This window comes from Globicephala melas, chromosome 20, assembly GCF_963455315.2.
Source record: "Globicephala melas chromosome 20, mGloMel1.2, whole genome shotgun sequence".
Lineage (NCBI taxonomy): Eukaryota > Metazoa > Chordata > Mammalia > Artiodactyla > Delphinidae > Globicephala > Globicephala melas.
The window spans coordinates 20,591,398-20,663,486 of NC_083333.1; positions in this window are offsets into that span (position 1 = coordinate 20,591,398).

A 72,089-nucleotide genomic window follows, 5' to 3' on the forward strand; every position below is an offset into this window, starting at 1 on the left:
TGGAAAATGGGACTGGCTAGATGTGGGTTGTAAACCCATCGTTGAGCTGGGTGGAACATGGGCTCATCCTTCTGGAACTATCTGGACTGGAAGCAGGTGAGATGTAATTCCCAAAGGAAAACTGAGGCACTAGGCTTGGACATGAGAATAGATGCTGGCTGGGAGAAAGCAGCAGATTCTATGTCAATGACAGCTCACTGCACAACACAGAATCTGACACAAGAGGAAGAAAGGGGTTCTCTTAGGGTCAGGGGCTGCAGCTACTCATCCAGTGCTCTTACTGTCCTCCCAAGACTACAAGAAGTTCTTTCACTTGCTGAAAAGGCAGGATCATTTTTGTTGGTAAACTCAAGTCTCCTGCCTTGGGCATCAGGCCCTCACATCTCAGAGGCTGGCCCAGAACAGCCCATGTGCCCTCAGAAGACACACACACCTCATTCCTGCCCCTGAGAGGTGGGAGCCCTTGAGTTATGCCGTCTCCCTGGCCATATTAACTACCCATCCCTGAAACGCAATACTGCTCCTTTTCGTTTCTTCTCTCTCCTTTTCTAAGGGAAGAAACCAAGTGCTAGGGTGGTAAGGAAACTTTTGTGCAATGAAGTAACGGGAGGCTCGAGAATTATTCCATGACATGGAACCCGTAATTGGCAGGTTTTCCAGAGGCCACGTGGTTGCATATGGCTCTCCAAGACAATGCAGTCTCAGTGTGAACCTCCCATTGGGAGGCCCAGTTTCTCCCATAACTTTGATTCTTAATGAGTATGAATGTCAAAATTTCTAACAACTAGTTCTAAATTATTACCCACACTTGTTATTGGCAGACTTTACTTGACTAGTCATTATGCTGTAATATTTCATTCTGGCTTTTAACTTGTATTTCCCTGATGATGGGGGAAGTTGAACACCTTTACTGGCTTATTGGATCTTTGGATCTTCTCCTCTGTGAAAAGCCTGTTCCAGTCTTTTGCCCATTTTTCTATTGGGTAGAGTCTGTCTTACTGATTTGATCTTCAGAAATACTTTATTATACTCTGGGTTCCAGTTTTGTGCCATGCAACTGTATTACAAATATATCATCTTCCATTGTGGGTGTTTTAATTCTCACTTCCTTTGTGGCTCATGAAGATCAACATCTTTTTATGTTTATTAAGCATTTGGACATTCTCTTGTGAGAGGGTTCAACTCTTTTGGTACAGTTTTTTATGTGTTGTGGAATTTGCAAGAGATTACTGATTTGTAAGAGTTCTTTTTAACACATCATGCGTATAAGTTCTTTGTCAGATAAATATATTTTTTTTTTTTCTGCCCATGGGTTGCTTTTTAGACACTATTATGATTGTCTTGATGAACATAAATTCTTAACAAAATTCCATTATAATTTAAAAAAATTTCTAACACCTAAAAGGACAAAGGATTGAAAGGCCATGGTGTGCTGTATGGTTGTTGTGTCGGGACACACTCAAATATTTAGAGGGTTATTACCTCTCTTGGCAGGCTATGAGGCTGTGCAGGCTGTGAAGGGGAGGCCCTTTTCTCAACCACATGGATGTTGGTAGTTGAAACATCTCAAAGGAATGTCTACACTGCCCGGGTAGCTGTTCCATTACTCAGCAGCATGGTCAGCTCACTAATTGTCCATGGGGTCTTGACAGGGCCCAGGCTGAACTGAGCTAGAGGACCACAGATGCCTGCCTGAATGGTCAGAGGCCAAGGACTGTCCTGCCAGAGACTTGATTGTCTATTGCTACCCACTCAGATGGGACAAAGGATGCCTGCAGCCCCAGGAGGGCCCCACCAGCCCTCAAGCAACCACGGGGCTGGCAGGTTGCTACACCCAGTCCTGCATTAATCCACACATGTCCACTGAATGCCCTCCTGTCTGGGCACTCTGCTGGAACTGGGGCTGCCCAGACAGAGCAGGGCCAACACCACCTTTCCCAGATGGGAGGGCAGGAATGACTGCACTGTTAACAAGGATGCAACCATGCGTGACTTCAGACACCCTCCACAACCCGTGACTGACATCGAGTTCGATATGAAACACTCAGAGACAGTACAGAAACTTCATTCTTCTCTCAGAGCCCAGGACTGGGGCATAGAAAGACAGTGGTCCAGCTCACCTCCCTGACTCATGTGTGACCCTGGCAAATCCTATCCATCCTGGAGACCTCAGAGAAGAGAAAGGAAGGGCAATGGGGGCCAGTTATGCTTAAACCTAACCCTAATCCTAAGGAACCCTAACCTCTAACCCTAACACCCCAACCCCAGACCCCTAGACCCTCTACCCTGACTCTCAATTCCTGACCCCTGACCTGACTCAAACCCCAGACCTAAACCCTAGCCCAGGGGATACCGAGGGATGATGGTACTCTGGAATAAACCAAGGGATTCATGACCTTGCATTTAGCAATAGTTTCTCAGATCTGACACTAAAACACAAGCAATGAAAGAAAAAAACAGATAATCTGGAGTTCCTCAAAATTACAAACGTTTGTACATCAAAAGAGGCTCTCCAGAAAGTAAAAAGACAGCCCAAAGAATGGAAGAAAACATAGGCACATCATATATCTAATAAGAGACTTTATCCAGAATATATCAAGAACTTTTTACCACTCAGTAAAAGGGCAACCCAATTTTTGGAATGCACAAAGGACTCGCATGGACTGTTCTCCACACAAGGTATAGAAGCGGTCAACAAGCACATGAAAAGACGTCACACATCAGTAGTCATGATGGAAATGCAAATTAAAACCACAATGTGATACCTTCACACACACTAGAAAGGTTATATTAAAAATAAATAAAAATAACAAATGTTAGCAACAATGTAGGGAAATGGGGACCCTTAAACTTTACTTATGGAAATGCAAAATGGTGCAATCTATGTGTACAAAACTTTGGCATTTTCTCAAAAATATAAAAATGTAATTATCATATGTTTCAACAACTCCAGTCCTAGATATATACCCAAAGAACAGATAACAGTGTTCAAATAAAAACCTATACACCAATATTCATAGCAACACTGTTCACAATAACCCAAGGTAGAAACAATTAAAATGTCCACCAATGGGTGAATGGATAAGCAAAATAAGGTAGGTCCGTAAGCTGCGTTATTCTGTCATATGAAGGAATAGAGTAAAATTGTGCAGCCGCTGTGGAAAACAGTATGGCGGCTCATCAAAAACTTAAACGTGGAATTAACGTATGATCCCTCAATTCTGCTCCAGGGTATACACCCAGAATATTAGAAAGGACTGGAACAGATATCTGTACCCCATATTCATAGCAACATTACTCACAGTAGCCAAAAGGTGGAAGCAACACAAGTGTCCTTCAACAGATGAATGCATAAGTACAGGGTAGTATATACGCAATGGCATATGATTCAACCTTTAAAACTAAGGTAATTCTCACACATGCTACAATGTGGATGAACCCTGAAGTCATTATGCTAAGTGAAACCAGCCAGACACGAAACAAACATTCTATGATTCCACTAGTATGAGGTACCCAGATAAGTCAAATTCAAAGACAAAGTAGACAAAGGTTGCCAGGGGTTGAGGGGAATAAGTATTTAATGGTTACAGTTTCACTTGGGGAAAATGAAAAAGTCCTGGAGATGGGTGGTGAGGATGTTTTTACAACAATGTGAATGTATTTAATGCTATAGAAGTGTATACTTAAAATGACTTCAATGATAAATGTTATGTGTTTTCAATCACAATGAAAAACAATGATACACGTTACAATATGGATAAACACTGAAAACATCCTAAGTGAAAGAAGCCATACAGGAAAATCCACGAGATCATACTCATCTTGTACACTTTAAATCCATGAAGGTTTTTAAAATGAGGGAAAGCCCAGTGATGGTTCCAGAAAAAGAAACCTGGATTAGAATGGAAAAAGACCTTTCCACAAAGTTGGGGCAGCTGGCGAAAGCTGAAGTGGTCCTGTGGATAGGATTATAATGTGGAAACCATAATTATCCTTCCTTTGGGGGTTATGTCCTGGTTCCCTGGGAGACTGGCTCTGTTTCGGCTAAAACACACTGCAGTATTTGGTGTGAATGTAGAAAACTTTGTACTCTATATAAAGTGTAAACATCTGAAATTTACTAGAAAATACCTTTCAATACAACCATGTCAGTAACATTACAGAAAATCGGAGATGACATCCAACATTGCTAGAGAGGCCAAGACTTACCCAGACCAAATTCAACCAAAGTGGTGATGCTAATCACTGTGTCCACATGGTATTGAGAGGCACCGTGGGAAGATAATATTAGGAGCCACTAGGTCTTGGCTGCTGTGGATGACCTGGATGTAGAGGAAAACAGTGGGATTTCTGAATTCTAGGTTTCTACATAAAACCACCAAAAAAACTGTCAGAACTAAAAAAATGAATTCAGTAAAACTGCAGGATCATTTGTGATTCTATACACTAATGATGAACTATCAGAAAGAGGAATTAAGAAAACAATTCCATTTATAATCTCATCCCCCAAAAAACTAGGAATAAATTCAACCAAGGACTTGAAAGACCTGCACACTGAAAACTAAGACATTGATGAAAGAAACTGAACAGACACAAATCAATGGAAAGATATCACGTGTGCATGGGTGAAAATACTGTGAAAATGTCCATGCTACCCAAAGCAATGTACACATACAAAGGACCCAGAAGAGCCAAAGCGACCCTGAGGAAGGAGAACAGGCTGGAGGCATCTCGCTCCCTGACTCCACACTACATTACGAAGCTACATTCCCAAATAGTGTGGAATTGGCACAAAAACAGGCACACGGAGCAGAGAGCCCAGAAATAGACCTACAGGTATGTGGTCAGTTCATTCACAAGAAAGGAGCCAAGAACACACACCAGGGAAAGGACAGTCCCCTCAATAAACGGTGCTGGGAAAACCAGACGCCACGCGCCAAAGAACAACACTGCACTCTGTCTACACCACACACAAAAGGGGCCAAAAACCCAGTTTTCCACATCAAGCCCTTCCTCTCCTGGGTCCTCTGAAGACAGACACCCTCAGCGGTCAGCCACGTACAGGAACCTTCTGCCCACTTTTCCTCACCTTCTCCCTCAGCGGCATCACCTCCCGGCAGGTCCTGAGGAGACCAGGCTCCTCTCAGCATGAACTGGACCCCACAGTGTCCCAAAGCTGAAGCCCCAGTGGGTCCTGAGGAGACCCGGCTTCTGTTAGTGTGGACTCGACCCCGGGTTGTCCCGAAGCCTGGCCATCAGCGTGGACTCAGCCCCACGTGTTCCAGAAGCCAAAGCCCCAGCGGGTCCTGAGGAGACAGGGCTCCTCTCCGCATGAACATGAACAGCATGATCTGAACAGACATCCCGCCAAAAAAGATACACAGATAGTAAAAGTCATACAGAAACAAGCTCAGCATCATATACCATTAGGGAATTACAAGTTAAAATCATGAGCTATCACAGCACACCTGTTAGGACTGCTAAGCTCCAAAACTATGACAATACCAATGCTAGAGGGCGAGGAACAAAAGGAACTCTCCCTCATACCTTTGGAAATGAATGGAATCTGCAGACTAAAGGCAAAATGGACCGTATATAAACAGTGGGCTTTATTCTATGAAGTTCTTTCCAGGGTGCGGTAGCTAACAATTCTGAAACCTCTGCACATGTAACCTGGAAAGGAGCAATACACAGATAAATGGCAGATGGTGGGAGCCAGGGAGCCAGCCACAGCCTTGCTGTGGGAGTGGGAAGTTACAGATAAGCAAGGGGAGAGCCTCTGCCCTCGTAATCCTGGATCTGGGCTTCCTGGGAGGATGTTGACGGGCCGAGGGAAACACACAGATCTTCACGCTGGGAAGACCCTGCAGACATAGGAATTTCCCACCCCATCTTTCCACCCATACCTGCTGGAAACACTCAGCCCTCCATAGTCAGTCAATTGCAGCTTTTAAGACATTCTCACCCCCAGGCAGATAAAGGAGCATGAGGGTCTTGCTTACCCCTAAGCTGTCCCAGAATCCAGGCCCTGGGGGTGGAGCCAGGATGGGGGTTCCTGGGCCTCTGACCAGCAGGTGAGAGGAGAGAGGAAGACCAGTCCTGAGGACAGAGGTTCCCTCAAGTCCGTGAGCCCCGGTGCCCTGATGGGGTTCATTCCCAGTGAGGACATGGGCGGGGCCTGCAGTGGTTCTCTGTTCCCCCTGGGCCCTTGATGAAGCCATGGCAGCACTGGGTCCAGACGTCTCCTGGCGGTGTCTCAAACTCTGACACAGCGGTTTTACAAAGGAACAAGAGAATGGAGCTGAGCCCCTGACGGCCACTCCTTTCTGGCTGAGTTGCTTCCACCAGGACCGCAGTCACCTGCACGTAGTCTGCTGTGACCCATCTGCCCCCACTGGCCTTTCCTCTTCCTCCCTGCGATGATTCCAGTGACATTTCCAGCCTGGACCCCTCTCCCAGGCCAGACGCCTCTGTCCAGTCACTGCACCCCCATCTCACCTTGGGGGCTAACAGGGCCCTCAGGGGACTGGGATCCCACAGCTCCCCACACCCAGGAGCAGCCCCACCTTCCCAGGTTGCCGAGCCCAGGCACTGGGTGTAACCAAGCAGGACCCTACGGGGCCTTCCCAGGACAGACCCCTCCCCCACATCCTCTGCTGTAGGTCCTCTGTGAAGTACCCGGATAATAGTATCTGATTCACGCTTCCTGAGTTGTTTTACAGATCCTAAAACCACCACCAGGTGGAAGAACTTAACTACTTGCTGATCATGACCAGGTAGCCCCGGAGCTTCTGGCGCCTAAGAATTAATAATGTTAACCGCCTGTTACCTCACCATCAACCAGAGAATTGTGCACCAGCTGATCACATACCCTGCGACCCCCTCCTTCACCTGGCCTTTCATATTGCTTTACTGAAATCCTTCAGGGAGCTTGGGGTTTTAGAGCACAGGCCACCTGGCCTCCTGGTATTGGCACTTTGACAATTAAAGCTGCATTTTCCTCCACCACACCCGGTGTCAGTAGACTGGCTTTACTGCACTCGGGCAAGCCGACCCACGTTTTGTTCGGTAACACTGGGGCCTCCCAGGCTCCCACCCTCCTTGTGCCCCACTGACTGTCATCTGCTCCTCCAGTCTTGTTGCAGCAAAAAGAGAAATGAAGATTTCCCCTCCCCTGAGAACAAGGAAAACAAAGGGAACAGTGAACAGGCTAGAGAAGAAACCTAACCTGGCCTGAAAGAGTTCATCACTCCTTGTTTTACTTTGTCACTAATCTGTAATAACTAGATTTGTACTTTACAAAGCTAACCTCACTCCCTGACACTATGTGATTTACATTCGGCACCCATCACCCCTGACTCTGTGTGACTTACATCCCCTGCCTCTCACTCCCTAACCCTATTATGTCCAGCACTTACATTCTATATGGCCCTCATAACAAATCACTCCCTATAGTTTTCGCATTTCAGAAACGAGGTCACCGTCGATAAACCAGAGGCAAACGGACACAATTACCAGACTGCTGGACCCAATTACCAGGCGGCCCGATGCCAGCTATGACAGTTTTGAAATAATGCAGAGGAAAGGAGGAATGCAAGACCTTCACTACTTTGATCCTCATCCCATACCCCCGACTGCGAGAGCCCCACATATAAAATCTTCCCTGATTCTCAAGGAGGGGTGCCCAGTTCTTGAGGCACTAGCCAGCTGTGTCTTTCCTTCTGCCTAGCAGAAAAATAAAGCCATCTCTCTCTTCCTCCAAAATCCCTGTCTCCGTATTTCTGTTCGGCCTTGGTGCACAGGGAAGCCGAGATTTCGACAACAGTCTGTGGCCAGTTCCCACACTAATTCCCCTCTATGCCCACAGCCCTGGCCCAAGCCCGATCTGGTGCCTGGTTCCTCCATCAGGCCTGACAAAGCTCCCTGCCCCACGGTGCGTCTCACATCCCACCCCAACCTGGTCTTTCTGAAGCATAAACGAGACTGACTCTCTCCCGCCTGTAATCCCCCAAATGTTTCCCCACTTTCGCTAGGGTATCTGCCGGGAGAGACATCTGCCAAGGCCCTGAGAGTCCCCGGCATCCCCACTAGGCTGCTGGCTCCTGAGTTCCCTGACAATGAGCACCTCAGCAGGCCAGGCGACACGGCAGGAAACCCCAGAACTGCTCACCTCAGGACTGGGCCGGCACTGCCATGGCCTCATCAAAGAGAGCAGAGAAGGGTTCCCCAGCTGGGACACAAACTCTGCACGAGTGGCCTCTCCTTGAGCCATTACATCACCTCGTGTGACTTGAGGGAAGGAAGGACTGAAGCACACCTGGTTCCTAAGGAGGATGGTATAGGCTCAGTCACATCCCCCCAAATTCACATGCTGGATCCCTAACCCCCAGGACCCCAGGACGTGGCTGTATTTGGAGATGGGATTTTTAAAGAGGTGATCAAGGTAACAATAAGTTCACTAGGGTGGATCCTAATCCAATAGGATTGATGTCCTACAAGAAGAGATTAGGGCACAGATAGGCACAGGGGGAGACCATGTGAGGACCTGGGGAGAAGATGGCTGTCTAAGCACCAAGGAGAGAGGCCTCAGGAGAAGCCAGCGTGCACACACCTTGACCTCCGACAGCAACCAGGACTGGGAGATAGGTCTGTTACCCAAGCTGCCCTGTCTGTGCTATTTGTTACGGCGGTCCTGAGCAGACTCACACGCAGGGTAACTCAGGGCTCAGGCTGTCCAGAGCCCACTCTCCATCCCCCGTACGTGAGTTACAGGAACCCCAGGAACTGAGGAGGGGGTCCCTGATGGGAGGCACAAGATAGAAGATGCTAGGCATTAACATGACTGCATTCGTGTTAAACGTGCCTGAACTACATTCACACGAGATGGTTTTGTCCTGTATGTACGCCCACATCAGCACCTTCGGTCTGAACTGCAGATCTCTGGCTTCACCAGCTCCACTGAGAGCATTAGCTTCACCTGCTGTGGACCGTCTCCTATAGGATTTCCAGAACCACAAAGCACCGAAGCTTCACAGGACCCAGTGTCTGTGCGCTACCGTCCAGGTGACCGTCACAACAGGGCCGTGCAGCTGCCCATCAGAACCCATTTCCCTTTTTCCTGTTCACAGCTACCCTGCACCTCCCAGCCTTCCCACCCCTTCCAGCTGGGGCGTAGCGTCTCGTGTTACCAAGGTAAACAGGTGGAGGTGGTGAGGGCCTTGGCCAGCCTGCATCCTAGGACGGAGGGCATGATGCCCAGCTGTTCACTGCACCCTGCTGGTTGGAGCCCTCACCTGGAAGCAGGGAGGAGAAACCAGCGGGACAGAGCCTGGGACCTGACACCCACCTGCCCTGGACTCTCACAAGAAGGGGACAGACACATCTTGAGCTCCAGCCCAGTTTGGGGAGACACTGTTCCAGCAACAAACTTTGCCTTAAAAGTCAAGTTGCTTTACAAACCCCTCCCCAGCTGTCACAGAGAGGTTTCATCTCATCACACATCTCAAACCCCAGCTCACGCTGAGACCTCCTCTCAGGTGATGGTGCTTCAGAGCAGCCCCTTTAAAAAATCCCTGGAGTTCAGCTCTCCCAGCCCTGCCTTCAGTTTAAGGGAGAAGTTTCCTTGACAACCTTGACAATCCTGCTCAGTTTCCTTGACAACCAAGCTTCGCAACCTCCCAAACTCTTCTCCTTCACACATTCCTATTCTAGGCTTGATGAGCCTAAAGTGACAGTGCTGTCATCTTGTGCCAGAGAGTGACTCCTCCAAGCCCGTAGTTATTGGTTACACGATGCTATTGATGATGAAATCCCAGAAGAGCCAGCTTTGCAATATAACCATTTCTGGACTCGGCACTGGGTCCCTTTCCACGGACAGAGTGGAGTGGCTGTTTCCGCCAGCCCCTTGGTGGAAGAGCTCACCTAATGCAGCCAGGACTTCATCCCTTCCAGGTGACTCCAGGGTCCTCATAATCCCCAGACCCCCACCCACATGGCTATGGTCTGTGCCAGTCTATACGGGACCTTGATAATCTCCTAAAATGAGGGTTATTTTATACAAAGGTAATGGGTTGAATGCTGGCCCCAAAAGATGTGCCCCCCCAGAACACGTGAACAGGACCATATCTGGGAAAAGGGTCTTTGTATATGTAGTTAAGGATCTTGAGGTGAGGTCATCTTGGGTTAGGGTGACCCTCAATCCAATTGAGAGAGTCCTTATGAGAGACAAAAGAGGAGAAACACAGACACAGCGGAGAAGCCACGTGAAGACAGAGGCAGAGACGGGAGGGATGCAGCCGCAAGCCTGGGGATGCCTGGAGACCCCAAAAGCTGGAAAAGGCAGGAAGAACCCTATCCTGGAGCCTTTGGAGAGACTTCCGTCCTGCAACACCTTGATCTCAGATGTCTGGTCTCCAGGACTGGGGGAGGATGAATTCCTGTTGTTCTGAACCACCCAGCTTGTGGTCATTTGTTACAGAAGCCACAGAACGGTCACACAGACCCTGCTCTGTAGGATCCTGGAAGTGCGGATCTCATTAAAGGCAGACAGAGGCTGGGTTACAGAACCCTTAGAGTCAGCACTGGGCCCCAGAAATCCTAAAGCAGTGGCTGGACACCAGAATGTTGAGGGGTCAGTCAGAAGCCCATCCCTGAGGGTGCCGGCTGCACACGGCCTCTCCAGGTTTTTATGCCTGTACATGCTGGGGATAAGTATTTCCATCCTGATTCAGGACTTCTGATGTCACTGTTCACGTTGCTAATTAAGAACCCACCAGTTACACAGAGGAAAACCGTATCAGGGCACTTGCTCCAGTGGTAGACAATTCTGAAGTTGGTCAGTGGTGGGGAATCGTCTCCCATGCAGCCAGCAGCCCCCACCCCGCAAGGAGCATCCTCTTTGCAAAGCTGGGGCACCGTGCCGAGGCATCTGTGAGTAAACGTGAGCTGAGCCCCAGGCCAGTTGCTGCTGAACTATTCCCACCCATCCCAGGTAAAACACCTGAATATATACAAGGACTTGAAAGCCTAGAGGAAGGGCCGTGGAGCCACCCCAGTGACAACATACCGGCCGAGTTGGTGCCTGCAGGCCAGACAGGATGGTCCTGGCCCCAGGCGCTCTTCTGGAAGATTTCCATTTCCCTGCCTGAGGTAACCCTCCTGTCCCGGCCCCCACTGCTTTTTTCCTTCCTTACCTCTGCCCGGGGAGAAATTCCAGTGGCAGTTATGGGTGACACATCCTCTTCTTTATCAGGTGGCAGCCTGACAACTCCTGCAGAAAGTCCAGCAGAGCCCCACTCACACCGGGCCACCCACAAAACCGTGGCCCCTCACTCCCTCCCACCAGCCCAGCCCTGACACTGCTGACGGGGCAGAGAATATGGCGTCAGGCACAGCTGCAGGAGCTCTTGCTGCCTGGAGCGGTTTATAGTGACCTCAACCCAGGCACACCTGGGGAGGGCTGGCCCGCACAGTCATGCTGCCCAGGTCAGCCAATCCTCGCCCCTCAGGGGCTAATAGCTGCAGAAAATGGGCCTTGCAGCACCGGCGAGGTCCAAGGAACAGGTGTGGGCTCCTGAGAGTCAGGATAGACAAGGGGCTGCAGCTCTGGCTTGTTTTCTAATCATTTTATCTGGCCCATGAGTGGGAGAGAAATTCAAGAAGACCCTCTCCTAATGAGAGGAACCCAGGAGTCAAGGAGAGGAGGGGTGGTGGGTGGAGACAGAGACCTGGTGCTCCAGCTGCAGTGGAAGTCTCTGGAAGACCAGGCAGAGGGAAGCCATCCAGAGTGAAGCCCAGGGTCACAGACCTGTCGGAGCTGCTGTTTGTTAGTTCAAGTCCTGCTCTGAGGTGCTCTGTGTCCGCTCTGAGAGACAGGTGAGCTAGGGGTGCTTTTCAATGAGGGCTACGTGCACGGTTCCTGTGTGCACAGACTTGCTGGGTGCCTGCCCAGGTGAGCTCCATACCCGGGGAGGGGCCTGACCACTAGAGCCCCGTGGGCTGCTGGGTACCTGCTCAGGTGAGCTCCATACCAGGGAGGGGCCTGACCACGAGAGCCCCGTGGGCTGCTGGGTGCCTGCTCAGGTGAGCTCCATACCAGGGAGGGGCCTGACCACTATAGCCCCGTGGGCTGCTGGGTACCTGCCCAGGTGAGCTCCATACCAGGGAGGGGCCTGACCACTATAGCCCCGTGGGCTGCTGGGTGCCTGCTCAGGTGAGCTCCATACCTGGGGAGGGGCCTGACCACGAGAGCCCCGGGGGCTGCTGGGTACCTGCCCAGGTGAGCTCCATACCCTGGAAGGGGCCTGACCACGAGAGCCCCGTGGGCTGCTGGGTGCCTGCCCAGGTGAGCTCCATATCCTGGGAGGGGCCTGACCACGAGAGCCCCATGGGCTGCTGGGTACCTGCCCAGGTGAGCTCCATACCAGGGAGGGGCCTGACCACTATAGCCCCGTGGGCTGCTGGGTGCCTGCTCAGGTGAGCTCCATACCTGGGGAGGGGCCTGACCACGAGGGCCCCGGGGGCTGCTGGGGACCTGCTCAGGTGAGCTCCATACCTGGGGAGGGGCCTGACCACGAGAGCCCCGGGGGCTGCTGGGTACCTGCCCAGGTGAGCTCCATACCCTGGGAGGGGCCTGACCACGAGAGCCCCGTGTGCTGGGAGGGGGGGGCGTGTGTATGAGCATCCTCTCTGTGCAGCCGGCACAGAGTTTCTTAGCAACTTCCCTGTGGGCAGTGCTGGGATGAAATGAGAACCAGGAGATGTCACGGACCCCCTGAACCCCTGTCCATCCAGGATGATGAGATTAGTAGGTGGGTGCTGGCCACTGTGTTGCATGAGGGAGGCCCCACGGGTACCTCTTGTGTCTTCCACCTGACACCACAGAGGCCTCCCCAGGACAGAGCAGACAACCTGTCTGGGACAGGTGGGAGCTCCTGGTGACGCTGCAGGGGACATGAGAGGGACGGACCAGGCAGGAGGAGGTGGGAGCCCAGGCAGAGCCATGGGGCTCGGGGCCAAGGGGGCCTTTCTGGGTCTGAGCTGGGAGTGGACGTGCAGGTGGTGCGTGTGATCCAGGAAAGCTGCCCTGGTGACGGGAGGCTGATCCTGCTTCAGAGTGACAAGCCTTCCGGGTGATCCCAGAACAGGACAGTGAGACGGATCCTGTTAGAAGAAGGTAAGTGAATCCCCCCAAGAGGAGGCTCTGTGAGCTGGTCCCGGGAGGGGGTGAAGGGAACAGGCGTGGAAGCTGCGGGGAGTGGGCAGTCCCCCTGGACGGGCGGCAGGTGCAGGCCCCACTCCGTGTCCCACAGCTGTGCTTCCGGCTGGATTACTTGGCTTCTCGGAGCCTCAGCTTCCTGGTCTGCTCGTGGGGTGATGGTAGCATGGACTGACTAGTAATTTGCTCAGAACAGGGTAGGAAGGGGTCTAGTGGAAATTCCACAGAACACCGTCAGTATGGGAATCGCAGGCCCTGTTTCCCGCAGGTCTGTCTTCAGGATCGGGAGAGCAAATCCAAGCAGACTTGCAGCAGAGCCTGGGGACGGGCTCCGTTTGGTGGGTCCCCCTGTTTCCTGAGTCTCGGAAGGGGCAGCTCCAGCGGGCAGTGGCAGGTTCATCCCACACCTGAGAGCATCCAGAACTCAAGGGCCAGCAGCCCCGAGCCCTGTGTCTGGGCCCCCGGGAGGCAGGCGGGACAGGCCGGCGTCCTCCTCGGCCCTCTTCCTGCTCAGAACATTCCGGGTCCAGGCCGTCATTAGGGAGAAGCAGGGATGGGGGTGTCCCATGCGGGAACAGGACACGGAGCAGCTTGTGCATGTGGACGTCCACACCGGGAATGTGGGTCGGTGGGACGCGGGCACCGGGAGGGGCAGGCGGTGGGCCTGAGGAAGCAGGGCGGGGCCGGGGTTGCCGGTGGGGGTGTGCGAGCTTCGCCTGTGTTCGGCCTCAGACCCCACGGGGTTTCCCTCCCCTGTTCACTGGGCAGCAGGGGCCGAGCAGCGTTGGTGGAGGGACCCCTCGTGTCCCCAGGCCCTGGCAGCATCAGCCCTCCAGGCTCTGGGTCGGAAAGCCTGAGGGGCACAGGCCCAGCTGTGCCCACAGGGAGGCCTGGAGGGGTCGGGCGGGAAGCACGGGTGTGGTCTCGCCTGTGCGGAAGCTCCCGAGCCAGTGTCCAGGGGGAGCCCTCACCTCGCACGTGGGTTTCAAGTCCACGGCTCAGATCACCTTCTGGCCACTTGGTTTGTTTTCTAGACACAAAGTCCTAATATCTCCTATGTCCCCTGCCCGTGAAAAGGCACGTCTCACCTGGCACCAGGTGCTGCCTCTGGTCCCCCCTGACTGGACGCCCAGCAGCCAGTGTCACCACGTCACGACTGTCAGGGGGTGTCAGGCGTGGGGAGACGAGAGCACACGGTCCAGGCCCACGAGGGGCCGTGCCGTCCACGGAGCCGGTGCTGTGGCTGTAGGCGTTCCCTCCCCCACCCCGCGGGCAGAGACCACCGTCCCCTTACAGACTGTTACCAAGTGAAGTCATGTGCACCCTGCTCGGGCCCCAGCCTGCGAGGCGCTCTGCCCCAGCGGGGAAGGTTTCCTTTTCCCACGTGGGTTCAAGTAGGCAAAGAACAGAACCAAAGCCGAGACCAACACAGCACAGGCTCCATTCAGTGGCCAAAGAATGGAGAAGCGGGAACTGAGTTCACAGATCACCTTCTCGCCCCCCTGGAGAGAGTGGTTTAATTTTAAAGAGTAAAGACAAAGGGAGGAGGAGGGAGGCTAGTGGTGGGATGAAGAGGCCTTCCGGGGGGAAGGGGCGGGGCTTCTTCCAAGGGGCTGGGGTACCACCTCCTTTTACCCGTTTCTGGTCCTTCATGTCCAGCCATGGCCGCCAGTGGGTGTGTCACTTAATATGCCGATATCGTAAATTCAACACGTGATGAGACTCGGGGTCGTTGGAGGTCACATTCGTTGCCATCTTGGTCCCAGCTGGTTCCATCTGTTTGTTTCTGGCTTCCTTTCTTACCTCTGGACCCCTTCACTTAAATACTTAGGTGAACTCCTGCTGAAGGTGGGGGTGAAGGACAGCCCTGTGAAAGGTGGGTGCACGGGTTTGAGCAGGGCCCGGAGCAGCTCTGACAACAAGAGGAGGCTGAGACGGGCGGTCAGTCTGACGCCCGCACTGGGGCCTGTGGTCGGCATGTGGAGGGGGTCAGCCGGGAGCACGTGTCAGGGAAGGTTCTCGGTGTTTACACAGAAGATGTGAACGTGGGCCCAGATGCAGAGCTGCCTGCAGACGCTGCTACAGAAACCCCTGATTCTTTCCAGAGAAAACTGGTGGGCGGTCATTCAGGCAACAGGGCAAACTGCTTGCTCTGGGTTTCTTGTGGGGAAGTGAGGGCGTAGCAACAGGGGCTCAGCCTGCATAACCCCAGAAGCCCTCCCAGGACAGCCCCAGAACCGCTTCTGGAATGGCAAGCAGAAGTGGGTCTTCCACCTACTAGACGTGGAGGAAAGGGCTGGGGTCTTCAGGGCCACCCTCACCTTCAGGGACTGGCTGGGAGGCTCACAGGACTCGGCACATGCTTGTGGCTTGTGTCCTCACAGCTGAGATGGGTCACAGCACGCAGTAGGGATGCCCGGGAGGAAGGGCCCCTGCTCCGGTCACCTCGTGACCCTTCATGCTCCCTCCTTTCCTCGAGGGTCTCTAGGGTGTCTCTTCCCCCAGTGACAAGGGCAGAACCATTACAGTTACCCCCACCCCTGTCCCCCCAGGGAAGCTCATTAGAGGCTTGGTACCCGTCTGGGGTCTGGTCACGTGGTGTTCTCTGCCCTCACCCTCCAAAATGCCAGTGCCCAGAAGGGGAGCCGGGGTTCAGCATGAACCACATGGTTTGTGCAAACAGCACAGGCGCAGGGGGCTGCCCCTAACGGGAGGCGGGAGGGTTTAGATCAGGCCAGGGGGCTGCTCACCAGCTGCATTAGCTTCCCGGGGCAGCTGTGACGAACGACCACAAACGGAGGCTCAGAGCAACAGAAACCTGTCCTCTCTCAGTCCTGGAGACCAGACGTCTGAGGTCAAGGTGTCCCAGGGCCGCGCTCCCTCCGGAGGCTCCAGGGGAGGGTCCTTCCCGCCTCTTCCAGCTTCTGGGGGCTCCAGGCGTCCCTGGGCTTGTGGCCGCATCCCTCCCATCTCTGCCTCCATCTTCACATGGTGTCTCCTGTGTGTCTGTGTCTCTCCTCTTGTCTCTTAGAAGGACACTGTCACTGATTCAGGGCCACCCTGATCCAGGACGACCTCATCTTCAGATCCATAACTAATTATACCTGCAAAGACCCTACTTCCAAATAAGGTTCCATTCTCAGATTCCGGGGGTCATTGTGTGGACATAACTTCTGGGGGGACCTCCCCATTCAACCCACTATAGCACCCAGTTCCCAGATGCCAGCCGACCTTCCTCAGGACAGCGACAGGCTGGTGATGTTCTGTTTTTCTGCATGGAGTTGTCTCTTGTTTCTTGTGGTAACAGTGAGGTTGGGTGGGGGGAGCTTCTGGCTGACCTCCTGGTCATTCCAGTGACCATGCTGATGTGTCCTTCCCCAGGGTGCGAGCACGGCCAGGGCTCCCTGGGAATACTCCACACAGACCGCTCGGTGGTCAGACACCTGCATGGGCTGGACCGGTCCCCAGCACCTTCTACCACATCCACAGCCTGGTGGACTCTGCGGGCCTATGACCAGAAGGTGTGGACCGGCAGGATCGGTGGGAGCCCGCCTGCCTGCCATGTGGCCTCCAGCCCACCACAGACCCTCCAGTCCTGCCATGGACACCTCCATCCCATTAACCCCTAAGACGCCTTCTGGGAGGGGTGAGAACTTGGCCGTGAAGAAGACAGGGCAGGCCCTAACTGCAGCAGGTGGAGGCAAGGACTGGGGGTGCTTGGCTATTTGTCCCCCAAAGACCCAGGATGTGGGCTCTGACTTGATGGGTCCACCTCCACCTGGGCTCACCTGGGGGGTCGCTGCAGGGAGAGAGTGTCCTTGGGTGATTTCCCAACTCTCCCCACCCCCAGCTTCCCCCTCTAGGCCCCCCTGGCCCCATTAATAGTCTTTAAATAGTGTCTCTCACCCATCAGGCCTGCGTGGGAGATTTTAATATTGTGCGGGAGTCCAGCCACCAGCGCCCATGTGTCCTGTGTGTCTTGGGAGGGGAGGGAGCCTCGCTCTCACATTCCTGCCCCAGGGCACCTGGGGTCGGGGGCAGCAGACCCAGGCTCTGTTCCGGCAGAAGCTCCCTTTCTGTGAACAGGTCTTCCCCCACTCCCGTTATCCTCACTGGAGACTCAGGAGGCCACAGCATCGGGGCACCTCCAGCACCAGGACCCCACCCTAGGGAATCTCTCAAGAGCAGGGACCAGGCCTGGGGGCGGAGGGGAGGAGGGAGCCGGCCGCTTCAGGATCCCCGGGGCTAGGATGCCTCCTACGCAGGAGGGCCTTGGACTCAGCGTAACTACCACCCAGGGTCTCCTACCCCTCCCCTGGTAGGGGGGGCCCTTCAGATTCCAGGGCCCCAAGATCCTCCCCACCGACTTCTGCCCCCAACTGCGGAGTTGGGGACCCAGAGACCCCCTCCCCGGCTTCTTTTTCCTTGGAGGCTCCCAGAATTCCCTGAAGCTGTTATACCCAGGGTTTATTATGGTGAAGGATGCAAGTTAAAATCAGCGAGGACAGGGGGACGAGCAGGGTCCAGCCTCCTCGGCTGTGGCAGCCCAGGGAAGCCCACCTGAGTCCTGAAGTGCAGGGCTTATTGGGGTCTGTCACGTCAATGTGGGACCACCATGTGCCTGACCTTAGCCTCCAGCCCCCGGGGGCGACTCAGGAAGCCCCACCGTGTATCACGCCGTCAGCACAGACCAGCCTGGAGTGAGGCCCACGGAGCATGGACACTCCCGTCAGACTCAGGGTGACCTCTGGAGCCAGGACAGAGGCCCGGCCTCTCTGTGGGCAGGTGAAACCACACTGCACAGGCCCTGGTGCAGTGTCTGTTCCGTGGGGTCAGCCGGGTGCACGCAGGTCAGCCAGTGTCTGTGTCTCTCAGCCTGTGACCACAGACCACACTGTCCTGCTCCGCTCACAAGAGCGAGGCCAATGGAGGGACAACAGGGGTGGGAACAAAGCCGGGTCATGGTCAGGCTGGGTGAGAAAGGGTCCAAGGAGCGAGAACCCAGCTGCCCTTGCCTGGTGAGCCGAGAGCTGACGTCCACCCTGTGGGCAGCCCCTCTCCCCATGTCCCGAGGTAAGGCTGCCTTTCCTGCACCCTGGGCAGTGTCATGCCTGTGTATACAGCAGGATGCACAGCAATGCACACAGCAGGCCTGATGCCTGCCCTTGCCATGTACTTGGGGTCTTGCTGAGGGTGGAACATCCCGACAGGACATGGGCCCACCCTGGGGAGGATGTAGGGGTGAAGCGTTTGGGAGCCTCTCGAGGGGATCCTCACCTGTCTGCAGAGGTGGACTGAGGACACAGACCAATGGTGGGAAAGCGGGAGAGGCCAGTCCTGGGTCATCCCTGAGGCTGGAGGAGTGGTGTAGAGCTGGGGGTGACGGCGGTGGGGACGAGGGTCTCATCACAGGACAGCGAGGAGACAGAGCATCCGAGGCAGCGGGGAAGGTGAAGACTGTGCCCGATGGCAGGACGGAGAGACCAGCAGGCGGCGCTGCAGGCGCGGGTAGCAGGGCTGCTCCCTGCAGGGCAGCCCCAGAGCCCCGCACCGCTGGAAACCACGCAGTGTCCGGACAGAACCCCAGAGGATGGGGGCCCGGATGGGCGGGAAGAGTTTGGAAAAGTCACCTTATCTCCACATGTCCTGGGGGAGGGGTCCCTGCTCCAGCCTCGTTCCTTAGAGTCTCCCCACCTGGGGAAGTCAACACTCAACAGCCGGTCGTGCACGGCTTGGAATTTGTCCGGAGGATGAAGGGGAAGCGGGGGAAAGAATGAGAAACAAGCTCTACGTGTTTGGACAGCACATGCCACTCTAATTTCCCATCAGGAAGAGGAATTTCCCAAAGGCTCAGGCTGCCCCTGTAACCAGAATGGGGCTTGAAGCAATCCTGCCACTTTGTGGCCGGTTCCAGAAACATGTTGAAGACAGGTGCTCAGGGCACTGCAATCCACAACGCCTGCGGGGTTGTAAATGGCAACTATCGTAAAAAAAGGTCTTGGGGTAAGTAATTGAAAAGGACTTGAAAACAAGGCAGAATTGCAGGAACCGGCTTGCATGACGTAGGCTGGACTCGCCGTTAAAGCACATGAAAGCTGCTCAACATTGCCTACGAGTCAGTTGGCCAAAAAGGGCGTAAAGGTGTAAATCCATACGCCCTTGTGCCAACCAAACATGAGGGAAAAACAAATCAACACTACAGAGATGTGTCACTTTGCCCCAGTCAGAATGGCCACCCTCACAGTGTGTAAAAACCAGAAATGGAGGCGAGGACGTGGAGAAAAGGGAACGCTGCTGCGCTGATGGTGGGAATGTCAACTGCTAACAGCCACGCTGCAGAAGGGTATGACGTTTCCTAAATATTCTAAAACACAGAGCTATAGGGACTTCCCTGGTGGAACAGTGGTTAAGAATCCAATTGCCAATGCAGAGGACACGAGTTCGAGCCCCGGTGCGGAAAGATAACACATGCCGCGGAGCAACTAAGCCCATGTGCCACGACTACTGAGCCTGTGCTCTAGAGCCCATGAGCCACAACTACCGAGCCCGTGTGCCACAACTACTCAAGCCCGATGCCTAGAGCCCGTGCTCCGCAAGAAGAGAAGCCAGTGCAATGAGAAGCCCACGCACTTCAACGAAGAGTAGCCCCAACTTGCTGCAACTAGAGAAAGCCCACGTGCAATAAGAGACCCAACCCAGGCAAAAAAAATTAATTAATTTAAAAAAATAGAGCTACAGAGCATACGGCACCTCCAGTCCTGGGTGTATATCTCGGGATAACCATAAATCCATAGGACACAGGCACTTCAACTATTAGTGCAGCCCTTTTGCAGGAGCCTCGACTTGGAAACAATATAAGTGTCCTTGGAAGCAAAAAATGGATAAAGAAGATATGGTACTTCTGTACAATGGAATATTACTCAGCCATGAAATGAATGAAATAAGGCCAGTTGCAACAACTCAGGTGGACTTAGATACAATCATTCTAAGTGACATAAGTCAGACACAAAAAGACAGCATAAGATACCACTTATAGGTGGAATCTAAAAATGGCTGCACATGAACTAAATTACAAAACAGAAACAGAGTCTCATATTTAGAAAACAAACTTATGGCTGCTAAAGGGGAAAGGTGGGGTGGGGTGAGGCATAAACCAGAGGGTTGAAATTAGCACAGATACGTTCCAAAGACCAAAGAGGTAATCGACAAGACCTACTCTATAGCTCAAAGAACTGGACTCAGCACACTCTAGTCACCAGAAAAGAATATATACGACTGGTAAGAATCTGAAAAAGAATTTATGGATGTCTCTCTGTAAGTGAATCAAGTGGATGTGCAGCAGCAAGAAAGACAGCATGGAAAATCAGCTACACCCCATTACAAAAATAAATTACAAAAAAAGACAGAGAGAAACTGTTACAAAATTCGTTCAGGGGCTGTGATGAAACCTGCATTGACCCCATCTAGATCCACAGCTAGACAGGACATAAGGCTGGACACTCGTGGGGATGAGAGTTTTGGTGAGGATGGGACAGCAAATGCAGCCCCTTTAGAGTAATACTGACTGGTCCCCAATCCATGGGTCGCAAATCTTCAGGTGAAGGGGACCCTTTGTACAGCTCAAACATGCATGGGACACACAGAGGATGGTACCCCATGTGATCGGGAAAGGTTTCTAAAACGCACCTCATTTTTCATCTCCTGGTGCTTGGGTTCGCCATTCCAGCCTCTTTCCTAACAATCTCCCCACTTGGGGAAGTCTGCACCTTCAACATCCTGTTTCGCACACTTTGGAATTTGTCCGGAGGATGAAGCGGAAGAGAGGAAACAATGAGAGACAAGCCCTAGGTGTTTGGACAGGCACATGCCACTCTAATTTCCAATTAGGAAGAGGAACTGACCAAATGCTCACCTTGCCTCCGGAACCAGAATAGGGCTTGAAACATTCCTGTTTTGTGGACAGATCCCAAAGAAACAAGTTGAAAAATGGAGCTCAGGGGCACTGCAATTCACAGTGCTGCAGGGTTGTAAAAGATTCCTAACGTCGAAAAATGCCTTGAGGTAAGTCATGAAACCGGACTTGAAAGCAAGGCAGAATTGCAGCAAAGGGATTTAAAGAGGTAGATTGGACTCGCCATTAAAGCCCATGAAAAGGGGCTGAACTTCGCCAACGATGCCGTTGTTCAAAAAGGGTGTATGCGTTTTTCCAGAATATATTCAGGAAAAACGCACACGCCCTTTTTGGCCAACCAAACAGGTGCGCAGTGAAAATCAACAATCCAAAGAGGTATCACTTCGTATCAATCAGAAGGGCCGTCCTCACAAAGTGTAAAAACAAGAAATGCAGGATAGGACGTGGAGAAAAGGGAGACCTGTTACGATGATTGTGGGAATGTAAATTGCCAAGGGCACTCTGAAGAAGTGTATTGTGTTTCCTAAGAAATCTAAGAAACAGAGCTACAGAGCATAGGGCACTTCCACTCATGGGTGTATATTTGGGGAAACCAAAATTCGACAGGACGCAGGCACCCCAACGTTTAGTGCTGCTCTGTTTACAAGAGCCTCGACTTGGATACAACCTAAATGTCCTTAAAAGGAAAAAATGGATAAAGAAGATGAGGTACTTATGTACAAAGGAATATTACTCAGCCATGAAGTCAATGAAATCAGGCCAGTTGCGGGAACTCGGGTGGACGTACGTACGATCATTCTAAGTGACATAAGTCAGAGAGAAAAAGAGACTTATCATAAGATATCACTTATAGGTGGAATCTAAAAATGACTACACGTGAACTAAATGACAAAACAGAAACAGAGTCATACATTTAGAAAACACACTTATGATTGCTAAAGTGGAAAGGTCGGGTGAGGTGAGGCATAAAAACAGGAGGTTGAAATGAGCACAGGTACCATTCCATAGACCAAATAGGGAATCAACAAGACATACTCTAAAGCACAAAGAACTGGATAAAGCACACTCCAGGCACCGGAAGAGAATAGATACGACTGGTAAGAATCTGAAAAAGAATTTATTGATGTCTCTCTGTAACTGAGTCAAGTGGATGTACAGCAGCAAGAAACACAGCACTGAAAATCACCTACACCTCATTATAAAGATAAATTCCAAAAACGAAAACAGAGAGAGAGAGAGAGAGAAATTATTACAAAATTCGTTCAGGGGCTGTGATGCAACCTGGATTGGCGACATCTAGATCCACAGATAGATGAGACCTAAGGCTGGATGCTCGTTGGGCTGAGAGGGTTCATGAGGATGAGTCAGCAAATGCAGCCCCTTTAGAGTAATACTGCCTGGTCCCCATTCCAGGGGTCCCAAATCACCAGGTGCATGGGACCTTTCCTACAGCTAAAACATGCATGGGACACGCAGAGGATGGTACACCGTCGGTTCGGGAAGAGTTTGGAAAAGGCACCTCATCTCCTCATCTCCTGGTGCTCAGGTTCTGCCCACCAGCCTCTTTCCTAACAATCTCCCCACTTGGGGAATCAGCACCTTCAATATCCTGTTTTGAACAGTTTCGAATTTGTCCAGAGGATGAAGAGGAAGGGGGGGAACCAATGAGAGACAAGCCCTACATGCTTGCGCAAGCACATGTCACTCTAATTTCCAATCAGGAGGACGAAATGACCAAAGGCTCAGCTTGCCTCCGGAACCAGAATAGGGCTTGAAGCAATCCTGCTCTTTTGTGGCCAGTTCCCCAAAAAGCAAGTTATAAAATGGAGCTGAGGGCCACTGCAATTCACAAACCTGCAGGGCTGTAAATGATACCTATCGTCGAAAAATATCTTGAGGTAAGTCAACAAAAAGGATTTGAAAGCAAGGCAGAATTGCAGGAAAGGGATTTCAACAAGTACGCTGGCCTCGCCCTTAAAGCACATGAAAAACGGCTGAACTTCGCCAAGAATGCAGTCGGCCAAATAGGGCATATGCGTTTTTCCTGAATTCAGGAAAAACGCATATGCCCTTTTTTGCCAAACAAAAAAGCGGGTGCTTCCCTGGTGGTGCAGTGGTTGGGAGTCTGCCTGCCGATGGAGGGGACACGAGTTCGTGCCCTGGTCCGGGAGGATCCCGCGTGCTGTGGAGCGGCTGGGCCCGTGAATCCGGAGCCTGTGCTCCGCAACGGGAGGGGCCACAGCGTTGAGAGGCCCGCATACTGCAAAAAGAAAAAAAAAAAGCGGACAATGCAAATCAACACTACAGAGATATCACATCGCAGCCGTCAGAAGGGCCCTCCTCACAAAGGGTAAAAACCACAAATGCAAGACAGGGCGTGGAGAAAAGGGAGCCCTGTTACGCTGCGGGGTGGGGGGGAATGTAAGTTGCAACGGCCACTCTGGAGAAGTATATGGTGTTTCCTAAAACATCTAAGAAACAGAGCTACAGAGCCTAGGGCACTTCCACTCATGGGCGTATATCTTGGAAAACCCAAAAATCGACAGGACGCAGGCACCCCAACGTATACTGCTGCTCTGTTTACAAGAGCCTCGACCTGGGTACAACTTAAATGTCCTTGGAAGGAAACAGTGGATAGAGAAGATTTAGTACTTATGTTCAATGGAATATTGCTCAGCCCTGAACTCAATGAAATAAGGCCAGTTGCAGCAACTCGGGGGGACTTAACTACGGTCATGGAGGGTGAAATAAGTCAGACAAAATGAATGTTATCATAAGATGTCACTTATAGCGGGAATCTAAACATCGCCACACATGAACTGAGTTACAAAACAGAGCACAGTCACACATGTACAAAACACACTTATGGTTGCTTAAGGGGAAGGTGCAGTGGGGTGACGCATAAACCAGGAGGTTGAAATTGGCACAGACGTCATTCCATAAACCAATACTGGAATCGACAAGACCTACTCATTGCTCAAAGAACTGGACTCAGCACACTCTACTCACAGGGGAAGAATATATCTGACTAGTAGAAACTGAAAAACAATTTATTGATGTCTCTCTGTAAGTGCATCAAGCGGATGTATAGAAGCAAGAAACACAGCAATGAAAATCAGCTACAACCCACTATAAAAATAAATTTTAAAAAAAGACAGGGAGAGAGAGAGGAATTCTTACAAAATTCAATCGGGGGCTGCAATGCAACCTGGATTGACCACATCTAGACCCACAGCTGGATGGGACCCATAATGTCCTCATCTCCTGGTGCCCGGGTTCCCACCTCCAGCCTCCTTCCTAACAATCTCCCCACTTGGGGAAGTCAGCGCCTTCAAACCCCCTTTTGCACAGTTTGGAATTTGTCCGGAGGATGAAGAGAAAGGGGTGGAACCAATGAGAGACAAGCCATAGATGTTTGCACGGGCACTTGTCACTCTAATTTCCAATCAGGAAGAAGAACTGACCAAAGGCTTAGCTTGCCTCAGGAACCAGAATAGGGCTGGAAGCAACCCTGCTGTTTTGTGGCCAGTTCCCAAAAAAGCAAGTTGAAAAATGGAGCTCAAGGGCACTGCAATTCACAATCCTGCAGGGCTGTAAATGATACCCATCGTAGTAAAATATCTTGAGGTAAGTCAATGAAAAGGATTTGAAAGCAAGGCAGAATTGCAGGAAAGGGATTTCAAGAGGTAGATTGGACTTGCCATTAAAGCTCGTGAAAAGCGGCTTAACTTCACCAATGATGCACTTGGCCAAAAAGGCGTATGCGTTTTTCCTGAATATATTCAGGGAAACCACATACGCCCTTTTAGGACAACCAAACGAACGGGCAATGCAAATCAACACTACAAAGAGGTGTCACTTCGCAGCGGACAGAAGGGCCAAGCTCACAAAGTGTAGAAACCAGAAATGCAGGACAGGGCGAGGAGAAAAGGCAGCCCTGCTTCGCTGATGGTTGGAATGTAACTTGCCAAACGCAACTCTGGAGAAGTATATTGTGTTTCCTAAGAAATCTAAGAAACAGAGCTACAGAGCACACGGCACTTCCACTCATGGGCGTATATCTTGGAAAAACCAAAAATCGACAGGACGCAGGCACCCCAACGTTTAGTGCTGCTCTGTTTACAAGAGCCTAGACTTGGATACAACCTAAATGTTCTTGGAAGGAAAAAATGGATTAAGAAGATGTGGTACTTATGTTCAATGGAATATTACTCAGCCTTGAAATCAATGGAATAAGGCCAGTTGCAGCGACTCGGGTGGACTTTGGTTTGATCATTCTAAGTGAAACATGTCCGACAGAAAAGAGACTTCTTATAAGATATCACTTACAGGTGGAATCTAAAAATTGCTGCACATGAACTAAATTACAAACAGAAACAGAGTCACACATTCAGTAAACACACTTTTGTTTGCTAATGGGGAAGGTGGAGTGGGGTGAGGCATAAAGCAGGAGGTTGAAATTAGCACAGATACGTTCCAAAGACCAAAGAGGTAATCGACAAGACCTACCCTATAGCTCAAGAAACTGGACTCAGCACACTCTAGTCACCGGAAAAGAATATATATGACTGGTAAGAATCTGAAAAAGAATTTACTTATGTCTCTCTGTAAGTGAATCAAGTCGATGTACAGCAGCAAGAACAGGGCACTGAAAGTCAGCTATACCCCATTATAAAAATAAATTACAAATAAAAAAACAAAGACACTGAGAGAGATAGAAATGCATACAGAATTCGTTCAGTGGCTGTGTTCCAACCTGGACTGACCATGTCTAGACCCACAGCTGGATGGGACCTAAGGTTAGACCCTCGTGGGGTGACAGGCTCTATAAGGATGGGTACGCAAATGTAGCCCCTTTAGAGTAATACTGCCTGGTCCCCATTCCATGGGTCCCAAATCTCCAGGGACAGGGGATCCTTCCCACAGATAAAACATGCATGGGACACCCAAAGGATCGTACACTGTCGGTTCGGGAAGAGTTTGGAAAAGGCACCTCATCTCCTCATCTCTCTGTGGTAGGCTTTCCCCCTCGAGCCTTTCTTAATCTCCCCACTTGGGGAAGTCAGCACCTTCAACATCCTGTTTCGCACAGTTTGGAATTTGTCCGGAGGATGAAGCAGAAATGGGGAACAAATGAGAGACAAGCCCTAGATATTTGGACAGCCACATGCCACTCTAATTTCCAATCAGGAAGAGGAATTGACCAAAGGCTCAGCTTGCCCCCAGAACCGGAATAGGGCTTGAAGCAACCCTCCCGTTATGTGGAAAGTTCCCAAAAAAGCAAGTTGAAAAATGGTGCTCCGGGGCACTGCAATTCACAAACCTGCAGACTGTAAATGATACCTATTGTTGAAAAATCTCTTGAGGTAAGTCATCAAAAAGGACTTCAAAGCAAGACAGAATTGCAGCAAAGGTATTTCAAGTGGTAGATTGGAATCGTCATTAAAGCACATGAAAAGCGGCTGAATTCGCCAGTGATGCAGTTGGCCAAATGGGTGTATGCGTTTTTCCTGAATATATTAAGGAAAAACGCATACGCCCTTTTTGGCCTACCAAACAGGCGGGCAATGCAAATCAACACTACAAGCAGGTATCACTTCGCATCAGTCAGAAGGGCCGTCCTCACAAAGTGTAAAAAGCAGAAATTCAGGACAGGGCGTGGAGAAATGGGAGCCCTCTACGCTGCTGGTGGGAATGTAATTTGCCAACGGCCACTCTAGAGAAGTGTACTGTGTTTCCTAAAAAATCTATAAAACAGATGTACAGAGCATACGGAACTTCCAGTCATCAGCATACATCTTTGGAAAAAAAAAATCCGCAGGACACAAGCACCACAACGTTTAGTGCCGCTCTCTTTACAACAGCCTCGAGTTGGTACAACCTAAATGTCCTTGGAAGGAAAACATGGATAAAGCAGATGTTGTACTTATGTACAATGAAATATTACTCAGCCATGAAATCAATGAAATAAGGCCAGTTGAAGCAACTCGGGTGGACTTTGGCACGATCATTCTAAGTGAAATAAGTCAGACAGAAAAAGAGACTTATCATAAGATATCACTTATAGGTGGAATCTAAAATTTGCTACACATGAACTAAATTACAAAACAGAAACAGAGTCAGACATTTAGGGCTTCCCTGTTGGCGCAGTTGCTAAGAAACCACCAGCCAATGCAGGGGACTCTGGTTCAAGCCCTGATCCGGGAAGATCCCACATGCCATGGAGTAACTAAGCCAGTGCACCACAAATACTGAGCCTGCGCTCTACAGCTCATGAGCCACAACTACTGAGCCCACGTGCCACAGTTACTGAAGCCGGCACGCCTAAAGCCTGTGCTCCGCAACCAGAAAAGCCACTGCAATAAGAAGCCCGTGCACCGCACCTAAGACCCAACGCAGCCAAAAAATTAATCAATTAATTAAAAAAAAAGAACAAGTTGCCAGCTGCCTTATTGTCTGGTGAGGGACCAATTTCTGGTTCATAATGTGGGTTTTCTGGCTCTGCAATGAAATGATGTAATGGGCATAAGATCTTCTGTTGCTACATTTATTAGGTCACTAATCCCATGTTTGAGGTCTCTGGCCTCATGACCTAATCACCCCCCAAAAGCCCTATCTCCTAATACCATCAACATGGGAGCTGGGCTTCAAAATTTGAAAATTAGAGGTACAATATGTTTACACCATAACAGGGACCACAGAGTTAGATGATTTTGCTTTTCATGTTAAAGGTTTTGCACATATATATTTATTATATAATCCTCAAACCCTTGTTTTCTTTTAAGATTCTTTTCCCATATAAGCCAGTGCAGAGCATTGAGTAGAGTTCCCTGTGCTATACAGCAGGTCCATATCAATACTTATCCATTTAATATATACTAGTGTGTATATGTCAGTCCCATTCTCCCAATTTATCCCTCCCCCACTTATCCCCTGGTAACCATAAGTTTGTTTTCTATATACATGACTCACTTCTGTTTTGTAAATAAGTTCTTTTGTACCATTTTCTTTTTAGATTCTGCATATAAGCAATATCATATGATATCTGTCTTTCTGTGTCTGACTTGCTTCACTCAGTGTAACAATCTCTCGTTCCAACCATGTTGCTGAGAAACCCTTAATTGTTAGGGATAACTGTCAATTTTTTCCAGTATCATCAGCAATTCTTTCTGGCAGACATGTGATAACACTTTTTAAACAGGGATATCGAGACCAAGCCTCCTGACCTGCAAACAAACAAGACATCATTCATACAGTGAAAACTTTGAACATCAAAGGATGAAAGCTCTTGGTCTAAATCCTTTTTCACCCACTGCTGACAGAGGCAGAGGAGTTTGACTCACTAATCTTCCTTACGTGCACCTTTTCCTAATGGGGTATTCCACCTAAAACTTATAAGAAGTGGGATTGCATCATGGAACACACCACTCTCTACTACAGGTTCTGAAGCAGCAAAAAAGAAATAAAAATAAAAACATGATGAATCCTTCCAAAGTGTTCTGTCTACATTGTTACAGTAGTTTCTCTCACACTGTGAACCCTTTTCAAATCCTGTCACTTGAACCTGTTTTTATTTTTTTCAACAAAATAATGTTAATCTGCAGTCACACGCTCCAGTAATATTACACTATCCCTTGTGCAAGGATGTAGGGATTTGAGGAGCTATGGGAGGCTATCATGAGAGGTTGCCTAGAGTAATTAGGACATTTCATTTAATGTTGGCTCTTCTCCCTAAGATGTCTGCTGTCCTCTTCTTTTGTAGCTACTAGCATTGAGAAAGTGACCAAGATAAGGCCCTTCTCTTTTCTTGCCCATGAATGCAGCTCTGATTAACCCCACAGACCTTGGTGCTTCCAGAATCCCCTGAACCTACTGACCCTCCATGCACGGCACGACATAGATAAGGATGGTGACGTGTATACTTGTATAAAACATGCTATGAAATTTTCGAGTCTTCCTTTCCTCATAATTCCAAAGAATAGATTTCTTTGGATTTCTGCTTAATGCTGCTGGAGCTGGTACATAAGTTGAGGGAGGTATCAGGGCACACCAAAAGAGAGGGTCACTGCACAGAAAATACAAGCAGGTACATTTCTGTGTCGTTTCAAGCAGCTTATTTTCTATATCAACCATGGTGACAGGTTGAGCCTTCCTCTTCCCACTAGTAGTACAACAAACAAATATAAAGGATACTTAGGCTGCTTGTCTTATCCCCACCTCTCACAACTGATCTGCATTCACATATAGGACAATGAGGGGCCCGTACTACCATCTTACCCAATACTGGAGAACTAGAGAATGTCCAGATTTTTCCAGGGATTATTGTCATATTCTCCAATCAGGCCTATGAAGGAATCTTACCTATTCTGTTTAATGAAGTCATAGCTCACGTGGCACCCACCATCACCAATACTGAAAAGAAATTTGAAGGGTCTTAGATTTTACCATATTTGAAATTCCAATATTTTAGCCTGACACGTTTTTGGATTTTAGAAAAAAATATTTCAAATGAGACAAAAAATCATTTTTATGACACAAACAGACAGCAATAGCTTTATATTTTTATCTGTTCCACTTGCACACAAAAGTCTCATGGGGTCATGTAAGGCAGTCCTGTTGGGTGCTGTGCACGGTGCAAGTATGGATTAAAGCTTAGGAATCTTAAGATTCAGTCACCTGACACTTTTAAAGTAGGATGCAAGCAATCCTGTCCAACATTTGAACAGAGCAAGGCACTGTCATTATTTTATTTGTCAGGTAATTAATCTGTCTTTTGCCCCAGGGAGAGGAACAACTGGCATCTTCCATCAATGTGTTGTACAAAAATCTTTGAACAGAGAGTGCAAGCAGAGGCTGATAAAAGATGTGAAAAAAAGAGAGACCCTTGTGGCATTTTCTCCTAACTTATTGCAATCTCCCATTTAAAATGTGGGAATAATCAATCTTCTGAGGAAAAAGGCCCAAGGAAGGTTTTTGCTTTTGTGGAATAATGGGATTGCTAAAGATTTCAGGACGTAAGAATTGGTGCGAATGACCATGAGACATCAGAGAAAAGTCAGATCCATGGATGAAGTGGTGTTTACCTCTGTGAATCAATGAGAGGTAGGAGCAAATGCAAAGAAAGCTGAATACAACATTTTTTGAATAAATGTAACCTTTCAGCTGTCATAGAAAAATTAATTTTCACTATGATACAACATATTTAGTTTAGAAAGTTAACTTAAATTTAAAGCTTAATAATTAGATATATCGAAGAAATGAAAATATCTTTGTGGTTTAGAATAAATAATGTGCTCTGCTACAGATAAGAAGATTACATAAATAAATAGAAATATGACTAAAGAAGTAAATAAAGAGGAAAATAACAAATTAGATGTTATTAGCATTAAAAACTGACAATCATCTAAAGAAAGAGAGACAGAAAGAGAGGAGAACTCATATCAAACATATATAAAAAACTCCTAAATAAAAAGTCTTCAGATGTTTTAAAAAAAAAGTCTTCAATAAGAAGATAATGTAAGAGAAAAAATGGGGAAAATATACCAAAAGATATTTCAAAAAAGAGAGTACAGAATGTTAAGTAAACATATCAAAAGATGCTTGGCTTCTTAGGAGTCAATGAAATGAAACAAAAGCAATCCTTGGAATTATCACTTACGAACCACAAAGTTCAAATGAAAACGACAGGTATTAACAGGTTTGACAAGAATGTGTGGAATCCTTGAATCTCATTCACTGCTGCTGAGCATGAAAATTCATACAAATGTTTTGAAAATATTTAGAAGTATCTAAAAAGATAAACACATGAAAGTTATGACTCAAAAATTTTACTACTACATGTATACTGAACAATAATTTATACACACACAACCAAAGCTCAAGTTCTAGAATTTATATACCAGTGCTATTCTCAAGAGACACAAACTAAAAATCACTCATATTGTAATACACGTTGGAATAAATTACTTAGTAGTTAAATGTTTACACTATGGAATCCTATGCAACAGTGTCAATACATGATCACAACAGGCAATCATATAGGTATATTCACAAGCCACATAAAGAATAAAAAGCCCTGTCCAAAAGTGGTTATACTGTGTCATAGCATTTATATAAAATACAAAATACAGGTAAAGTGATCTTTTTGTTACATACCAGAACAATAGTAAACCTTAAGGGGAGCCACTAGAATGGGACCAAGGGGCCTCTGAGTGTCTGGAAATTTTCTGTGTCTTTATCTAGAAGCTAGGTATAGAGTGTATTCAGATTCTGAATTTTCAAAATTTGTCATTTTCTTACAAACCGTGTATGTTTTTAGTTGTTTTTTATACATAACAAAAAGTAAAAAATATAGACTAGGGAAGGTAATTATATCAGCACTTTAATATCCATGCTTTTCAAGGTGGAAGTGAAAGGTATTAAACACTTGACCTTGTGATTACTTCTTAAAAGTAAGCTGAAAATTTGAGATTAATATATAAGACATACTTCTTCATATATAATACTCAAAGAGGAGGGGTAGAAAGGAGTATTATTTTTTAAATTTAATACAGAATAGTTAAGATAGAAAATAAAGGCAACAGACTAGGTTTAAAAAAGGAGCACACTGGACTTCCTTGGTGGCAGAGTGGATAAGAATCCGCCTGCCAATGCAGGGGACAGGGGTTCAATCCCTGGTCTGGGAAGATCCCACATGCCAAAGAGCAACTAAGCCTGTGTGCCACAACTACTGATCCTGTGCTCTAGAGCCTGCAAGCCACAACTATTGAGCCTGCATGACACAACTACTGAAGCCCATGCACCTAGAGCCCATACTCCACAAGAAGAGAGACCACCACAAGGAGAAGCCCGTGCAACCACAACGATGAATAACCCCTGCTCGACACAACTAGAGAAAGCCCTGTGCAGCAATGAAGATCCAACACAATGAAAAATAAATAAAATTAAATCTTTTGACTTATGAGATGACTTACTAACGTGGCTGCAGTTGGAGGCCTCAGCTCCTTGCCACATGGATCTCTACTTAGGACTGCTTGAGTGTCCTCATGACATGGCAGCTGGCTTACCCCAGGATGAGTGATCTAGCAGAAAACAAATCAGAAGCTGCAATGTCTTTTATGACCCACCTTTGGAAGCTGCACTTTGTAATTTCTGCAATGTCTTAATAGTTAAACACTCAGCCCTTTTCAAGTGTGAGGGGCCACACAGGTGCATGAAGATTGGGAGATAATTAGGGGATGATTAGGGCCATCTTGGAGGCTGGCTACCAAAGTGGCTGACTAGCCGAAGACTGAATTCTGTTTTCTTCACTTCTGGAGAGAAAATGGTCTGTGAATCCCATTGGTGGTCTTTGAGGTGTACGAAAGTTACCTCTTGCTCTCACCTCCAGCTGTGTGGCTGAAGGGTCTTGGTGCTCCGGCCGGGTGTCAGGCCTGTGCCTCTGAGGTGAGAGAGCCAAGTTCAGGACATTGGTGTACCACAGAACTCCGGAGCCATGAAATATCAAAAGGCGAAAGCTCTCCCAGAGATCTCCATCTCAATGCTAAAACCCAGCTCCCCTCAAAGACCAGCAAGCTCCTGTGGTGGACACCCTATGGCAAACAACAAGCAAGACAGGAACACAGCCCCACTCATTATCAGAGAGGCTCCCTAAAATCATAATAAGGTCACAGACACCCCAAAACACAAACGGATGCGGACCTGCCCACCAGAAAGACAAGATCCAGCCCAACCCACCAGAACACAGGCACTAGTTCCCTCCACCAGGAAGCCTACACAACCCCCTGAACCAAACATAGCCACTGGAGGCAGACACCATAAACAATGGGACACTACGAACCAGAAGCCTGCAAAAAGGAGGCCCCAAACACAGTAAGTTAAGCAAAACGAGAAGACAGAGAAACACACAGCAGATGAAGGAGCAAGGCAAAAACCCACCATAGCAAACAAATGAAGAGGAAATAGGCAGTCCACCTGAAAAGAATTCAGAGTAATGATAGTAAAGATGATCCCAAATCTGGGAACTGGAATGGAGAAGATACAAGAAACGTTTAACAAGGACCTAGAAGAAAAAGTAAACAATGATGAACAACACAATAAGTGGAATTAAAAATTTTCCAGAAGGAAACAATACCAGAATAACTGAGGCAGAAGAATGGATAAATGACCTGGAAGATAAAATAGTGGAAATAACTATCACAGAGCAGAATGAAGAAAAAAAATGAAAAGAATTGAGGACAATCTGAGACACCTCTGGGACAACATTAAACACAACAACATTCGAATTACAGGGGTCCCAGAAGAAGAAGAGAAAAAGAAAGGGACTGAGAAAGTATTTGAAGAGATTATAGTTGAAAACTTCCCTAATATGGGAAAGGAAAGAGTTAATCAAGTCCAGGAAACTCAGAGAGTTTATACAGGATATTTATACAGGATAAATCTAAGGGGAATATGCCAAGACACATATTAATCAAACTGTCAAAAATTAAATACAAAGAAAACATATTAAAAGCAGAGAGGGAAAAACAACAAGTAACATATAAGGGATCTCCCATAAGGCTAACAGCTGATCTTTCAGCAGAAGCTCTGCAAGCCAGAAGGGACTGGCGGGACATATTGAAAGTGATGAAAGGGAAGAACCTACAACCAGGATTACTCTACTAAGCAAGGATCTCATTCAGATTCGACGGAGAAATTAAAACCTTTACAGACAAGCAAAAGCTAAGAGAATCCAGCACCAACAAACCAGTTATACAACAAATGCTAAAGGAACTTCTCTAGGCAGAAAACACAAGAGAAGGAAAAGACCTACAATAACAAACCCAAAACAATTAGGAAAATGATAATAGGAACATACATATCGATAATTACCTTAAATATAAATGGATTAAATGCTCTTGACAGAAAGCTTTTGACAAAATTAAACACCCACTTATGATAAAAACCCTCCAGAAAGTAGGCATAGAGGGAACTTTCCTCAACACAATACAGGCCATATATGACAAACCCACAACCAACATCGTTCTCAGCGGTGAAAACATGAAACGATTTCCACCAAGATCAGGAACAAGACAAGGTTGCCCACTCTCACCACTATTATTCAACACACTATTGGAATTTTTAGCCACAGGAGTCAGAGAAAAAAGAGAAATAAAAGGAATCCAAAATGGAAAAGAAGAAGTTAAGCTCTCACTGTATGCAGATGACATGATACTATACATAGAGAATCCAAAAGAGGCTATCAGAAAACTACTAATCAATGAATTTGGTAAGGTAGCAGGATACAACATTAATGCACAGATATCTCTTTCATTCCTATACACTAAAGAAGAAAAATTTGAAACAGAAATTACAGAAACACTCCCATTTACCACTGCAACAAAAAAATAAAATACCTAGGAATAAACCTACGTAAGGAGACAAAAGACCTGTACTCAGAAAACTATAAGATACTGATGGAAGAAATCAAAGATGACACAAACAGCTGGAGAGATATACCATGTTCTTGGCTTGGAAGAATCAACATTGTGAAAACGACTATACTACCCAAAGCAATCTACAGATTCAATGCAATCCCTATCAAACAACCAATGGCATTTTTTCAGAGAAATAGAACAAAAAATTTCACAATTTGCATGGAAACACAGAAGACCCCGAATAGACAAAGCAATCTTGAGAAAGAAAAATGGAGCTGGAGGAGTCAGGCTTCCTGACTTCAGACTATACTACAAAGCTACAGTAATCAAGGCAGTATGGTACTGGCACAAAAAGAGAAATATAGATCAATGGAACAGGAGATATAGCCCAGAGATAAACCCATGCACATATGGTCACCTTATTTTTGATAAAGGAGGCAAAAATATACAATGGAGAAAAGACAGCCTCTTCAATAAGTGGTGCTGGGAAAACTGGGCAGCTACAAAAAGAATGAAATTAGAAGACACCCTAACACCATACACAAATATAAACTCAAAATGGACTAAAACCTAAATGTAAGGCCAGACACTATAAAAGTCTTAGAGGAAATCACAAGCAGAACACTCTATGACATCAATCACAGCAAGAGCCTTTTTGACTCACCTCCTAGAGAAATGGAAATAGAAACAAAAATAAACAAATGGGACCTAATGAAACTTAAAAGCTTTTGCACAGCAAAAGGAAAACATAAACAAGACAAAAAGACAACACTCAGAATAGGAGAAAATATTTGCCAATGAAGTAACTGACAAAGGATTAATCTCCAAACTTTACAAGCAGCTCATGCAGCTCAATATCAAAAAAACAAACAACTCAATCCATAAATAGGCAGAAGAACTAAATAGACGTTTCTCCAAAGAAGATATACAGATTGCCAACAAATGCATGAAAGAATGCTCAACATCACTAAGCATTAGAGAAATGCAAATCAAAACTACAATGAGGTATCACCTCACACAGATAAGAATGGCCACCATCAAAAAAATCTACAAACTATAAATGCTGCAGAGGTGTGGAGAAAAGGGAACCCTCTTGCACTGTTGGTAGGAATGTAAATTGATACAGCCACTATGGAGAACAGTATGGAGGTTCCTTAAAATCTAAAAATAGAACTACCATATGACCCAGCAATCCTGCTACTGGGCATATAAGTTGAGAAACCATAATTCAAAAAGAGTCATGTTCCACAATGTTCATTGTCGCTCTATTTACAATAGACCGGACATGGAAGTCACCTAAGTGTCCATCAACCGATGAATGGATAAAGAAGATGTCGCACATCTTCAATATACAATGGAACATTACTTAGCCATAAAACGAAATGAAATTGAGTTATTTGTAGTGAGGTGGGTGGACCTAGAGTCTGTCATACAGAATGAAGTAAGTCAGAAAGAGAAAAACAAATACTGTATGCTAACACTTATATATGGAATCTAAAAAAAATGAAAAGAAAATTGTGAAGAACCTAGGGGCAGGAGAGGAATAAAGACACAGATGTAGAGAATGGACTTGAGGACACAGGGAGGGGTATGGGTAAGCTGGGATGAAGTGAGAGAGTGGCATGGACTTATATATACTACCAAATGTAAAATAGATAGCTAGTGGGAAACAGCTGCATAGCACAGGGAGATCAGCTCGGTGATTTGTCACCACCTAGAGGGGTGGGACAGGGAGGGTGGGAGGGAGAAGTTAGAGGGAGGAGATATGAGGATATATGTATATGTATAGCTGATTCACTTTGTTATAAAGCAGAAACTAATACACCGTTGTAAAGCAATTACACTCCAATAGAGACACTAAAAATAGATAAATAAATAATTTATTTAAAAAACCCAAAATTAAATCATTTTAAAAAATAAATAAATGAAAGAAAGCACACAATAACATGGTAACTCTAAACCTAAGTATTTTCAGTACTATACTAAATGTAAATGGATTAATATCTCCTATTAAAGTATAATTTTTTACATTATGTGCAACTAAATTGTTTTTAACAATGTACAGGTAAAATAAAAGAATTAAATTAAAAAGGAGAATACATTCCATGGATTTAAAAACAGTAAAACAATTAGCATATAGTATGCATCTCAGAGAAAGTAGTCTTTAAGTTCAGAACTGTTTGTCATTATTATAATTAGCATTATTATCCCAATTTCTTAAATAATATTTCGATACCTTTTCTATATGAAAAAATATATTAATACTTTTTTCTTTGCTTTCTTGTGGTCTAATACATGGCAAATATTTAGGTGCTAACATAATCTAAAAATGTATGTTGTTTATTTACAGCCGACAAAAACTGAATCAAGAAGACATAGACAACTTCAACAGACTGATCACTAAAAGTGAAATAGAATCTGTAATTTTAAAAAACTCCCTACCAACAGAAGTCCAGGATCAAATGGTTTCACAGGCAAATTCTACCAAATATACAAAGAAGAACTTACACTGATTCTTCTCAAACTCTTCCAAAAGATTGAAGAGTAAGGAATACTTCCAAAGACATTCTATGAAGTTACCATCACCCTGCTATCAAAACCATATGGGGGGGACTTCCCTGGTGGCACAGTGGTTAAGAATCTGCCTGCCAATGCAGGATACATGGGTTCAAGCCCTGCCATGAAGATCCCATATGCTACTTAGCAACAAAGCCTGTGCGCCACAACTACTGAGCCTGAGAGCCACAAATACTGAAGCCCGTGTGCCTAGTGCCCATGCTCTGCAACAGGAGAAGCCACCAAAATGAGAAGCCCGTGTACCACAATGAAGAGTAGCCCTCGCCTGCTGCAACTAGAGAAAGCCCACGCACAGCAAAGAACACCCAATGCAGCCAAAAATAAATAAATAAATATATTAAAAAATAAATAAACAAACAAAAAAACAGATGGGGACTTTTCTGGCAGTCCAGCAGTTAAGATTTCGCCTTCCAGTGCAGGGGGGGTGCGGGTTCAATCCCTGGTCGGGGAGCTAAGATTCCATATACCTCACAAACAAGAAACCAAACATAAAACAGAAGCAATATTGTAACAAATTCAATAAAGACTTAAAAAAAAACAGAGAAAGACGCTACCAAAAAAGAAAATTACAGGCCAATATCTTTGATAAATAGAGATGCAAAAATTCTCCACAGAATATCAGAAAACCGAATCTGACAACACATAACAAGATCATACACCATGACCAAATTTGATTCACCCAAGGGTGACAAAGTTGTTTCAACATATGCAAATCAATCAACATGATACACCCCATCAACAAAGGAAAAACAAAAAACAAATGATCATCTCAATAGATGTCGAAAAAAGCATTTGAAAAACTTCAACAGCCATTCATGGTAAAAACCGCTTACCAGGGCTTCCCTGGTGGCGCAGTGGTTGAGAGTCCGCCTGCCGATGCAGGGGATACGGCTTCGTGCCCTGGTCCGGGAAGATCCCATATGCCGCAGAGCGGCTGGGCCCGTGAGCCATGGTCGCTGAGCCTGCGCGTCCGGAGCCTGTGCTCCGCAACGGGAGAGGCCGCAACAGTGAGAGGCCCGCGTACCGCAAAACAAAACAAAACAAAACAAACAAACAAAAAACGCTTACCAAAGGGGGTATAGAGGGAACATATCTCAACATAATAAAAGCTATTTATGACAAACCCACAGCCAATATCATACTCAATGTTCATAAGCTGAAAACCTTCCTGCTAAAATCTGGAAGAAGACAAGGATGCCCACTCTCACCTCTTCTCTTCAACATAGTATTGGAAGTCCTAGCCACAACAGTCAGACAAGAAAAAGAAATAAATTCTAACCAAATTGAAAGGGAAGAGGTAAAATTGACACCATATGCAGATGACATGATAATACATATAAAGGTAACCCTAAGAATCCCACACAAAAACAACTAGAACTGATAAACAAATTCAGCAAAGTAGCAGGATACAATATTAACATACATAAATTGGTTGCATTTCTTTCTTTTTTAAAAAAATTTATTTTGGCTGCATTGGGTCTTCATTGCTGTGCATGGGCTTTCTCTATTTGTGGCCAGTGGGGGCTACCCTTCCTTGCAGTGTGCAGGCTTCTCACTGCAGTGGCTTCTCTTGTTGCAGAGCACAGGCTCTAGGCAGGCGGGCTTCAGTAGTTGTGGCACACGGGCTCAGCAGTTGTGGCTCATGGGCTCTAGAGTGCAGGCTCAGTAGTTGTGGTGCACAGGTTTAGTTGCTCCACAGCATGTGGGATCTTCCTGGACCAGGGCTCGAACCCATGTCCCCTGTATTGGCAGGCAGATTCTCAACCACTGAGCCACCAGAGAAGTCCCTGGTTGCATTTCTTTACACTAACAATAAAATATCAGGAAGCGAATGTAAACAAGCAATCCCTTTTAAAAGAGCATCAAAAAATAAAACACTTAGGAGTAAACCTCACCAAGGAGGTGAAAGATTTATATACTGAGAACTACAAAACATTAGTAAAGGAAATTGAAGATGATTCAAAGAAATGGAAAGACATCCCACGCTCTTGGATGGCAAGATATAATAGTGTTAAAATGGCCATACTACCCAGGGCAATATACAGGTTTATTGTGATCCCTATCAAATTACCCATGACATTTTCCCCAGAACTAGAACAAATAATCCTAAAATGTATATGGAACCATAAAAAGCCAGAATTGTCAACACAATCCTGAGGAAAAAGAACAAAGCAAGAGGCATAACCCTCCCTGACTTCAGACAATACTACAAAGTTACAGTAAGCAAAACCGCAAGGTATTGGCACAGAAGGAGATATATGGATCAATGGACAAGAACAGAGGACCCAGAAATAAACCCCCACACCTATGGTCAATTAATCTTCGACAAAGGAGGTAAGAATATACAATGGGGAAAAGACAATCTCTTCAGCAAGTTGTGTTTTGAAAGTTGGACAGCCGTATGCAAATCAGTGAAGTCAGAACATACCCTCACACCATACACAACAATAAACTCAAAATGGCTTATATGCTTAAATATAAGATAGGACACCTTAAAACTCCTAGAAGAGAATATAAGCAAAACTTTCTCTGACATAAATCATACCAAAGTTTTCCTAGGTAGATCTCCTAGGGCAGTACAAATATAGTAAGTCACCTACATACGAACCTTCAAGTTGCACACTTTCAAAGATGCAAACGTCCATTCGCATGTCCAATCATGTAAGTTAGTTCACGTGTCTGGCTGGCATACACTGTCATGTGTGTGCATCCTCTATAAGTGGTTGTGCTTTTGTGTAGTTTACAGTACTGTGTAGAGTACAGTAGTACAGTACCTTTATTTCAAGCCCAAGATGTCTGGAGGCAAGTGTAAAAGCAGCGGTGATGTAGCTGGTACTGCTAAGAAGCGCCACGCGATAATCATGGAAACAAAAGTGAAAATAATTGAGAGAGTGGAGCGAGGCGAAAAGATGTTAAGCATCGCTCATTCTTATAACATGAATCATTCAACCATTGGCACGATTCTAAAGAACAAGGACAAGATCATGGAACATGTGAAGTTTGCCGTGCCGATGATGATGACAAAATATCGAAGAAGCATGGAAAAGTGATGGAGATGCAGAAACTTTTCAGTGTACGGATGTAGGATCAACATCCTGTTCAGCTTAATGCTGATTCAAGAGAAAGCTAAAAGCCTTTATGAAGACTTGAAGAAGAAACACGGCAAAGAATCAGAGGGCAAACCTTTTAATGCCAGCCATGGCTGGTTTCATCGGTTCAAGGCTAGAGCCAACCTTCACAACGTAGAAGTAAGTGGAGAGGCAGCAAGGGCAGATAGGGTAGCTGTCCAGGAACTTCCGGAAACACTTTGAGAAATTATTGATGACGGTGTGTATTTACCGAAGCAGGTTTTTAATGTCGATGAGACACAACTGTACTGGAAGAGGATGCCGGACCGAAGTTACATCAGTAAGGAGGAAAAGTTGATGCCGGGCTATAAAGCAGCAGAGGATAGGCTAACTGTTGTTTGGTGGCAATGCTTCTGGTGATATGAAGCTGAAGCCTTAGTTTATCATTCAGAGATCCCAAGAGCCCTTAAAAACATAGCCAAGGGCTCTCTTCCTGTTGTGTGGAAGCGTAACCCCAAAGCCTGGGTTACACAGGCCATTTCCCAGGACTGGTTTTTCCACCTCTTTATCCCAGAGGTAGAGAAATACTGCTTGGAGAATGACGTCCCAGCAAAACATTCTTTTGCTGCTCGACAATGCTCTGGGCCACACCCCGTTCATGGATGACTTTCATCCCAACATCAAAGTAGTGCATCTGCCACCTAAGTTGCTCATGCAACCTGCGGACCAGGGAGTTATAGCGACTTTCAAGAAATATTATTTATGTCACACTTTTTGTCAGGCAGTCAAGGTAAATGACAAATTAGGAACAACCTAGGGACAATTTTGGAAGAACTATAACATCTACAAGGCCATAAAAACATTGACTTCGCTTGGTGTGAGGGTATGGCGGTCACCATGAATGGGGTTTGGAAGAACCTTGCCCACAGTTTGTTCATGATTTTTATGGATTTGAGAAGGTAGATGAGAAGTCCTAAGAGGTCTTCCCCAACATAGTGACCCTCAGCGAGAAGCTGGAGTTAAATCTGCAAGAGGACCATTTCACTGAACTCTTTGCTGTACAACATGAGGAGCTTACTGATGGAATTGGAGGCCCAGAGAAAGGATGAAGAGGGACAGGAGGAACAAGAAGAAGTAACTGAAGAACTAAAGAGATTCACGACACAGAAAATGGCAAGGGGGTTTTCTTTATTTGAGGAGGCACTGTTAGTTTTTGAGGTAAAGGACCTGAACATAAAATGGTACTCAAAGTTGCAGCAGCCATTCAGAATGCAATCCAGTGCTACCTTGTCATCTATGATGAGAAAAAAAGAGCTACTACCCAGGCATCAATGGATCATTTTTTCAAGAGGGTGGATAGAATTAAATCCAGCAAGGAACCAGAGCCTGTGCCATCCACGTCAGGGATGAGTGAAATGGCAGCTTGTCCTCCGTCTCCTACTGCTGATAATCCTTCACTTCTACCGTCTCCCACCTCCTCTCCCTCCTCCAATCAGTAACTCTTCTCGCCTGTTCCTTCGATGCCAGCCCAAGTATCCCAGCTGTTGTACTGTATTACTATACTTTTCAAGTTACTGTACTGTAAGATTGAAAATGTTTTCTTGGGCTTCCCTGGTGGCGCAGTGGTTGAGAGTCCGCCTGCCGATGCAGGGGACACGGGTTCGTGCCTCAGTCTGGGAAGATCCCACATGCTGCGGAGCGGCTGGGCCCGTGAGCCATGGCCGCTGAGCCTGCGAGTCCGGAGCCTGTGCTCCGCAACAGGAGAGGCCACAGCAGTGAGAGGCCCGCGTACTGCAAAAAAAAAAAAAAAAAAAAAAAAAAAAAAAAATCAACAAAAACATAATTTTGTGTTCCCTTTCATTTATTCTGGTTCTAAGTGGTCATTCTAAACGAAAGTATTTGAGTATTTTAATGTCACCGTATAAAATCATATTTCAAATGACTACCATCTCTCCAAAGATGAAATATGAGGAACTCATAATTAGGCTCTCCAAGATTTACTCTCTGAATCTGTATTACCCTTCTGCTGAACTCCACACTGTTCATTATTCTCTGAGAATATTCTTTTCCTTGTATGGCCATCTCACATGTTGTTTCATTTCATGTAGTTTTTCCTACAATTTTATGCCTAGTTTATTTCTGAGAAAATGCATTATTTCAGACTGATAATTATAGACACAAAGACTTCTCTATAATTCCCTGATTGTTTCAGGAACTCCTTCTTTTTTTCCTAATACCTACATTCTGAAGCTATCCACAAAGCATTATTAAAATTGCATTTACATAAGTATCTACCTATTCATCACACAATAATGCATTTACAAGTGTATTATGATTTATTGCTAACTTTGGAGCATAAACGTAGCTGTCTTATTTACCACCCTCTTGGAAATCACTTTAATATTTGCACTTAGGACTTGAAATAGAATGGATAAATAAAAATCTGAAGAATATCCAAATACAACTTGTATATTTCTCATAAAATTAGGTGATTATCAAACCTTTAGCCAGAAAAAAGAAGAGCACAGATACTCTGCAGGCATGATACTCTAGAATGTAGGGTCTTTCAGCAGGAAAACATGCAGTAATCCATGTGGCAGAGTTTACCTGTGACCAACTGGGGTTAGTGACCTATGCATTCCTTACATGCAACATATCAGGAGAGGAAAAAGGAAATTTGTCAGTTGTGGCAATAAGTATGATGAAGTTTTGTAGCAGGTCATGCTCATATATTCAACACAGGTACAATCAAAATTATACTCAATTCTGGTAAATCTAAGTCTGTATCTGTTACCTTGTCTTTAACTATGAAATGTCGAAACTGACTTACAAAAAAACCAAAGCGTTTTGTTTGTTTGTTTAATTATGGTCATGGTGAGTAAAACATAGCTCAAAACAGCTAATGTGACTTAGTGATTCTCTCATCAGGAAACACAGTTTCTACTTCCTTGTTTATTCTCCACATCCTGTAGTCAGTAAAGTTTCAATGAATGATAAATCTACATGGCAAAAAGAAGAGAAAACTTACATGTGTTGATAAGATGATTTTGACAGGTTTTACCACGTATGTCAGTGTTTCTGGGGATGGACACAAGCCAGAGCTCCCTACTCGGACATTTTCTCTGATGTCATTCCCCTTGATCCACAATTTGAAAGTGGATAAAAATGTTTTCTATGTTTTCTTCTTTAAGAAATTAAATAAAGAATGCTCTCTAGACATGATCCTCTAATGATTTTCAGTCAGTGGTCATCAACAGAGGAAAAGCACAGAATCTCATCCCCACAGAAGGATGACATTCAGTCAGGTAAGAAAATTCTCCCGGAAATCAGAGCTCCATCTTTAACATGAAATCAAAGGCTTTCACAGGTTCTACACCAGTCTGCAGTCAGCCCTACCGTATAGGACTGGCTCTGAGAATCTCACATCAGATGACTGACAAACATGTCATAGTACACTGATCTGGTACCAGATCCTGCCTCTCTTAATGAACTCCTGCAGGGACGTTGGAATATTCTAGAAGGTTTCCTGGAGCCATATACCCTATACAGGTACACTTCCGAGTAGAAACAAGCTTTGATTCTCAATGGGACCCCTGCTCTGTCCAACCAACCTCTCTAGAAATATGATGTTCTAATCTCTCCTGATTAGAACATTTCAAGGTCTCTCCCTGTGCTAATTTAGTAAAGGTAAAAGAGAAAGAAGAAAGAGCAAACTATGCAGGGAGCAATATATAGGATTCCTTTACTTAATGTATTTATCTGATATACCCAAATATTGAGAAATATAGATTCATGGTCAAGAAAAGAGGAGGAGGAACCTCCATGCCATCAGTATATATAAAATGGAATCAATACTGCATAAGCTCCAGCTTAAGCTTAGCTACCAGGTACTAACTCTTCTCATAAAGAAGCAATAACTCTCCATCATTTGAAGCACGCTGAGGACTCAGACAACTGGACACTGAGGGTGTAGTCTCCTCACTCGAATTCTGTACCTGCATCACAGAGCAATGAAATATTCCCAAAGAATTATTAAGGATGAGGTGGGGAGCCAAAATAAGAAAGATGAATCATAGTCTGCCCTACCATCTGTTCTGCGGGATACTACCACCATCGTGGCCCAATATGACCTTCCCACTTTTCTCTGGGCCTCCCTACGTTCCACCTCCATCCTCTCATTATATGTTACCTACACTTGGAAACAACTCTAGTTTTTCCACTGATCTTTATCAACAAGTAATCCAAATAGCAAGTGCGTATATAACTCCTTAGAAATCAAAGGTCTGACTCAGTAATCCATGACCTTCAAAGTCCAAAGTTTTCCTAATTCCCTTTATTATTCTGTTTTCTACTTTCCATATACTTACACTCTCAGGACCTCCACTGTTCTCGGGTTCGTCTTCCCTCCAAAATCTGTCAACCTAGACATAGACTTAAATACCAGCCTCTAATTATCTCATACGGAATCTAGTTTTTAGAAAAGCCTCAGCAAACCTTTTGGACTTTATTAAAGACTCTTTAAGATAACTCATGGGAGACAGCAGTACACCCACAGATATCTATTTACTACACCCTCAGAGTAATTTTTAATTTTTTTATAAAGTCTCTTTTGGCCAATGAAGACTCTCGCCTCTTCTTCTTCCAAATATGCAGTGTCTCACCCTTCTGACTGCTCTCTGCTCCATCCCAGGTCCACTCCCTTTCCTGATATTACATTCTTTCCCAATTTTTTATGTTGGTAAAATCAAATAACATAAAATATAACATGTTACTTATTATAAAGTGCACCGTTCAGTGATATTAAATACATTCGTATTATTGGGCAACCAATATCACCCTTTACTTTCTAATTCTTTTCTATTTTTAAAACTGTAACTCAATATCCTTTAAACATAACTTTCCTTTTTTTCCCATAACCACATGAAAAGCATCATTACCCTCTCAATTTCTATGGTTTTGACTACACTAAGTATCCCATATAATTGAAATATGTAGTTGTATTGTTATGACTCATTAAACGTCACAAAAATGGCATTTTTGGTAGCTAAATTTCCTCAAGATCCCTCCATGTTGTAGCATATTCCTAGATCTTTTCCTTCTTAAGACTGAATAATATTGTATTATATGGGTATACCACATTTTGTTTATCCAGGAACTAGTGGATGAACACTTAGGTTGCTTTCATATTTTAGCTATTGTGATTATTACTGCTATAAACATTGGAGTACAAATATTTCTTTAAGACCCTGATTTCAATTCCTTTGGGTACACCTCACAGTAGAATTCCTGGATCATGTAGTAATTCTATTTTTCAATGTCTGAAAACTTGCCATACTGTTTGGCAAAGCAGCTGTATCATTCTACATTCCCACTGACAGAGCACAATGCTTCCAACTCCCTCACATCCTCACCAATATTTGTTTTCTGCTCGTGTATGTGTGTATGTGTGTGTGTTTGTGTGTGTGTGCATGCACACAAATATATAAACATGCATTTAGTGATACGGAGCATCTTTTCAAGTGCTTCGTCATTTGTACATCTTTTTGAAGAACCATCTATTCAAGCCTTTTATCCATTTTTGAATCAGGATGTTTGCTTTTTGTTGAGTTGTAGGAGTTCTCTCTATATTCTGAATAGAAATCTCTTGTCAGATAGATGGCTTTCAAATATTTTCTCCCATCTTGTGGGTTGCCATTTTACTCTGTTTCCATATCTTTGATACACATTTTAAAAAAAAATTTGTACTGAAAATTGTTTATTTTTTTTTATTTTTTTTTTTTGCGGTACGCGGGCCTCTCACTGCTGTGGCCTCTCCCGTTGCAGAGCACAGGCTCCAGACGCTCAGGATCAGCGGCCACGGCTCACAGGCCCAGCCGCTCCGCGGCATGTGGGATCCTCCTGGACCGGGGCACGAACCCGTGTCCCCTACATCGGCAGGCGGACTCTCAACCACTGCGCCACCAGGGAAGCCCCGAAAATTGTTTATTTTTTTGTTAGCTGGGCCTTTGTTATTCCTTTGTTTCATATTGAGGAAACACTGCCAACTCCAATATCATGAAGCTCTTGTCGTGTGTCTTCTTCAAAGACTTTTAATTTTATTAGGCCGTATATTTAGTTTCTTAATACATTTTCATTAATTTTTGCCTATGATGTTAGGTAAGGGTCCATCTTCCTTCTTTTGCATGTTGACAAGACCTCTCAGCACCATTTGTTGAAAATACTATCCTTCCTCCTTTGAAAAGTCTTGGTAACTTGTCAAAAATCATTTGGCCATATATCAGGGTTTATTTGTGGGTGCTCTATTCTATTCCATTGGTCTTGAATAAGGGAGGAAATAGTATAATGTATCCAGGTTGATGAAGAACATAAAGAAAAACTAGGACTGAGAATTAATAGGGCAATATAAATGAGCAGGGAGTAAAAGACAGTGTGAGAGAAGATCCTGTATTTGCGAGTTCAGGGAAATACGATCATGCTAAAACCACTAACAACCTGACTGAACAATAAAGTAAATGTTTTAGCAAGAAACATATCACTTACCCAACTCTGGGAAATATAGTATGGGCATAAAGATAAACTACACACAAATATATTGAAAAGGGAAGGGTTTTCGTGGTGTGATAATATGGTGGGATTTGAAATACAATTTACTTCTGTTCTACCATTTTCTCTAAAACTTATCAAAGTGTATATACAAGCAATTCCAATTCGGGTAATGTGCTTGACAGGTTTATATGTGAACTTCAGCAGACCAGCAAATGTATATTCATAGTAGGACTCTTCCATAAAACAAAAACCATAAAACAAAAACCGGAAAGACTATAGTTCACTTTGTCAACACACATACAGATGGAATGATGGTTAACGGTCCCAAAACAGAAGGTGAGCATGGGTGCAAGAGGTTAATCCCCAGGCTGGGGTGGGGTGCAGAGTTTGAGGGTAACACAGGTAGAAAATCCTTTTGTCCTATCCTTGATTTTTGAGGTATGGAAAGTCACAGGTCACTATCTCTATTTCAAAATGAATGAATGCACTATTCAATTTTTTAAAACAGGTGAAGTGAACATGAGTGATATAAACTTCAAACTGCCACAAATCGAACAGGATTCTAAGAAAACTTAAATAATATGATTTAAGAATGAAGTGGAGAGATGGTCCAAGATGGTAGCATAGAAAGACCCAGAGCTTGATGCCTCTCATGGGCACACGAAAGTCACAAATATTTACAGAACAACAACTGATGAAAAAGGCCGGGACCTACCATAAAAGATGTTTCACAGCTAAAGACATAAGAAAGGCACCACGACAAGACAGGAAGGAAGGGGAAGAGCCTCAATATACTCAAGACCCATACCACCAGGTGCGTGGCCCACACATGGGAGAATAATTCCAATTTCAGAGGCGCTCACAGGTAGCAAGGGGTATGAAGCCAACATGAGGCTCCCAAGCGCAGGGATCCTGTGCTGGGAAGAAGAGTGCCTAGAAAGGTGGGCTTTGAAGACAAGTAGTGCTTATTTTCCAGAGAGCCAGAGGGTTGTGGGGAATAGAGATTCCACTCTTAAAGGGATGCTCGCAAAATCCCACATGACCCGAGAATCAGAACACAAGCAGGAATTTGAAAGCATCCTGGGTCACACCTACCTCCTGATCTTGGAGAGTCTCCCAGAGAGGCAAGAGGCAACTACAGCACACCCTCAGGGACACAGACACTGGCAGCATCCATTTGGGGGAGCTCCTTCTACCTCGTGGCCACTGGTAGCAGCAGGCATAATTTCAGAATCCTCCCTCTAGTTTATCAGCCTCAGGATCGAGCCCCACCCATTGCCACCAGACTATACACACAAGGGGGCTGCAGGCCAAGCAACTAACTGAGCAGGGTCACAGCCACACTCACCAGCCAACAGGTGCCTTCAGACCCTCTCAACGCACAGCTGCCCCTGGACGTGGCCCAGCCACCAAAAGCCCCAGGACCAGCCTCCACACGTCAGTGCGCAGGCAGTAGATCCAAGACCCCCAGGACCCCTCAGACAGAGACCCCGGATCCCACCTCCACCCACCAGCGGACAGGCACCAGCCTCAGAACCCCTGGCCACTCTGACAAGTGAGCCTGCTCTGGCCTTGGAATCAGCCTTACCTGTCGGCAGGTGATTACTGCACAGGGACTGGATGGAGCTTGGACCTACCCAACAGCGAACCTGCTCTAGCCTTGGGATCAGCCTCCTACACCAACAAGCACACACCAGCTCCAGGAATACCACAGCCCAGCAGCCAGTGTAACCAGGCCACTCACTTGCAGGCCAGAAGCAGCCGTGGACTCAGCTGGGTCCTGACCCTGACCATCAGAATGCCAACACAAGATTAGGGGTACCCCAGGCCCTGAAGACAGCTGTGTCAGGAGCAGTGATCCAACACCAACTCTGTGACTCCTGGGCCCTGCAGCCAGAGCTCAGGACCTGTGTCTTCCTCCCAGTAGCCAGCATAGCCCCAGGACCAGCGACTGGGCACTAGCCCTGATATCACCCAGACTTCAGCTCTACCCATAAGTGATCCAGCACTAGATTTGGTGTCCCCCAGCACTGTGCAGCCAGCTGCCTTATGATTTAGTCCCAGCAAGCAACACAGACAGCCTCCATACAAGGCAGAGCCTGGAAAACAAGCAGTCTGGGGGCATCCAGGCCTACCAGACCACCCACAGGAGTCAGCCCACCACAACAGAAGAGCCCAAGCAGCCCACATAGGGGGTACAACTAGAACATATAGTCTAGTGACCAGGGGACAGTGGGCTGCTGGGACACATAGGACATCTACAAAAGGCCACTTCTCCAAGGTCAGGAAATGTAACGAACCTACTACATACATAGCAATAAAAACAGCAAGTTAAGAAAAATGAGGTGACACAGAAACACGATCCAAATGAAGGAACGAGATAAGAACCCAGAAGAAGATCTAAGTGAAGTGGAGACAGCCAATCTACTCAAGAAAGAGTTCAAGGTACAGGCTGTAAAGATGATCAAAGAACTCAGGAGAAGAACGACGACCAGAGCAAGAAGTTAGAAGCTTTTAAAAAGAGTTAGACTCCTAAGAACAACCAAACAGAGATGAGGAATGCAATAACTGAAATGAAAATTACACTAAAAGGAAACTACTGTAGACTCAATGATACAGAGGAATGGATCAGAAAACAAAAGGACAGAGTACTGGCCATCACTGAAGATGAACGGTAAAACAATAGAATAAAATGAAGTGAGGAAAGGTGAACAGACCTGTGGACAACATCAAGTGTACTAATATTTGCATTATACTGGTCCCAGAAGGAAAAAGGAAAGAGAAAGGGGTGGAGAACATACCTGAAGACATAAAAGCTGAAAACTTCCCTAACCTGGGAAAGAAAACAGACATCCAAGTCCAGTAAACACAGTAAGACCAAAATAGGATGAACCCAAAGAGGACCACACCAAGACTCACTGTAATTAAAATGGCAAAAAAATAAAGATAAAAAGACACTATTAAATGGAGCAAAGGAAAAGCAACAAGTTACAAACATGGGAACTTGCATAAAGTTATCAGCTGACTTTTCAGGATAAACTCTGAATGCCAGAAGGGAGTGGCATGGTATATTCAAACGCATGAAGGGGAAAATCCTATAATCAAAAATACTCTACCCAGAAAGGCTCTCCTTCAGATTTGATGGAGGGATCTAAAATTTCTAAAGCAAAACTAAGAGTTCAGCATCAGCAAACCAGCTTTATGAGATATCTTGAAGGGGCTATTCTAAGTGAAAAAGAAAAGGCCTCGACTGAATCATAAACATGAAAGGAAACTTACTTAATGTCCATTTGAAATTAAGAGCTCAGCAACTTAAAATAATCTCTCTCTCTCTCTCTCTGTCTCACACACACACACACACAAACTGAAAGAAATCCAAACATAATATTAAAGATAGTCCTCACATCACAGATGAAGGGAATAAAAGGGGAAGAAAGGAACACTGAAGAAATTAATTAGGGATTCTAAAAATACCCAGAGAGAAATGAAAATGAACACACAATGATCCAAAACCCATAGGACACAGCCAACGCAGTTCACAGGGGGAAGTTATAGTGATACAAGCTTATTCTTAGGAAACAAGAAAAATATCAAATAAACAACCTAACATTACACCTGAAGGAATTAGAAAAAGAAGAAAAACAAAAACTCAAAGCTGTCAGAAAGAAAAATTAAGAAAACAATACCATATGCAATTACACCAAAAAGAATAAGATACCTAGGAACAAACACACCTAAGCAGGTAAAAGACATGTACTCAGAAATCTATCAGCCATTGGTGAAAGAAGTTGAAGGCAACAGAAAAAGATGGGAAAATATAGCAGGTGCACGGACTGGAAGAATTAATACTGTTAAAATAACCACACTACCAAAGACAATCTACAGATTTAATGCAATTCCTATCAGAATACCAAAGCATTTTCACAGAACTTGAAAAAGTAATTTTAAAATTTGTATAGAATCACAAAGACCCCAAATACCCAAAACAATCTTGAGAAAGAACAGAGCTGCAGGCTTCACGCACCTTGACTTCAGACTGTACTACAAAGCTACAACAATCAAAGAGAACAGTACTGGAGCAAAAACAGACATAAAGATCACTGGAATAGAATAGAGATCCCAGAAATAAGCCCACACACTTATATTTAATTGATTTATGACAAAGCAGGCAATATGGAGAAAAAACTGTCTCTTCAATAAGTGGTACTGGGAAAAGGGTCAGCTACATGGAAAGGAATAAAACTACAATATTTTAGCACACCATATATAAAATAAGCTCAAAAGTGAATAAAGACCTAAATGTAAGACCAGAACCATAAAACCTCTAGAGGAAAATATAGAACATTCTTCTACATAAACGATAGCCATAGTTTTAGGTTCAGTCTACTAAGGCAAATGAAACAAAGCCAAAAATAAACAAATGGGACTTCACTAAACTTAAAAGATTTTGCATAGCAAAGGAAACCAAAGACAATATGAAAAGACAACGTGCTGAAAGAGCAAAAATATTTGCACATGATAAGAAGTTAACACAAAAAGAGGACCAATCAAGGGTTAATATCTAAAATATAGAAACAGCACATACAACTCAATATCAAAAAAACACCCAAAATCTTTTTTAAAAAAGTGAGAAGACCTAAATAGACATTTTCCAAGGAAAAAATACAGATAGACAACCAGAACTCACAAAGATGCTAAACACAGCTAATTGGCAGTAAAATGCAAATCAAAACTGTGAGATATCACCTCACTCTTGTCAGAATGGCTGTCATCAAAAAGACCACAAATAACAAAGGTTAGTGAAGATGTGGAGAAAGGGAAACTCTTGTACACTGCTGATGTGAATGTGAATTAGTGCAGCTACTGTGGAAAGCAGAATGGAGGTTCCACAAAAAACTAAAAATAGAACTACCATGATATCCATCAATCTCACTCTTGGGTGTATATCAGAAGAAAACAAAAACACTATTTCAAAAAAATAACTGCACCCCAAAGTTCAAAACAGTGTTATTTGCCATAGACAAGATATAGAGTCAAACTAAGTGTTCGTCAATAGGTTACTGGATAAAAAAAGATTTTTTATGATGACTTCAGCAAAAAATGAAATTTTGCCATTTGCAAGAACATGGATGGACTTGGAGGGTATTATGCTTAGTAAAATAAGTCGCAGAGAAAACAAGCCTGGTATGATATCATTTACACGTGGCATCTAAACAACTGAATACAACAACAACAACAACAAAACAGACACACAGATTAAAGAACAGACTAGTGGTTACCATCAGGGAGAGACAGGGTGCAGGAGCAAAATAGTGGTAGGAGATTCTGAGGAAGAATCCACTACATATAAAATCAATAGTCTACAGTGACGTACTGTATAGCATGGGGAATAGAGCCACTCTTTTATAATAAGATAAATGGAGAAGAACCTAAACATTTATGAATCACTACGTTGTACCTCTGAAACTGATATAATAATGTAAATTAACTATAGATCAATAAAATATAAAGTAAGAAACAATAAAGGGGAGACACAGATTATTAGACAGAAATCAATTAAATAAACACAAGTTTTGGAAATCAAGAAAATAAAAAACAACATGTAAGAAATAACATTGGCATTTAAAGTGTTCCATCTATTCATTTAAAAGAAATCATTTAAGTGGTAAAAAATGTTACCCATTCTCACAATTTTGTATATCTAGGGTAAATTATTATCTACAAAAATATGTTACAAATATTCACTCAAAAAGAAAGAGAAAATTTGGATTAACCAATTTTAGTGTAGAAATTTAATATCAAAGACTCTATCTAAAATTGATCTGAATAAGTTCTGTCAACGTTGAATAAGTTCTGTTAGCCACTTCTAGTCTCTTTATGATGTAAAATCTTTTAAAGCATAAAAATCAACCTTTCTACATTATTCCATTAGACATACATAGAAGTTAAAGAAATGAGAAGACAGAACAATCGACTAAGAAGGTGAGTTTACTGAGAAACAGTCATTCGTTCTCCCTCCTCCTTTTCTTTTCCTCCTTTTCCAGGTCTCTTTCAGTTCCAATCAAGAGAAGTCTTGAGAGTTCTCAGAATATTTCTTGAAGGGCTTTAAATCGCCATACCTACATCCTCTGCCACAACTACACACACGGGAACAAAAATAAACCTCTGCTATCTACTCGTGTAGGAGGGATTCATGCAAAATAAACTCCTACGTGGAGACCGACAGGTGAGTTTTCTACCTGTTCTTTATAATGTCCTTCCATTACAGTAAATCCCACACATTATGAGGCAGAAGGGGTTATGTGAGCTCTTCCTTGAAGTCAAAAAACTTGCATTCATTTCAAGTACCTGGTGATCACAGGGTACAGCCAGGGAAGGTGCCATCCCCCTTGGGGGGAGGGCGGTGAATGGGCTCCCGCAGCCATGCACCTCCTGATGTACAGATTCTGGAGAAACAAAGGGCGGTCACACCGCAGTCAGCCTGTCAGGCTGTCGGGCCACTGCGCAACCCCACCAGCCTGGAAGTGCCCCATTAGTTGCTGAAAGCAAAACTCTGTCCCCCCTGTGAAGCCAGGCAATTTGGGCCAGAGAGTCAGAGGAGACCGGTAATCAACTCCTCCTCTCTGCTCTCCTCCTTGGGGTTACAGCAACCCCATTTCCAAACCCAAATCTGACCCTGCAGTGCCAAACCGGGAGGGCAGGTGGGCTCTGCCGGTGCTTCAGCGCCCTCTGGAGGTTGTCTGCTCTAATGGCAACTCTCAGCCCTGCCTCCTCCTCCTTCCCTAGTCCTGGGGGCTGCCTGGCCTCCTGCAGCTGCTGACATGATTTCATTCTTATTTTTTCTCCAATTACAATGAAGTGTCCTACAGAGGTTTGGAATCTCTTGAAGAAGGAAGATCTTTTAGTCAATACACCTTAACCGTGAGAAGCTGGTTTCAAGAATGAACCTGAAATACTGTATTTTTGTCCTGATGATGATTCCAAGGGGAGACAGCTCAAGTTTCCTAAATCATAAGAAAAACCAAGGTAAATAGGATATTCTGAGCCAGAGATGAAAAAGCAGTTTTTAGCTCCCACTCCTCATATCATACGACTGGATTTAAATCAATCAGCTGCCACTGGTTTTTAAATCCCATGACCCAACTTTAAATCAATCAGCTGCTTACCTCTAACTCACGTGACTTGGCTTTGAATAGACATGCAGAGGTATAAAAATGATGTTCTGAACAATAAATGGAAAAAAAAACATCTTAGAAAGCTTTTTTCTTTTCGAATGGATGATTCATTGCATACAGAATAAAGGATTCTCTTCTGGATTTCTTGAACTGTAAACACATACTGTGTCTCCGTTGGTGCGGTTGACTTAGTTTTTTTGTTTTTTTTCGGTGTTGTTGTTAACATCTTTATTGGAGTATAATTGATTTACCATGTTGTGTTAGCTTCTGCCGTATAACAAAATGAATCAGCTATACATATATACATATGTATATGTATATGTATATACACATATATATGTATATATGTATATATACATATACATGTATATATGTATACATATATACATATATATACATATGTATATATACATATGTATACATATATACGTATATATATGTATATGTATATATACATATATACACACATGTATATGTATATATGTATATACATATATACATACATACATATATACGTATACATATATCCCCATATCCCCGCCCTCTTGCGTCTCCCTCCCACCCTCCCTATCCCACCCCTCTAGGTGGTCACAAAGCACCGAGCTGATCTCCCTGTGCTATACGCAGCTGCTTCCCACTAGCTATCTATTTTACATTTGGTAGTGTATATAAGTCCATGCCACTCTCTCACTTTGCCCCAGCTTATCCTTTCACCTCCCCATGTCCTCAAGTCCATTCTCTATGTCTGCATCTTTATTCCTCAGCAGCGACTCCTGCAAGGGGTGGACACTTCCTTTTATGCTCAGGGGATATCCCCTAGTTTAAATATGATTTGAGTTTGATCCTGTGAAACCATCAGAACTTCCCACCAGAGATAAATGAGGAGATCCTGGCCTTTATTACTATGCACAATGAACACGGGTGTCCTGGCTGTACTTGCCAACCCTCCTATTATACCCATCTAATTGTATCCACCTCCCACCCTGTGAGTACCTTTGACCAACCCTGAGCTCGGACCCCTGACTTATTAGAGTGACTTTTTCACTCTTTCTTTAAAAATGGACAGGTAATAAAATGAATTTAACCTAGAAGCAGCAGCTCAGTAAGGGAAATAAAATCACCAGAAGTTATATAATCAGAGCCACAGCCATCCAGGGCTCTTGTCTCATCTGCTGGGTCATAAGAATGGGACCTTCCTAAATTTGAAGGGCATCCAATCAAATAAGTAAAGGCGTCGCTCACCTCTGGCTCTTGGAGGGACTGCTAGGCAGTCTACCCAGTGTATACTAACCGCAAAACACTGTCATAGTTGTGAAACACCTATGTTCCAGGAAAGCTTTTTGGGGTGCATGGGGAAGTTTTATTTAATTTTTTGACATGAAGCAAAAAATAAATCACCAAGTTCTTTGTGCACAGGACTTCTTAAGAGGGCAGTAGAAGGAAGGAATGGGCAGAAAAGACTATCTCCTCTGAAGTGAAGGTCGTTTTTCCAAAAAAGTAGGATTTAGTCTCAGTTTAAGGAGAACACTTTTAAATAGCTGGGACAGCTCCAAACTGCAGTTTAGGGAACGAGTGCTTCAAAAGAACTGTGCTTTAAAAGTCCTGGCAAGGCAGCAAGAGGATGTGAGTTGGTTTTGCATAGTTTTGAACACAGGAGTAAAGAAGCAGAGGCATCTCTGACTAAAAGGCCCTGAGACCCTATGGCATCAATGGGTCAGTTGCAGGGGGCAGGGGGTGTGGGGAGCGATATTTCTCTCTCAACATCTCCCAGGGCAGCCACCCCTCCCTACTCCACCCCCCTACTCCCTTCATCCTTCCTCCCTCCACTGTTGGGTCCCCAGGGGCAGCACTTCTTAAGCTGGAGTGCTCAGGCACCATCTCTGCAGTCTGGATTCTTCCTGGAGCCTGCAAGTTCTGGGACAAGATGGCAGGTCTGTCTGCAAGGCCGCTGGGGTGCAGTCGGACCTGGAGGCCTGGAGGGGAACTGGAGCCCTGTAGCCCACCCACGTCCTTGAAGCCGAGGGAGGAACACATCCTCCTCACAGTACTTCTCAGGGCTCAGCGTGCTCCCCACCTGACGGTGATCCATACTCACTTGAGGCAGCAAGGACTGCCTCTAACTGGCCCCCTCGATTCCTCTTTGAGGGTCCTCGCACATGTGTGAGAACGCAGGCCCCGGATCTCTTTAGTCAGCTGAGGCCAGTGCTGCCAGGGTCCCTCCAGTCCCATCCCCCAGCCCCTCCCTCTGGGACTGTATCTAATAGAAGAAAGAGCACAGGGGAATTGGCTGAATCAAGGGACCTGGGAGCCTGGGTATGAGGTTGAAGACCGAGAACCTAAGGCGCAATTACATATTACTGGAAACTCTTGTGGGGTGTGTGTGGGGAGGTTAGGAGGCTGAGAGGCTGAGTCGACCTGTTGAGTCCAGCCCCAGGACACCACACAGGCGGGTCCCCCTTTCCCTGCCATCAGACAAGGGCTGCCACAACTCCAGCCGGGACTCTGCACTTCCCCCTCCCTGCTTCTCCTCCAGAAGAGCAGGTGGCCCCCCTCTAGACAACGGACCAAGTCTCCCTGCACTAAGGCGCTACTGGAAGCTCTTCCTGAACAGCAGTGCTGGCTTGGAGCGAACCCGTGCACCACCAAAGTTGGTCTCGTCCTGCAGCTGAGAGACGCAGGGTTTAAGTCAGCTGCCCTGGCTTTAAATCAATCAGCCCCCCCTTTAAGTCAGCTGACCCGACTTAAATCACTGTGTGGTCCTCAAGCCTGCAACTTGAAAAGTTGGGAACTTCACATTGATCCCAGCAGCTCACATAGCAAAATGCACACTGTAGTCACCCCCAAGCCTGGCTTAGAGGCAGGATATAAGGTAAGGGGATGGACGTGCACACATGGTGATGAGGGTGTACTTCATGTACCAGAAGGGTCTAGGCACTCTGGGGTACAGCGAGCAGTGCACGATACAGCAGCTCCCTGGCAAAGCTGGTGATGCACAGGGAGAGCAGGCACACCCGGGTGTGCAGAGGTTCCAGGGCGGGAGCCGGGGCACAGCCAGCCGGGAGGGTGTGAAAGCGGAGGATCTGAGCCTTCTTGAGAAAGGCAGACACAGAGGATGGATGAGAAGCAAAGACCAGATGAAATATGGGTTTGAAAACACACCCTGCTCTTGAGATTGGGGTGCGGGCACCCCAGATTTGAATCCTCTTACTCCCCACTTGCTAGTGCTTTGGCCGTTGCCCAGTTATTTAAAAAATGTGACTGATAATATGTAACATGTAGAATACTGCATTTGTAGTCGTTTTGCGTGTTTATGTTTCTATAGTGGAATAACCTTTTCTACAAGAAAAATGTATATTTCCTGAAATAAATTAAAACCCCCTTTTAAAAAGTATTATATCGGACTTCCCTGGTGGCGCAGTGGTTAAGAATCTGCCTGCCAAAGCAGGGGACATGGGCTCGAGCCCAGGTTAGGGAAGATTCCAAAAGCCGTGGATCAGCTAAGCCCATGCGCCACAACTACTGAGCCTGAAGGCCACAGCTACTGAAGCCCACGTGCCTAGAGCCGGTGCTCCACAATAAGCACAGCAAGAGAAGCCACCGCAATGAGAAGCCCGCGCACCGCAACAAAGAGCAACCCCTGCTCGCTGCAACTGGAGAAAGCCCACATGCAGCAACAAAGACAAAACGCAGCCAAAAATAAATTATTTTTTTAAAAAAGTACTATATCCTTCTGTACATGTTCTCTGGGAAGAACAGAGGGAAGGAGTGGGAGAGTGAGAAAGACCAAAACTTAGTGCACATCCATGCTGCAGGTGCTCTGCTGGCTCAGATAATTTTATCCCTACTTTTACAAAGGAGGAAATAAGCTCAGAGAGGTTTAGTAATTTTCCCAAAGCCAAACAGCTATTGAGTGGCAGAACCAGGATCTGAACCAAGTCTGTTACCTTCAAAGCCTAAGCCATCATCACAACAAAACTCAATTAATATTTACATTTATCGAAATACATTGCAACCTGGTGATTTCTTGGCACAATCCTGAATAAGAGTGAGAAAGAAAGAAACAGCATTGTTCATACAGTCAACCAAGCAGCTGCTAGATGCCTGGCCCTGTTTGGCGTTCAGCAGTGATCAACTTGGGCGAGGGATTTCACCTTGCTGGGCCTCTGTTTTCTCATCTGGAAAATGGGATGGGGTGTTTCTCATTTTGTGGGATTGTCCAGCCCTCACATTCTCTGATTCCATAAGAAGCATTTGTTTTCCTGTTTCTTTAAAATTCAATCAGGCCATGAGCTGTGATGAATGTCGTTAGCTGCTCCCCAAATCACTCTATTTCCACCCATTTCCTGTGATCAGGTCTTTCCCCCAACATGACTCACAATCAGTCAAGTCACAGAAGCTAAGGGGCACCAGGAAGAATTCCAGCCCTGGCTCCTCAGGAGCTCTGCGGTCTACCTGGCCAGGTAAACTTAACTTACCTGGGACAAGGTGGCCATCCCTAGTTTCGCATCAACATGATCTCAGGCACAAACCTCCTTGTTTTTCCATTTTGTCTTTAAGTTACTTGTTGAAACAACTGCACAAATATGAAAAAGATATAAAATCAGTCATTCTCTGCCCCCAGTGCCTACGAATAAATGATTTTCTGCCACTTTAATGATAAAGAGAGAACATTTCAGCATTCTGCTGCCCTTATTATTTGTCATTTTTGTTGATATTTGTACTGAATACATCTTTCAATATTTTAACAATGGTACATTTATTTAGGTTGTTCCAGACGCAGCCTTTAGTGGTAAGGGTTTTGTTGTTATATTTCTATTATGTTTCCTTGAAAAATCATTATCCTGTTTAAATGGATTAAGTCAATTTTATAGGCATTTATCTTATGATATTGATGAAATGAATACATAGAGGGCAGTAGTACAAGTTGATTGGACTTGAGAACCTCTATTAGCACAGTTACGTATAAATATTATCTATATGTAAACCAAAGTACATGCTGATTGAGATTCTCCGACTCTTTTTCACTGTCTGCCCCTCCAGCCTGCGAGAAATGGAGTATTTCTTGCCATCTCAGTAAACAAAGGATGTCCCAGTCATTAGCACTTGTAGCCCTCCAGTGTGAGGCGCGAGCCCTGAGGAGCTCAGGATATGCAAATACAGAATGCAGGCCCCAGGGAGCTGAGGTGCACATCAAAAGAAGGATATCAGTGAGCCCAGACTCTGGCATCTCCGCATACGAAGAAAAGCGCTACATTCCTCACGTCGGGAGAGCTGGTTTTCCTTAGTTAACAATCACCTTTTATGCTCCCCATTACCTGCGCCAGTCCCCTGCCCTGTCCCCTCCCCCCGGTACTTTAGCTCAGGGGGGAAGGAGCGCAAAGGAGCTCGGCTGAATAAGGGGCCTGCGAGCCTCGGGAGGAGTTTTCAGCCGCTTCCCCGCAGTCGGGAGGAGGGGCGCTGACGCTGCAGCCGGACCCTGCGCCTCCCTTGCCCCGTTTCCCCTCAGGACGCTCTGGCCCACCCGCTCCCCACGCCCCCCAGGCCCCGCGAGCCAGGCCGAGGGCAGGGGCGAAAAGAGGGACTGAATTTCCCCGGGACCAGACGCTGGGGGCCGCCCTTTCTGCACAACAGCGACGGGTGGCAGCGAACCCCTGCCCCTCAGAAGCTGGTCTTGCACTGCCGCCCGGGCACCGGACCAGGCGGAGGGTCGGCGCCCACTTACCCGGCCCGCCGTCCGCACGACTGTCACGGCTTCGGCCGCCGGGGCCCCTCCAGAGCCGGCAGCCTCAGTGAGGCCGCCCTACCCTCGGGCTCCGGGGCAGTTCCGTGACGGTGGAGGGAAGAAACCCCGAGCCGGGAGTTCCAGCTCTGCGGAAACGCGGGCTCCGTTCTGGGCGCAGCGGGTGGGACCGCTCTGCCCCGAGGCCTTCTGGGAGGGAGGGGGACGCCGGGGGAGGGAGCCGCCAGGAGCGCAGGGCCCCGTCGTGGGTCCTGGAGGGGCGGTCCGGCCTGGGGGCCCCGCCCACTGTGACCGCAGCCCAGGCCTTTTTCCTGTAAACCTACACAAAAAATTTAGAAAGAGACACGGTCTACAGTAAATATTCACAAATGATTGTTGCTGCTGTGCTTCCTATTCTATTACACGTGTAAAATCCATAAAACACTTTAAGTTCAAGGTTACCTATGAATTTTTACCTGTCCTTATTATGTCTCTGCTATTCCCAATTGTAGTTAATGACAAAGACTGTGGCATCACTAGTTAAAAATGAGCTTGTGAAAAAAATGGAATTCAAGCCCATCAGAACTACTGGATCAGAATCTGCACGTTTACGATCTCCCCAGTGTACTTTTGTACCCATGAATAGTTGAAAGGTTCATTTCTACCTCGACATGTCTTTTATGTCTGAGAAATACACATATTTTATCCAGTTTGATATAAATAAAACACTCAAAAATGCATATGCCTGTGTTGAAACCATCATTTTATCATTTCTTTTCCAGATAAGTATAGTCTCTATAATGGTTTTGTGGATCACATGCCATACTCTTTTCTTGTAGTTAGAAATAAGGTAGAGAAAGTTACTTTGTAATATATATATATATATATATATATATATATATATTAGTGGATAATTGAAGACACTCTTCTAAATTAAAACCACTTCTCTTAACTTGCTGTTTTCTCCTTGGGTCACATTATGAACTCTTCCCGTGGCCACACGGTATGTGTACTTTTAATTTCAGGGACTGTTGACATTCCAGGATGTGCCCATAGATTTCTCTCAAGAGGACTGGGAATGCCTGGCCCAAGATCAGTGGGAATTGTACAGGGATGTGATGTTAGAGAAGTATAGGAACCTGCTCTCCTTGGGTGAGGATACCTTCCTTCCAGAATTCCTTATCCAACCACAGCGTTTAGAGTCCTTCATTTGTAGAATGTCTCCTGGAACCTTCTGCTTCCTACAATAGTGTTTCAGATTGCAACGTTTCAGGAAAGATTGGGAGTTTATCGGTATAAGTTATCTTATTCTTTAAAATTGCAGTCTCCCTTTTAGTATACTTTGTAACTGCTTGTGATGTGTCTATATGAACTGTGTACTATATGCTTCTTTTGTAGTCCTTATAATATTTTATTGTCTTATTTTCTGTAACAATTTTCCAAGGATTATTTGGGCTTAAGGTATATTAAAAGGGAGACTGCAATTCTGGGACTTCCCTGGTGATGCAGTGGTTAAGAATTCGCCTGCCAATGCAGGGGACACGGGTTTGATCCCCAGTATGGGAAGATCCCACGTGCCACGGAGGAACTAAGCCAGGGGGCTACGACTACTGAGCCTGCACGCCACAACTACTGAAGCCGGGGTGCCTTGAGTCCGTGTGCCATTTATTTTTTGGAAAATAAAACCACCTCTGAGTGATTAAAATTTAGACCAGCTAGTCAAAAGGCGATATCACCTGTTCTTCTAAAACACTGATCAACGGAACAAGTTTTACTAGGGATAACAGTGTAATTGTATTCTGGAGTTCATATCAGCAATATCGTTTATGATCTTGATGCTGGATCACGACATTTCAATGGTATAACTGCTATTAACTGTCTTTTCAACGATTAAAGTCTCACGTGATCTGAGCACAGACTGGAGTCATCCTGCTTGGTTTCTGTCTATTGCAGATTTCTCCCAGTATGAAAGGACAAGAGCAATACGGCTTACTTTACAAAATGTCTTCAAACTAAATGATGATATAATCTACATTCAGTTAATTTTTACATACCCTACTGTAGAACAGGGTTTGTTATGGTGGCAGAGCCCGGTAATTATGTAAAACGGAAACCTTTGTCTGCACAGGTTCAAGTCCTCTTCCTAAGAATATGTTTATAATCAACATTCTTTCACAAATTACCCGATTTAATTCACCATAGCATTCCTCATATTAACTAAATGGAAAATCCTAGGCTATATACAAATCCAGAAAGCGCCAACAATCATCAGCCCGCATGGATTATTACAAACCATTGCTGAGGCATTCAAATTACTTATTAAAGAACCACTATGTCCATCAACATCATCAATTTATATATTCTTGCCCCAATGCTAGCCTTAACTCTCGCTCCAACAACATGAATTCCTCTTCCCATATTTATCCACTAATTCATGTAAATGTAGGCATACTATTTATATTAGCCATATCACACCCAGCCATTTATTCCATCCTCAGATCTGGATGAGCTTAACATTCAAAATACTCATTCACTGGAGCCCTAGGGACAGTAGAACATACAATCTCATGTGAAGTAATGTACCAGTTATTCTATTCTCAGTCTTACTGATAAATGGATCATCTGCACTTTCAACAGTAATTATTACACAAGAACACCTATGACTAATTTTCTCTTGACCACTACCCTGAATTTGATTATCTCCGCATTAGCAGAAATCCAATGAAACCCCACTTGATTTAACAGAAGGAATTGTCTTCAGTGCAGAAAAAGTAGCAGGCCCACTCACCGCCTCCTTCCTAGAGAATATGTCAATTTCTTTATAATAAACATTTCCACAACAATCTATTTTTAGGAGCATTCGACAATCCCTAGGTGCCATACAGCCCAAGTCATCACTAAAACACATCTAACAATCTCCTTTCTATGAATTCGAGCATCCTACCCACAATTTTGATATGATCAATGTCTACATCTGTTATAAAAAGTTTTTTTTACTACTAACATTAGCCTGATGTATATGAGAGTTTTCACTACCTGTCATCATACCAGGCAACCCACCACAAACTTAAGAAATACGACTGACAAAAGAGTTACTTTAATAGAGGAAATCATAGAAGTTTCAATGCTCTTATTCCTGGAATTGAATTCTTCCTAAGAATTTTACATTCCCCATGTTACCACATTACACCACATGCTATATAGTAAGGTTCAGGCCCGTACCCTCAAAATGTTGTCGTATATCCTTCCTGTACTAATAAACTCTCATGGTTTTTACTATCATTCTACTGACCATTTTCTCAGGAAATATAATTGTATAACAAGCTCACGCTGGTTAATGGTATCCCCATTCTAATAAAAAACACGAACCCATAAGCTACAGAAGCATCCAACAAATATTTCCTAAAACAATCCAGCACATCAATACTACTTATAATGGCTATTATCATTAATCTAATATACTCTGGTCAAAGAACACAAAGAATAACAAAAATCTTTAATCCAGCAGCATCCACCCTCATGACGATCACCCCTGTCACAAAAGCAGGACTTTCCCCATTTCACTTCTGAGTGTCTGAAGTCACACAAGGCATCCCATGAACAGCAGGCCAGATGCTATCAGCCTGACAAAATTGCACCCCTATCAGTTTCATACCACACGTCACCATCCATCATGCTAAATATACTATTAATCATAGTGATATTATAAATCATAGCTGGAGGCTGAGACAGACTTAGCCACACTCACCTGGAAAAAATTACACCCTCCTCATCAATTGCCCATATAGGATGAATAACAGCTATTATAAAGTACATTCCAATTATAACAATCCTAAACATACGAATTTATATCATAACAACACTCTCTTCTTCTTATTTATGCCCAGATCATGTCCTACAAGAGTATCATTATCACACACATGAGATAAAACACCTCCCATCACAATCCTTCTCCTCACCATTATAGTATCATTAGGACATCGCCCATCACTATCAGGGTTCTTACCCAAACGAATAATTATCCAAGAGATAACAAAAATGATAACAGCATTCTACCAACACTAACAGGCATCACAGCAGTCCTCCGCATATATTTCTACTTCCAGCTAACATACTCCACATCACTATGTTCCCTTCATTAAACAACACAAAAATAAAACAATTTGAACATACAAAGAAATAACCTTCCTATCATTACCAATCATAATATCCACACGATTACTACACATAACACCCATTCTATCAGTGCTGGACTACGAATTTAGGTCAGTTCAGACCAAGAGCTTTCATAACCCTAAACAAGTAAAATTTACTTAATTCCTAAAAATAAGGATTGCAAGACTTCATCCTACATCAATTGAATGCAAAGCAAACATTGTAATTCAGCCAAATCTTCAGGAGATTGATGAGTTTTAACCCCAGGAATCTTTAGTTAACAGGCAAATCCTCTAGTCAACTGGCTTCAATCTGCTTCTCCTTCATTTGAGAAAGAAAAAAAAGAGAAAAAAAGCAGGAAAAATCTTTGGCAGAATTGAAGCTGCTTCTCTGAAATTACAGTTCAATTTGTTGATTCACCACAGGGTTTGCTCAATCTCTGTCTTTACATTTAAGTCTAAAGCTAGCTCAGTCATTTTACCTCTGTTCATACACTGCTGATTATTTTCGACAAATCACAAAGATATCGGCGTTTTATATTTACTATTTGGTGCTTGAAGTGGAGTACCAGGCAGCACCTTAAGTATGTTAATCCAGGCTGAGCTATGCTAACCTGGAGCGCTACTTGGAGATGCCCAAATCTTTAACGTAGTCATAACAGTCCCTGCACTTGTAATAATTTTCTTTATACTTGTACCCATTATATTGCAGGGTTTGAAAACTGACTTGGGCCACTAATAACTCAGACACCTGAGGTAGCATTTCCCCGAATAAATCATGTAAACTTTTGACTATTTCCCCCATCATTCTTACTCCTACTCGTATCACCAATAGTAGAAGCTGGTTCTGGTACCAGTGGAACCGTGTATTCAGCTCTGGCCTGCAGTCTGGCCCACACAGGAGCCTCTGTCGACCTAACCATTTCCTCCTTACATTTAGCAGGTGTCTCTTCAATTCCTGGTGCTATTACTTTTATCACTATAGTCTTTCATACAAAACCAGCAGTCGTATCCCAATACCAAACACCACTATTAGTTTAACCTTCCCCAACTATAGCCATATTACTATAATTACCACTCTCAGTCCGAGCAGCCAGAATTGCCATACTGTTAAGAGACAGAAATCTCAACACTACCTTCTTTGACGCTGCAGGAGGAGAGCGAATCCTATACCAACACCTGTTTTGATTCTTTGGTCACCCTGAAGACAGCGTTCACGGCCTACCAGGGCTTGTTATAAACTCACATATCATTACATACTATTTAGGATGAAAAGTGCCTTTCATCTATTTGGGAATAGTATGAGTCATGTCCACTGGCTTTTTAGGATTTCTCTTGTGGGCCCATCATATGTTTACCATAAGGATAGCTGTCGACTCAGAAGCATACTTTGCATCAGCTACCGTAATTACTTCTATCCCTACAGGAGTAAATGTATCTAGTTGATTAGCAACCCTTTCTTTAATTTTACTTTTTTTTGCTTTTGGCTGTGTTGGGTCTTGGTTGCTGCACGTGGGCTTTCTATGCTTGCGGTGAGCGGCAGCTACTCTTCGTTGTGCTGCACAGCCTTTTCATTGCAGTGGCTTCTCTTGCTGTAGAGCACGGGCTCTGGCACGTGGGCTCAGTAGTTGTGGCTCGCAGGCTCTAGAGCGCAGGCTCAGTAGTTGTGGCGCACGGGCTTTTTGCTCCGTGGCATGTGGAATCTTCCCGGACCGGGGATCGAACCCGTTTCCCTTGTATTGGCAGGCCAATTCTTTACCACCGCATCACCAGGGAAGTCCCTGATTAGCAACTCTTCATGGAGGTAATATTATATGACCTCCCACTATATTATGAGTTTTAGGCTTTATTTTCCTTTATACAGTAGGTGGTTTGACAGGAATCATCTTAGCCAACTCATCTCCGGACATCATCCTGCAGGATACATACTATGTAGTAGCATACTTCCATGACGTAGTGTCCATGGGAGAAGACTTCACTATTATAGGAGGCTTCCTACACTGATTCCCACTATTCTCAGGTTATACAGTTAACTCAGCAGTAGCAAAACTCACGTCACAGGTATATTTGTCGTAGTAAATATGACTTCCTGCAGCACTTTCTTGGCCTCTCAGGGATGTCACTACGTTAGTCTGAGTACCCTGATGCAAACACAACATGAAATATTTTGTCTTTAGGCTCATTCATTTCAGTAGCAACAGTAATGCTAATAATCTTCACACTGTGAAAAACATTTGTGTCCAAACGAGAAGTCTCAGCACTGGAAACTGCTACTCCTAACCTAGAATGGTTGCACAGAGGCCCTCCACCATATCCTATGTTTGAAGATCCTACAGATGTAAATGTAAAATAAGGAAGGGCTCAAGTCCTTTTCAAGTAGTTTGAAGCCAACAGCATAACAAATATGTCTTTCTCAAAAAATGAGATAAAAGTAAAAACTGATGCAAATTTTGCAAAGTAAAATTATAGGTTAAAATAGTGTCTATCACGAAGGCATATCAATTTCACCTAGGGTCTCAAGATACAGCATCACCGATTATGGAAGAACTTTTAGATTTTCATCATCACACAATAGTTATTTTTAAAATAAGTTCTCTAGTCCTCTCTATTATTACACTAATATTGACAACTAAACTACCTCATATACAGACAACAGATGCACAGGTAGAGAAAATGTGAACAATTTACCAGCCATTATTGTAATCTTAGCTGCTCTATCATCATTGGGAATCCTTTACATGATACATGAAGCAATAACTCTTCCCAAACCATACAAACTATGGGTCAGTAATGCTACTGAAGCTACAAATACACAGATTATGAAGATTTACATGTTGACTCCTCTGTAATCCCCACATCAGAGCTAAAACCAGGAGAATAATGACTGATAGAAGTCAACAACCTAACAGTATAGAGATAGTCATTGAATATTAGTTTCATCTGAAATTGCTGTACACTCCTGAGCTGTTCCTTCTCAGGCCTAAAAAGAGCTGCTAACCCAGGATGGCTAAATTAAAGAACCCTAATACCAACAGGACCAGGCCGATGTTGTGGGCAATGATCAGTAGAGGTCGTTTTCCTGAGTTCAAAGACAGGACAGAGGGATATGGCTGAGATATGGGGTGAATCTGCAGCCCATGGGGATGCACTCTCCAAGCTCCAGGATAGGAATGGGGCCTCTGGGGTCCCAGGCCACCCACCACGCCCTCCCGAGCAGCATCTTGGCAACATCCCCTGTCAGTGATGAGGCAGCCCTAGCACTTGTCATGCCCCAATGCTGTGTCCTATGTGGGTCCCATGCTCTTGGGACCACACCCACACTCTGCAGGTCCATGCTGCAGGGTCCTTCGTGCCTCAGGAGTAGAGACCACACAGCAAGCAGCTCGCTCCGCAACCAGCAGGAGGAGGGGAGGAGAGCAGGGGCACCAGGGGAATCTTACTCAGACAACACCCCAGGGGTGCCAGCGGGGCCAGTGATGATGCAGATGAGGCACAGGCCTAGAGGTGGAACCAGAGGGCCCAACAGGCAGCTGGTCAGGTCCTGGCTCACCTGCACCCCAGATGCCTTTGTCCCTCATACACCCCCTTCCTCATACACCCTCTTCTTAAATGCAGATTCTTCACATGCAAACAGGCAGAGCTTCAGACTGAAAGTCAGCTCTTCCAAAGTGACCCATCAGCAAACACTGCAGGATCCCACTCCAGGGGGTGCCCTGGGGTCAACAACTCAGGGACTGAAGTGGATGTTGGTGCCAGGGGCAGTGGGAGGGAACGGGGAGTGAGACTTTCATGGTTGTGGAATTTTGGTTTTGCAAGATGAAAAGTTCTAGGAATGGTGGTGACGGCTCCACGAGAAAGTGAATAGATCTGATGCCTCAGAAGCGTGCACTTAACATGGTGACGATGGTAAAGGGATGTGACGTGTGTTTTATTTCACTTAAAATAAATTCTTAAAATACTGTCTTGTTAATTGAGATTCCATTTCGAGTCCCCTTCATCACAAATGTCGGAGGCCCAGACACAGTCCCCTACCTTAGGGGCCATCACGGTACCTTCAGAGCACGTGGGAGACCATTCTTAGGGAGGGCTAGTCTGTGCTCACCTGACCTCTGTCCAGGGGGACCCAGGCAGTGGTGACCCCCATAGATTAGACATATGATATGTTATGATATTAATATGATACCACCAAGCGTTGTCACTCTCCAGAACACAGAGCAGCCACACACTCAAACATGCCTGACCTCATATGAATGTGACAAGATTAAGAGAAGAAAAGAAACCACAGGTTAATCAGGGCAACACCCTCAATGCAGAGGTTGGAAATGTCAAAGGGGACAAGACACACTGCAGGCAAAGTGCACATATGGGGTCTCCCCGTACATGTGATCCTGACCCATGCAGATGTGGTGAGACCCACACAGTCCCTGCACCCTATACCTGGGGTCGCACATCCACACTCACTACAGTCACCCTCCTCCCCAGACCCTGCACCTAAAGTCACACGTTCTCTCTCAACAGGTGACACCTCCTACACAGACCCTTCCACTTGAGTCACATGTCCACAGTCCCAGGGTGACCCACCTCCCCAGACCCTGCACCAGGGGTCACACGTCCCCTTGGTCAGGACACCATGGCTCTGCTGGTGGCTCCCCTACTGTGGAAACAAGCTGGGTCCCTGGGATGGGAAAAAGTGGCAGGTGGGTCTCCTCTGCCCACACTTGTCCCAGAGAAGTCCTCCTCTTTCCCTTTGGTTCTGTTGATTTTACCTGTGTTTAAAGCTTTCATGCTAGAGGTGAACACACTGCTTGGTTCTGGCAGGCTCAGTCCCTTCTTGTCTCACATACTTGTTGAGAAAACTCACAGGACAGCAGGGCTGAAAGCCGAGGGGCAGCTCTGGACGCTGCTGAGTGGGGACGGGAGACTGGAAGGAGAGCTCAGCAGCAGCCTCAGCTGTTACCCATCGGCCTTTTGCCCAAACTGCGTGCCCTGCAATCAATTCACCAGCTAAACCTGCCTCCCTACGCACCATGCACGTGCTGGTGAATTGGAATCATCGGCAGGTAGCCCCGCTGCAGATCCTCCACAAGCCCCAGGGAAGGTGAACCTTGCAGGGATTAAGACGAAGGCCCCGACCACAGCACTGACCCTTGGGAGGACCAGGTAACCACACTCAGAAGAGAGGCTGTTACCCAGACAAGCCCACCTCAGCTCCAGACCCCAGACGTCTAAGCACTGATCTTCAGATCCATGCACGGATCTTCCCAGTACTGAGGCCAGGCCGGGTTTCTACACAGGTCCCCATAGTCCTAGCGTACACAGAACATGGTCAGGTCTAAATCTTCTTATTATAGACAACACATGGTCAGCTCTAAACATAAGCAGTAGACAGGACAGGCAGAGGTCTAAATCTACCGTGTAGACAGGACTTCATCATGTTTAAACTAGCTTAGGGCTGATCTCATAGGAGATACAGGTCACACACATGGGTCTCTCATCTTAGGACACCCACATCAGGAAACTGAACAAAATCTTTGTCATTAAACATTTCAACAGGCAAAACAGAAATGTTACCAATGTCTCTGGCCACCTGATGGTCAGGATCCACGGGTGAGCCACGAACTTCTTAGAGTGCAGCCCAGTCTGCTGCCAGGATGGACAAGAAGGGGCCTGATTCCAGCCTCCCAGGCTTCCAGAAGGAGGCGGCCGCACTGGAAGCCCAGACAGGACAGTCCTGCATGGTCCGGGCCGGGAGATCCGGTCTGTCCATTCTGGGCGGGGCGCTCAGGGCCGCTGAGAGCCCTGCACTCAGGTCCTGCTTCCCTGCAGCGTGTGCGTGTGTGTGCGTGTGTGTGCGTGTGTGTGTGTGTGTGTGTGTAGGAGAACCCACCGCGGAACTCCTTGCACACTGGCTCGCCCCACCCGGGGACCCGCCTGCCCATCGTGGGCCGCATGCCACCCCCCAGCCCCCACCCCCGACGGCAGGGCGCCTGCTCTTTCAAAAGCACAGGGTCTCACATGAAGGGGACCCAGTGGGGGCGGTCAGCCCCTCCCGATGCTGAGTTGGGGAGAATGCACCCCCTTGACTGGGCGCTGGGACCCTGTGAGGAAAGAGGTGGCGGCCCCAGCCAAGTCGGGGCCCGGCTGAGAGATGGGAACACGGGAGCCAAGTGCAGGGCCTGGAGGCCAGGCCCACAGGAGGGGCACCCCGGGCCCTGGCCGGGCTCTCCAACTGTGACATTGTAGCTTGAGGGGACCTGGGGCAGGTGACTGACTGTGATGGGTCTAAACTGCACCCTGAATGGGGCTTAAAGAAGGTGTGCAGGATGTTACTGAGACAGTGACAGCCATTGGAAGACAGACTCTGTGTCAGGACATCCTGCTCCATCCATTTAAATCCCTGAGATCTGTGACCTTTGCGTGGCTACACTGGATTGTTAGAGCAGGTGCGTGCGGACATATCTGGGGCACAATTCAGTCTGCAACCAGCTTGCAAGTGGTTCCAGAAAACACACAGTGTGCGCACAGGCAAGCACAGCACACACACATGCAGGCACACAGCACAAATATATTCACACGCTAGCATATGAACACACACGCACGCAAATGCCCATGCACACACTAACGTGTGCAAGTGCACGTACCTATGCACATGTATGCAAACAGGCACATGCACACGCATAGCGCACACACAGGGAATAAAGTGAATTCGTAAAGCATTCATTCCTGAACACAAGTGAAGCTGACATGTATTCTTCCCTTTTTCTTAGCTTTGATGATTTTCACAATAAAAAAGTTTAAGAAAAAAGTTAATGGCAAATGACTTTTGATTCCTAGGACTTTCTGACATTATTCCACAAATATTAGGACATGAGAAATGAATGTAAATATTACATGTGTCCATTAATGGACGAATGGAGAAGCAAAACATGGACCATCAATACAAGGGAATGTTATTCAGCCTAAAGAGGAAGGCAATTCTGACACAGGCTGCAGCAGGGATGAACCTTGAGGGCATTATGTTCAGTGATGTAAGCGAGACACAAAAAAACAAACAGTGCTTGACCCACTCATACAAGGCCCCTAGAGCAGTCGGAAACAGAGACAGAAAGTAGGGTGGTGGGTGCCAGGGGCTGAGGGAGGGACCATGGGGAGTGAGTGTTTAATGGGGACTGTTCTCAGTTTTGCAAGATGAAAAAGTTCTGGAGGAGGATGGCGGTCAGGTTTGCACAACAGTGTGAATTACTTCTTGACCGTGAAATGTGCACTTAAACATGGCTAAGATAGTACATTTTATGTTATGTGTATTTGACCACAATTTTCAAAACTTTTAAAAAAAGAACAGGAAATAGTCCATGAAAACTACAAGATGCACAACTTCATTAACAATCGAGGGGTTAAAACCATAAGAAAACGACTGTGCACACACCTACCAGAATGGCAGACGTGAAGACACAGTGTGAAATCTCAGCAGGACGTGGAGCAATGGAAAGCCTGGTGCGCAGCGGGCGGTGCAACCACTTCTGAAACAATCGGGCCTCAGAGAGCGCACTCCGTGCACACAGACCCACAGTGTTCCTCCCAGCTGAACACAAACTCCCCAGCCCTGCACCAGGACACACGGACATGGACTCCACAGCCACAGGAGCCAAACCTGAAAGCACCTGGAGGCCGTCACAAGCGGATGCAGAAATGAACCATGCATGCTGCTACGAAGGAATATTCCACAGCAATGGAGTACGTTTTGTTTAAAGGTAGTAAAACTATAAAAGTTATTTTTTAAAAAACTATATTCACAAGATGAAAGAATCTCATGGCCACAATGCTGAGCCATGAACAGCAATAGAGCAGCGAGCACGGTCCACCCACTTACGGACTTTGGAACTAGGCAAAGCTGGGCTGCGTTGTTTAGGGACGCGTGCTTGGGCGTAAGCTATGAGGACAAGTCACTGACACTACATCGGGAGAGCAGCTACCTCACGGCGGGGAGGAGGCTGGGACGAGGGAAGGGCACTCCGGGGTGTCCACTCATCAGGTTCTGTTTCTTGATGTTTATGATTATTCTTTACATGTATATAACCTAATCCTTAATATGTACTTACAGCTTATCATTTTGGTTTATTAAAAAAGGGGTCTCCCCAACAAAGTAGAAGGACACCTGCTTCTCCCAGGGAAGAAAAGGAATAGTTTCTACCAGTGAGGTATCGATACCATGGCTGCTTCAACCATCAAGCCTGACAGCAACTCCCGTGAGAGGGGCACCGGGGCCACGACACTCAGAAGGAGGCTCTGGGGCCTCAATCCTGGGTC